The sequence below is a fragment of the Homarus americanus genome, unplaced genomic scaffold, assembly GCF_018991925.1.
Source record: "Homarus americanus isolate GMGI-L3 unplaced genomic scaffold, GMGI_Hamer_2.0 scaffold50924, whole genome shotgun sequence".
NCBI classification, from domain to species: domain Eukaryota; kingdom Metazoa; phylum Arthropoda; class Malacostraca; order Decapoda; family Nephropidae; genus Homarus; species Homarus americanus.
In genome coordinates, this window is record NW_024718094.1 from 1,543,522 (window position 1) to 1,612,883 (window position 69,362).

Sequence of the window (69,362 nt, forward strand, 5' to 3'; positions counted from 1 at the left end):
TATCAGAGAAAACGGGGAAATTTATATACAGGAAAATGGGAAGATCACTTTCTGGGGAAAGTTGGCTATCTACTTATCACAGAAAATGGTAGAAATTTTATCATAGAAATGGAAATATTCATTTCTTTCCAAAAGTCATATATTCATTTCATGAAAAGTAGATTATCTACTTTTTCAGGAAAGTAGATTATAAGTAGACTTTTTGGGGGAAGCAGATCATCAACTTTGGGGGGAAAAATTACTCAATTTGTAGAAGTAGATTATCGGTAGAAATGGGAAATTTAGAGAGAACAGAAAATGGGAACATCTACTTTCTGGGGAAAGTTATTATCTACTTATCATAGAAAACGTAAATTTTATCATAGAAAATAAAATTCTACTTCTTTCCAAAAGTTGATATTCATTTCCCGAAAAGTAGATTATCTACTTTTCAGAAAGTAGATTATCGACTTGGGGGAAGTGTAGATTATCGACTTCTTGTAAAAGACATCAATTTTGTGAAGTAGATTTATCATGCGAAATTTTATCATAGAAAATGGGAAATATCTACTTTCTGAAGTTGTTTATTTGATTTTCCAAAAGAAGTTATCTATTTTTCTAGTAAAAGAAGATTAATGGACTTTTTAAAGTGATTATCAATTCCTTTGGGGAAAAGACACGCAATTTTGGGAAGTAGATTATCATAGAAACGGGAAATTTATATAACAGAAAAAATGGAAATATTCATTTCTCTGGGGAAAGTTGGTTATCTACTTCATCGGCGAGAAAACGGAAATTTTATCATAGAAAATGGAATATTCATTTCAGAAAGGAAAAAAAAAAAAAGATTTATTTTCCAAAAGTGACGATCATTTTCAGAAAGTAGATTATCGACTTTGGGGAAGTGGATTATTGATTCTTGGGAAATATTACCCAATTTTGGGAAGTAGATTATCAAGAAAACGGAAATGAGAACAGAAAATAAAGAGTATACTTTTGGGAAAGTTGGTTATTCATTTATCATAAAAAACGGAAATTTTTATCATAGAAAATGGGAAATATCTAGTTTCCGAAAGTTGGTTATTCATTCTCGAAAAGCAGATTGCCCATTTAGAAAGAGATATCGACTTTTTGTAAGCACATTGTCGACTTTTCGAAATACATGCACTTTCCCCGCAGATTATCAGTAGAAAACGGGAAATTTAACAGAAAATGGTATCTACTTTCTGGGGAAAGTTGGTTATTCACTTATCAGCAGGAAAATTCAGAAATTTTATTTGTAGAAATAAATATTCACTTTCCGAAAGTTGGTTATCTGATTTTCCGAAAAGTAGATTATTCACTTTTCAGAAAGTATATTATCGACTTTTGGGGAAGTAGATTATCGACTTCTGGGAAAATATTACCCAATTTTGGGAAGCAGATTAATAGAAAACGGGAAATTTATATAGTTGAATAAAGCATTCATTTTTAAAAGTTGGGTTATCATTTCATCACAGAAAACGAAATTTTTATCATAGAAAGGAAATATCTACTTTCTGAAAGCTGTTATTCATTTTTTGTGCAAAGATTATTCACTTTTTTGGTGGAAAGCAGATTACTCAATTTTGGGGGAAGTAGATTATCGACTTTAAAGATAATACTTAATTTTGGGGAAGTAGATATCATAGAAAAAACGGGAAAATTCTATATAACAGAAAATGGGAAATATTTACTGTAAAGTATATTTACTTTTCAGAAAATCAGCCTTATCATAGAAAATGGGAAATATCTACTTTCCGTAGGGAAAGTTGGTTATTCATTTTCCCGAAAAGTGATTATCTGATGTTGTGAAAGCAGATTATTTCACTTTTTTTGGGGGCGATTATCAAATTTCGAATATAAATCCAATTTGTTGGGAGTAGATTATCATAGAAGACGGAAATTTATATAACAGAAAATGGGAACATCTACTTTCTGGGGAAAGTTGGTTATCTACTTATCAGAAAACGGGGAAATTTTTATCATAGAAATGGGAAATATCTACTTTCCGGGAAAGTTATTATCTACTTTTCCCGAAAAGCAGATTATTCATTTTCAGGAAAGTAGATTATCGACTTTGGGGGAAGTAGATTATCGACTTTTTGGGGGAAATATTACCAATTTTGGGAAGCAGATTATCATGAGAAAACGGGAAATTCTGATTATAGAAATGGGAAATATCTACTTTCCGGAAAGTTATTATTCATTTTTCCGAAAAGCCAGATTATTCATTTTTCAGGAAAGTAGAGATTATTGATTTTGGAAGTGATTATCGACTTTTAAATATTATCTAATTTTGGGAAGTAGATTATCATAGAAAACGAAAAATTTATATTACAGAAACAAAGATTCACTTTCTGGGAAAAAAGTTGGTCATTCCATTATTTAGAAAACGTAAATTTTATCATAGAAATAAAAATATCTACCTTTCTGGAAAGTTAAGATTTATCTTCAGAAAAGGATTATTATTCATCAGGAAAAGCAGATTATCGACTTTTAAAGTAGACACACTTTTAAAATTATTATTACCTAATTTAAAGAGATTATCACAGAAAACGGAATTACATGAAGGAAATGGAAATATATACTTTCGAAAGTTAATATCACTTATCACAAAAAACGAAATTTTAACAGAATGGAAATATCTATTTTCCGAAAGTTTATTAGTTATTTCAGCAGATTATCTACTAGGAAAGCAGATGTCGATTTCGTAAAGTACATTGTCGACTCGGAAGACATGCAATTTTCCCAAGCAGATTACTCGTGTTCGGAAATTTATATAACAGAAATGGGAAATATCTACTTTTCAGAAAGTTATTATTCACTTATCACAGAAAACGGAAAATTTTTATCACAGAGAAAATGGGAAATATCTACTTTCCGGAAAGTGAAGATTTATTTTCCTGAAAAGTGATTGATTTTACTTTTCAGAAAAGTAGATTTATCGACTTTAAAGGGATTACTGATCAGAAGACACTTAATTTCAAAGAGATTTATCAGAAAACGGAAATGAGATAACAGAAATTAATGAAATATCTACTTTCTGGGGAAAGTTGGTTATTCACGATTATAGAAAACGGGAAATTTTTATCATAGAAAATGGGAAATACTACTTCTGGGGAAAGTTGGTTATTCATTTCCTCGAAAGTAGATTATCTAATTTTTCTAGAAAAGTAGATTATCGACTTTTTGGGGAACCAGATTACGACTTTCGAAGCTAGCTACCTAATTTTCCGGGAGCAGATTAACTGCTAGAAAATGGGAAATGAAGTCAAAGAAAATGGGGAAATATCTACTAGAAAGTTTGTTATCTACTATCAAGGTAGAAAAACACTTTGGGAAATATTACTCAATTTTCCGTAGATTATCAGAAAACCGGAAATTTATATAATAGAAAATGGGAAATATCTACTTTCTGGGAAAGTTGTTATTCATTTCATAGAAAACGGAATTTAACAAAAATGGAAATATCTACTTTCCGAAAGTTGGTTATCTATTTCCCGAAAAGTATTATTCATTTGCGAAAGTAGATTATCGACTTTTGAAAGACTATCGACTTTCGGAAATATTATCGATTTTGAAAACGGAAATTTATAAAAGAAAATGAAATTCACTTCTTAAAGTTGGTTATCTACTATCATAGAAAACGGAAATTTTTATCACAGAAATGGAAATATTCATTTTCTGGGAAGTTGGTTATTCATTTTGAAAGTAGATTGTTTGGTAGTATGATTGTGATTTTGTGACTTCTATTTTATAAAAGATTTCGCCTGTTTTCTGTTGGGTTTTGGGTGGGTTTTTGGTTTTTTATGATAATTTGTTATGATATAACCAACTTTCCCAGAAAAGCAGATATTTCCATTTTCGTTATATAAATTTCCGTTTCTATATAATCATTCCCCAAATTTATTTTCAATGATAACTTCCAGTTTATAATCCATTTCAGTAGATAATTCGTGAAAGTAGATAACCAACCTAAGTAGATATTTCTATGATAAAAATTTGTTTTTATGATGAGAACCAATTTTCTCATTTCTGGTTTTATAAATTTCTTTCTATGATAAATTTCCTGCAGTATATTTCGTTGATAACCATTTCAAAGTCGATAATTCATTTCTGAAAGAGACATCTACTAAAGTAGATAACTCAACTTCTGAGCAGATATTTCTATTTTTGATAAATTTGCTTATGTAAGTAGATAACCAACTTCCCAGAAAGCAGAGATTCATTATATAAATTATGATAACTATCAAAAATTAGTATATTTCAGTGTCGATAATTCATTTCCAAAGTCTGATAGACTATTTGAGAGACCCATTTAAAAGAGATAACAACTTTAAAGTATATTTCATTTCTATGATAAAACGGTTTTCATGATAAGTAGATAACCAACTTTCCAGAAAGTATATTTTCAGTTATATAAATTTCCTGATAATCTACTTGGGAAAATTAGTAATATCGAAGTCGATAATACCAAATGTCGATAATCATTTAAAGTAGATAATCTACTTTCGAAAGTGATAACCTAATTTCGGAAATAGATATTTCATTTCTATGATAAATATTTCTATGAGATAAGCAGATGTTAGATATTTCTATTTTCATATAAATTTTTTGATAATTCATTTGGGAAAATATAATATTTCGAAAGTTGATAATGTATTTACCAAAGTCGAGTATTCATTTCAGTAGATAATCTACTGAAAGTAGATAACCAACTTCCGGAAAGTATATTCCATTTATGATAAAATTTCCCGTTTTCTATGATAAGTAGATAACCAACTTCAGAAAGTAGATATTTCCTTTTCTGTTATATAAATTTACTGTTTATGATAATCTACTTGGAAAATTAGGTAATATTTCCAAAAGTCGATAATCTACTTCCAAAAGTCGATAATCTACTTTCCAAGTAGATAATCTACTTTTCGAGAAAGTAGATAACCAACTTTCCGAAAGTAGATATTTCTATTTATGATAAAATTTCCGTTTATGATAAGTAGATAACCAACTTTCAGAAAGTAGATATTTCCCACGTTATATAAATTTCCTTATGATAATCTATGGGAAAATTAGGTAATATTTCAGTCGATAATCTACTTCCCCAAAGTCGATAATCTACTTTCCTTAGATAATCATTTTTCGAAAGTAGATAACCAACTTTCCGGAAAGTAGATATTTACTTATGATAAAATTTCCTTTCTATGATAAGTAGATAACCAACTTTCAGAAAGTAGATATTTCATTTTCATATAAATTCTGTTTTTATGATAATCTACTTCAAAATTAGGTAATATTTCAAAAGTCGATAATTTACTTCAAAAGTCGATAATTCATTTAAAAGTAGATAATCTACTGAAAGATAAACCAACTTAAAGTAGATATTTCCATTTATGATAAAATTTCTATGATAAGTAGATAACCAACTTTCTGAAAGTAGATATTTCCATTAGTTATATACCGTTTTGATAATCTACTTGGGAATATTAGGTATTTAAATAGATCATTTCAAAAGTCGATAATCTACTTTCCTGAAAAGTAGATAATCTACTTTTCGGGAAAGTAGATCACCAACTTTCCCAGAAAGTAGATATTTCCTATTTTCTGTTATATAAATTTCCCGTTTTCTATGATAATCTATTTCCCAAAATTAGTAATATTTCCAAAAAAGTCGATAATCTACTTTCCTGAAAAGTAGATAATCTACTTTTCGGGAAAGTAGATAACCAACTTTCCCGGAAAGTAGATATTTCCCATTTTCTGTGATACAAATTTCCCGTTTTCTATGATAATCTACTTCAGAAAATTAGGTAATATATCTCAAAAAGTCGATAATCTACTTCCTCAAAAAGTAACCGGTTGGAATTATCTCACTTAATTATTGTTTTTTTTAGTATAGTGGGTGGTAATGCAGTGGAAGCGCCCCTCAGAGAAAATCCCGAGCCAGCACAAACACAATTATTTTAATAATATTCTCCGTGACCATGTTAAGTTAGCACCTGTGATTGGGTAAATGAGACACACTGTAAAAGAATGACACTTCTATTCCCTCCAACACTACAAACACAATCAATAATAGTACACCAACATTAGCACACCTCTCAAACATGGCTTAAAACACTACACTGGGGAACAAAGTTATACATGGTATCAAAAATATTAAGAAATATTAAATGCCATATGAGAAAACTACCAAGGTAACAGTACTACTTACACCAAGATGAGGAACAGTTCCCTCGTTACCTTCCATCACTTAGTGGCACATAAAACATTAGAAAACACAGCAGGGCACCAATGAACGTGCCTTAAGGAAATCCGACTAAATAATAGCATAACAAAAATTAAGAAATATTAAATGCCTTAGGAGAAAGCTACTAAGGTAACAGTATTACTTACACCAGAATGAGGAACTCATCTGGAACAGTTCCCTCGCTATCTGACATCCCTTAGTGGCACATAAGGTATTAGAAAAACATCACCTACACCGGTGAACATGCCTTAAGGGCATCCGACAAAGTAATAGCAATTACTGAGAAATAACATCAAAAATATTATAATCCTAAGTGTCCTAGAACCCGAAGAGTGTACAGTAAAAGTCCAAAAATCAGGATGCCAGAAATCCGGACCACCCGAGAATCCAGACTTTTCGAAAACTCAACCTTTTTTGTTTTGTTTTTTAGCTGGCTTTTGTGTGTATGTGCACATGCGTGAGTGCCACAGCTGCACAGCGACAACAAGTGACCACGCGGTCGCAACTTTAAAACGAGCAATCAAACTGTGACAACGTATGTAATTTTGAGTCCTACTCTTTCCATTTACAGAGCCCATAATAATGGCTCCTAAAGTAGATAAACTTCGTTGTGAGAAGAGAAAGAACACGTTGAAAATGAGTGACAAACTTTAAATAATTTAAATAGAACGTGGTGTGAGCAATACTGTTCTAATGGAAACATACAACATTAGAAAGTCTACAATTTATGATATAAAATAGGCAAAGAATAAAATTCTAGAATTCACAGCTTTTTCTTTAAAACTGCTCGTTTTGATAAATGAAGCATGCTATATTTGCTAATGAATAAATTATCAAAATGTATCTGTTCATCTCTTCTTTATTCCTCCTTAAATTTGAATTTTAAAAGTACTGCCTGAGAATCTGGAAAATCCGGACCGACCCAATCCGCAAACAGTCCGGATTTTTGGACTTCTACTGTAATACTAACCTGCCAAAGGGGCAAGCATTTACAAGAAACCCGAGAAAATAAACTCATGACCCATCAGGCAGGCGGGTGCAGGTGTTCCGCTGTTCTTTCATTACTCTCTCGAGATTTCAGGAGTCGTGAATGCTTTTCTCCACCAATACCCGTACTATGCTTCACACACGTAGGTTCTGAATGCACCCGTACTTCAAGGTATTAACAGCCTTCCACAACTTTTAGAGAGGAATTTTTACATCTCACGTGTGTAGTCAACCATGAGGACGTTGATCTCACACATGGACTTAGCTATACTAAATCACACTGGACTCCCAACACCCGTAGCATGCCCCACACCTACGCTCAGAGCACACCCACTAGACTCCAGGTCTCAGTGTGACCCTTCCTTCACTCCTGCTGCACTCAGTTTTTTGCTCAGTACACCCATGGACGGGAAGAGAAGGACCGTCAGCAGGTGACCCTGTCCAGCTGAGGGAGGAGTTCTATTTTCCCCGTCAGATAGATTTGGCACCAACTGAATGAAGATGTGTGGTGTTGAATGAACCAAGGTGGGAAGATTTGATGACCTAGAACGATCATCAACCAAGGGCGGACGCTGGTCCCACGTAGTTAGTTGTCAGGGACACTCGTTCACTTCTGGGGCCCCAGCTAGACCCTCGCTAACGAGTGGTCAACACAGACAGCTCACTCCGCTCCAACCGCAAGGGTTCTGAGAAACCCTGCAAAATACTCTCTGTTAGCTATTGTTAACTTCCTCTCCGCCCTATCTAAACCCTGTCTGAGATCGAATAAAACTGTATGGCAATGGGTAATCCACTCTCACCTGTATTAAGCAACCTGTATATGGAATTCTTTGAAAAGAAACTATTAAGTAATATCTTACCACCCTCAGCAGTCTGGTTTAGATATGTTGATGATGTATTATGTCTCTGGCCATGTAATGAGGACCTAAAAGCTTTCCTGCCACAACTTAACAACTTAGCCCCCTCGATCAAATTCACTGTGGAATTAGAGAAAGACTGTAAATTGCCATTCCTAAACTGTCTGATACACAGAATAGGTAACACTTTTAAGTTCAGTATTTATAGAAAACCAACTAATGTGTGTTCATACATTCATTATTATTCTGCCCACCATAATAAAGTCAAACAGTCAGTATTTTCAACAATGTTTTTACGTGCCTTGAGAATTTGCAGTCCGGAATTCATCGATGAGGAATACAAATATATATACAATATTGGCTCAAACCTTAAATACCCTAGATCTTTCATAGACAAATGCCAAAACATTACTAAGAAAACTTTTTATAGAACTGATCCCAAGCCCACCCATGACCATAAGAATATCTTAATATTACCATTTCACAAAAATTTCTCACACATTCCTTCACAACTAAAAACCTGGAACGTCAATGTGGCATTTAAAAACTCATGCACTGTTAAACAAATGTTAATCAAGAACTCCCCCAACAACACAATTGGTTGCATTTATAAAGTTCCTTGCAAGGAATGTAATATGTTTTACTTAGGCCAGACAGGAAAAGATCTTGCAACTAGAATTAAACAACACAAATACAGTGTTAGGACAGGCCAGGAATCCAATGCTCTGTTTGTTCATTTGAGGGATAACAAGCATTGCATTGACTGGGATAATGCCTCCTCAATATTACCATGTAATTCAATTGATAGTAGGAACATCATAGAATCTAGTCTTATTAAACATACAGAAGCATTCAACATGAATTTGAGTAACGGCATGTACAAGCTGGACAATTTTGTAATTAAGAAGATTTGTAACCAGGTGAGAAGGCCGGGTCACCTGACCATCTGACCTGACCACCAACCGTTGTGTGCTATTTAAAGATTAGTAGGGTCATTACCTAATACCTGACCATTGTGGACCTGGTCTCACCCTCCTCTGTATATATACACCTTGGTTTGTATTTCTCTCTCTAGTCTGTACTCACCCCTGAAGATGTGAATTACACGAAAGCGCTTGGGAACTTCGTGTTTTCTTCTTTCCTTGTGGTTATCAGCATATATATATATATATATATATATATATATATATATATATATATATATATATATATATATATATATATATATATATATATATATATATATATATATATATATATATATATATATATATATATACATACATACATACATACATACATACATACATACATACATACATACATACATACATATACATACATACATACATACATATATATATAATATATATATATATATATATATATATATATATATATATATATATATATATATATATATATATATATATATATATATATATATATATATTGATACAGTAATACCCCGCTTTACTCGTTTCTACATTTATGCGGTACCCCGCAAAAACCGGAATGTTCACTTTACGCGGTGCATCTACTCAGATACACGGAAAGTGGTGAGGGCAGGGTGCGCACAAGGTCGCCCAGTCATCAAAACATTACCGAGTTCTTCACCCGCCACCCACCACAGCCAGCCCAAATAAGTGATAGTGATAGTGAGGATATGGACTTTGAGGGGCTTGAGAAAGAGGCCCTGCAAACCTCTGTGGTGGATAGAGATACAATTGATACAAGTGATACAGGTGAGGGCCAATAATCTGCCCTCTGCCTCAGAACCAACCCCCCATCCCCGTGTGCCCAGCCATCTTTTCTACTAATGTAAGTGATAAAAAACCTAATATTATTGATATTTCTCTTAATTATTAATTGTGTGTGCATACCATCATAAAATTAAGAAGTTATTTTTACTACAACATAGGTATTGTGTCTGAAAAAGTGGAGTTTCGGGGTTGGCCCAGTCTCTATTTCAATTAATCCCATATGTTCTGTTGTTCACTTTACGAGGGCCTCCGTGGGTTCAATTGACTGCGTAAAGTGAGGTATTACTGTATATCTATTTAGATATATACTGTATATATATGTCTGTGAACAGTGATTCCAGATACATATGAATGTCTACTCACTGGCGATCTCCGGTGCCACACCTGAAAAATACGAATTTATTTATTTAGAATTTACTCTAGAAAATTAAATACAAAAATATTTTCACTTGTTAAAGTCACTTTCATAGAATCAGTGACCATTATGTTCCACACTTTTTCAATGTGATTTTTTATGATCTCGGAAGGTGGCTGTTTTGTATAAGGGGTAAAGGTGACATTTAAAAGTAAAAAATAACTTCCCCCATCCTGGAATTAATGGGAGAAGAACCCTCATTCATGCATATAGCTCATTAGGTTCCTAAGTTATACCATGTTTTTTTCAACTTGGCTGACAGCAGTCATCTTGGATTTGGAGGCCAAAATGACCCCTAAACCAAAAAATTGACTATCCCATCATATTTCGCACCTCAACATTAGTGGAAAATGACCCCTCATTTATGATTTAGTTCAAATGTTATGACCACCGGTGACCATTTTGGAATTGATGCTCAAGCATGGTTAGCTCTCTTTATATCAGATGTACACTCACGCGCCATAGTTTCAATGCACCCTGTATCCATACTCCTGGCTTGAGGGAAGTCATGGTCAGGGCTGCAAACCGAACGGTCCCTCTTGTATGGTGATGTTAAGTATCGTGATGGTAAGTAAAGTGCTGTGAAGTCACTAAAAAACCTGTATCTTGCATATACATGTATTCTCTCTCAAATATTATATCATGAACTACTATTTGGACAATTTAGCGAAGCTTCGAGCTACAATATTGCACCACGACGTTTTGTTTGAAGCCAAGGCTACGACTTCCATAGAGTCAGGAGTAGGGGAAGAGGGTGCATAAAAAATCTGGTGCGTGAGAGTACATAGGAGATTAATCTTTTCTAAATAGTCAAAGGTACATAGATCAACTATAATAAAATGACAGGAGTCATAGATTCCATGAAATTTACTCTACTATATCGTCTTTGGATGCCTGAAACACCCAAATTTGACTAAATTAATAGCAGGGTTATAGTCTAGGGTCCCTGAAACATGGAAATTTGTTTGAAAAATGACACCAAGGCTATATAGTCTTGGGTACCTGAAACTCTAAAATTTGCCTGTAAAATGACACCGAGGTTATTGTCTAGGGTGTCTGAAACGCCCAAATTTGCTGTAAAATGTCACCAAGGCTTTATATAGTTTTAGGTGCCTTAAACACCCAAATTTGCCTGTAAAATGACACCAAAGCTATTTTAGTCTTGTGTGCCAGAAACAACAAAATTTGCCTTTAAAATACAGGAATACCTCATTATTCTCAACCCCGCTTATCCACTACTGATATTGTATTCACAAAGATAAATTCTGATATCTTAGAGTAAAATTCATACCACGCAGGGTACACCGCACCTCTTATATTTCACTGAAAGACCCGCTTCACACGAGCAGGTTTTTTCTGAGCATGAGGACTCACGCAGTTTAGAAATTAATCAAGTTCAATGGGACCTTTCATACGGAGCACGCGTAGTACTTTAAAACCCCAGTGAGAAAAAACAAGCCGAGCATTCTAGAATTCTTCATATGGCAATGGTAAATGCTAGTTTAAATATTTCTCTATCTTTCTCTCACTCACCTAAAACCGCTACAGGTCCATTAGCACCCAAGTCATCCGTGAAATACACGCTGTGAAGAAGTCTTACTACCCAACCAAGCTGCAACACCTGAAGCAGACCAACATCAGTCAGTGGTACGGTAAGCTTAATGAACTTTGTAAACAAAACAATAAGACACACCCCCTCCCTTTCTTTAGCCATCGCCACTAATGGTGATGCAGCTAAGCAATCAAAAACTATTTTGCAACTATATGCCAGATGCTCCTGGGTTGACACAACCAGTTCCCTGCTAACCTACCGGCCCCCTGTCCCACTGACTTAGTGGAAGAATTTGAAGTAGCAAAACGTCTGGGCAAACTGAAGTTAAAGCGCTCCACCAACGCCTACTGATTTACCAATGAAACTCTACAAAGAGTTCTCCCCGGAAATAGCTAAACCCCTCTGCTCCATCATCGATGTTTCCCTCAGTCAAGCAAAATGCCCAGCTGACTGGAAGACCTCATGTGTGTCACCAGTGCCCAAGTCAACGAGCCCACAATCCTTAAATGATCTATGCCATCACACCAGTACCCAACTTAATCTGCCAAAGTTTTGTTTTTGAGTGTGCCTATGCTGATATTGCAGGTGCCATAGACCCTCAGCAATTTGGCAATATGAAAACTTCCTCCACTACTCACTGTATTGTCAGCTTTCTTGAATATATATACCGCCATCTAGAAAACACAAATGACGTCCATGGCTGTCGCCATCATTGACTTAACCAAGGCATTTGATCAAGTCGACCACAATTTAATCAACAAAGCTACCAACCTCTGGTTTCAGAGAAGTCTTATACCATGGCTTACAGACTTTTTTAACGACCGACGCCAAGCCGTATGCTTCCGAGGGGGCTGTCTCCACGTTTTAGTCACTCACCTATGGCTTCCCCCAAGACTCTGCTTCCTCATGCTTATTAATGATGCCCTAAGAGAAACCTCTGCGTGCTGGAAATATGTTAACAACTCCACCATTGGGATCAGTGTGAACAACTCGGCTCCCAACTATACCACCCTCCAGAATATAATAGTCTCCAAAATTGGGCCACCAACAACCATGTTACCCATCAAACATACCACGACCATGGTTATGCACATCAACATCATTTCTGACCTTGTCCCACCTCCCTCCTTTACTTTGGGCTTCCAACACATTCCAGGTTGTGGACTCCACCAAGCTCCTCGGCATCACTATAGATAACAAACTACTGTAACTTGGAAAACACAAGTAAGTACAATTGTCAAAATCTTCCAGTTTCCGTCTCCACCTCCAACGCTGACTCAAGTACCTCGGAGTTCACGCACCCAAGTTCCTCAGTGTCTACTCAATATTCATACTTCCCAAGCTCGCCTATGCCTCCCCTGCCTGGTCTTCCTCCCGAAATGCCACAAAACGGAAACAACTAGAAAAAGTGCAGAAGAAACCATGCAAGATTATTCTCTCCCCCTCCTACTCCACATACCAAGAAGCACTCAACACACTGACCCTCTTGGCTCTCTCTGATCATCACCACGACCTCACCTGCAAATTTGGTGAGAAGATTGGTGAGGATCTCTGCTTCCACCTGAGATCCCTCGAACGCAAATAGCTGTTCGACACCACAACCTCATCTAGCCCATACGAGCACGTATTGATAAGAACAGCCCAGTCCCAACCATTGCAAAAATCAACAACTCATAGTCAACCAGTGTGTTCACTCCCAGCCAATCTTACCTTTTTGCACTGTTACTATGTTGAAATGCCCTGTAGTATGACCTTCTCCTCACCTTGTTATTATATATCATATTTGTATCACTTATGTTGCCCGTATATTTGTCAATCAAGTGATCCATTCCCCAATTATGTAACTGTATATTTTCAGCCTTCTGGCTGCCATGCTCTTTCAATAAACTGTTCATAATAATAATTATTATTATTACAACTGTATTGTAATTAATATTAATATTATTACATACACACACACTAAAATTACTAGCACTACAAACAATTAAACAACACTCACCACATCATTAAAAACACTGCTCACTTTAGTTACAAAAGTTGAGCAAAAGAACTTGTCAAAAACATAAATCAATGATAGTGACTGCTACTGCCCTCAAGTTGACAACAAGACAAAGCACTTTAGAGTCACAATAAAACATACCAGTAGCCAAATACCTCTAATACATCATGTTCAGCAACCCCAACAAGTTTTACATGTCAACTAACTTTAGCCTGAAACTCTGAGGACACATATTGACTAAGCTGTCTTGAAGCAGTCATTAGCAATTGGATGAATACTTGAAAGTACCTTATTCCGGTCAAGCCTCGCCCATCTCTCCCCCCCCTACCACGCCATACGTACAGTTCCATGCACGTGCATGTTAGAGAGATGAATTTGATGCCATAATGATCCCGAATAAATTCTCTGTGATATGATTCCAATATGATATCCCTAAAAAAAATTTTCAACATGATATGATGGGGATTCCATTCATTTACAGTAATACCCCAATTTACGCGGTCAATTGAACCCACGGAGGTCAGCGTAAAAGGAGAAACGCGTAAATGGAATAACAGAACATATGGGATTAATTGACATAGAGACTGGGCCAACTCCCAAACTTCACTTTTTCCGACACAATACCTATGTTGTAATAAAAATAACATCTTAATTTTATGATGGTATGCACACACAATTAATATTGAAGAGAAATACAGTCACCAGGTTAATGTCCATTCAAATAATGGACTCAACCCCCCCCCCTCTTCCCAAACTCGCTGGCTCGTCCCTCTCTGAGAAATGTTTGGGTGAAAACACTAGATTTTAAGGTATAGTAATAAATAATACCTCAGACTAAAGTTAGGATATTATAATTGACATTGCTGGATTCCTTGCAAGACCAGGAATATTTTGAATATACACGTCATATATTTTGCACAAAAGATAATATACTTGCTCTGTGTAAACAAAATTCTTACATTACATCTAAAATGTGTATGTCTAATGCAAAATCCATGATGTTTATATTTAAAATGATCATCATATTGTAAGAATTCCAGCAATGTAAATTATATTCTGGCCGGGTAATTTGTATGAATTTTAAGAGCTAAATAAAAAAATTATACTTCACCCGCGTATATGAGTAGATGCACCGCATAAATTGGGCATTCCGGTTCTGGGTTCTGGCGGGGACCGCGTAAATGTGGAAACGCGTAAACAAGAACCGCGTAAACCGAATTATTACTGTATATAAAAAAAAAAAAAAAAATATGGATAATACCGGAGTCAATAAAATCAGTTCTAATTTAGTTACACACCATTTTTTGACAAAATAATCCTGAATACTTTATCTAAAAGTTTGGTTAAATAAATACCGTATTTTATGGCATATAAGATGCACCCCTATTTTAGCAGGAAACTTTTGTATGGATTTTCCTCCCGTAGCCATATTTTCTTATAATAATATATACAGTACCAGTAAATGTGAGGAATATTTAAAAATAATACCAATAAATAAGTTTAAAAAAAAATACTGCATTGACAAACCATAAATAAAAGACCAAATGAAAGTTTAACACAGTCACTTTTTGCATATACCCTACAGAACTTCCTGGTTCAGTATAGCAACGCAGAAGCCACCTCGGCCGATTCCCTAGCAATGCTCGCCCCCACACATGTACCACCTCCTCCCGCAGCTATATCAGTTCCAATGTATAGAACCAAACACACAATGTGCTTGAATACTTCTCACGCAAATGTGAATAACAAAGTGTGAGGCCAGACAGACTGCCTCACACTCCTGTACTCACTCAGTTGTGAATAAGTTACCCTTTATATATAGAACTAAACAAATAATGCAATTGAAATACGCGCAACATTCAGTGCCATAATATCCTGACCACGGGGGTTAATATTATGAACCTTTGTAAACCATAATCTGTAATCCTTTTGCACTACCGCTCACAGGATGAGTATGGAAAGCACAATAAACTAGCCGCTGTAAGCAGGAAAAAAAAAAATCAATCCCGCTCCCCCAGTGAGACAGCTAACTTTTGTGCAAAGAAATGCATATTCCCTTTATGTGTTTGACCTTATGACAATTATTTCTTTTACTTTTTTCACAATATGTATGTAGGAAGGTGTGTACATGTAACCGAGAAAAAAATAAATGAAGAAAGTTACGTATATCTACCCAAAAATACGAGATAAAAAACAACCATAACACCAGTAACCTGGTGGTTATAATGACGAGTCTAACCTGGCTACAATGCTGCCAGCGATATTAACAGACGCAAATGTGAAAAGAAAGTTTTATGTAAATCTTCATGTGTATCAGGTATTTGTAGATTTAAAAATAAATGTTGCAGGTATGGCATTGTAAGAGTTCAGAAATAGTTACTGCTTAGCAACCTCTGAAGAGTTGGGTGTCTGCTGTACGGATGTTAATCAGCTTGGTTTATTTTCCACACTTCACAAGAAAATTTCCATGAGTCTAAACGATGCAACTTGTAGAAGGTGTATTTATGTACGCAAACACCACTGTACACATACAATACTGTTCATACTGTAAACAAAATAATGTATACTACTGTACTGTATATAATGCACTCACCAGCAGACACTGTTCACTCAGCTGACAGTAATGTTTAACTGTAATCATGTCTTAACACTTGTGATGGAGGTTGGGTGGGAGATTAGTGGGTCATGTTACTGACCTGCCCTGATGCAATATCAGGTCACCCATTGTCAGGGTGGGGATTAGTGGGTCTCATAACCTCAATGTACAGTATAGTACACGTAACTGTAATCACTTTACGTTCTCAGCAGTGCTTTAACACTGTATTCTTGGCAGATTTTGTTTTGGTACAATAATTTACAAGTACTGCACAACACAAAGTGTACACAAAAACAGTAGCTAGCAAATTATTTAAATTTCTTCGATTCAATACATGAAAGGTTTTGCTTGTAATGTTAAGAGCATAATTTGGTTGAACATGAACATGTCTTCTACATACAAACACACATACACACACATACCGGTAGTACATAAAATATCAATTGTGCTACCTGAGAATCCGAGGCCCAAGTTCATATACTGTATTGTACTACAGTATCTTCATGCTTCAGCGAGTTGATCCATCTACCTAATCTTTGTGAGGCCTCAATCACAATTCAGGTAGTGGGCAGTAGCAAGGCCACTGACACCTCCTGGAACTGCTATCATATCTGGGAGTTTTCTGAAACAGTAAATTTCACAAAGTTCAAGACATACCAAATAAGAAACTAGCAATGCAATATTATTTGCTTTTGTAAAACATCCATTATACAATAGAATACCAACACTTACACTAAAATAAGTTCCACAATCCTATGACAACCTCCCTTAGGCTTTAACCCCTGAGCTATGGTCAGCACCCACCCCCCCTCCATATAGGTATATTCAGGAGCATTTAAAAAACAAATAAAATGCAATTCTAGTCTTACAAACTGGACAATGATGATAGGAACAGGAAATAAATAAATGTCCTTACCACAGGTTGGCAACACAGGGGCTAGAAAGAGTCGAGAATGATTGTGAAGTGGCGTGTGTGTGAGACGCAGTAGTAATAAGGTAAACAATACTAATATGTAGGCAGCATGAGGTACAGGACACTTGTTTTACTATGTTATTACTATTTACAATATTAACAATTATTATTACCACTCCAGTAATTGATCACGATACTATACTTGTGCTTGGGGGTTATGGGAGTAGAAACACATGAAGAAGTGAGTCAAGTCCAAGGGCGTGATTAATATATGACAAAATCTGAGAAGCTACTGTGAAGAGTCTAGGAGGCTCTCATGTGTGAGTGAGTGAAAGATAAATAAGGTGATGTTTGCATTAACCGGAACAATTGGTACAGAGCACTTCTGGGAATGAGAGATTTCCAGGTAATGAGATGACTCTCTTAAAGCCAGGAAAAAATCCCTCATCCCCGGAATTTTCTAGGTAACGGAAAAATGTTCTCGGAAGTTCAAGAATGATGCTTTATTTCATCTCACAAAGCCGGAAGAAAACCCTCATCCCCGAAATTTTCTGGAATTTTCCGGGTAATGGAAAAATGTTCTCGGAAGTTTCAGAAATTGTGCATTACATCATCTCTTGAACCTGGAGAAATATCCCCCATTCCTGGAATTTTCCAGGTAGTACTGAAAAAATTTTCTCGGGATTTCCGAAAAATGCACCTGATGTTCATCTCTCAAACCCGGAAAAAAAAACATCCCCTATCCCTGGAATTTCCCAGGTACTGGGAAAATTTTCTTGGAATTTTACAGAAAATGTGCCCCTCGGAAAATTTCAATTCCGGCTATCAGAGGGTTCCGGGTTTGAGGGATTCCGGCGAACGGAGATATTACTTACCTACTTGACAACTTGAAAGGAACAGAAGAAAACGGTCACAGAAAGCAAAACCCAAGCACTGTAGATGAAATATGGGGAGAGGTGTCCTCAATATTTTATAGGAGCAATTAACTGTTCTGGCAATCTGAATAGGGTTAGAAAACCAAGAACTCAAACTAAAATAGCATATGGGAATGAAAGGGTAAATAACGAAGACAAGATAGGAAGTAAAATGGATACTCCATATACAAAGCAGGTTCTGCCAAGGGGTATACTGATGGTGGGATATGTAAGAACAACTGTTGACTGACTTTTATAGGCAATAAAAATGCATTTTGGTTGATCAATTGGCTATACTGTACTTTGGATCTAAATGTAAAGGGGACTTAAATTATAACCACTAAAATATCTTCTCCCTGTACATACCACTTTCTTGGGACACTTCTTCAATTGGGGTTTTATCCAGTTCCATTAACCTTCTTTTTCTTCATCATTTTCATCTTTGCAAGCCGACAAAGAGAACTCTGATAGCACCTCTCAAGAATATGTAGTAACCAGGAAGCAAATGTTGACCTGTACTTGGTGTGGAGGTTGATAGCAGTCTCCTAAAAAGACATAAGCCACATTAATATACAAAATGAGACTAAAGTGTGAAATTCCACTTCAAGGATGAGGGGAGAAAACAAGTATCATGTGAGCACTACCACCAAACACCCTATCTGTACTCTTCAGAGAGGGTATATAGTTTAAGAGCAGGTTATATTATTCAGATTGAGAAAACAAAATAATGAAAATATTGCTTTTAGTAGCACTTATCATCAATCTAGTTCCAGATCATCAGTCAATGAACAAATAGTTTCTTCAGTGAGGATCCTGGGCCAATGAAACAAAAGAATTGTGTATCACTTCCAAATACTCTTCAGGCATAAAAAGTCATAAAGTAACTCTACCAAATAAATTTTGGTTTTCATTTTACAGTACAAGGTAATACTATAACCACTACCATTAATAATGCCACCACTAATATCACCACTTCCATCAATGTAATTACTTCCACCAATATTAACAGACCACCAACTACATCAATATTATGACTACATATCAACAATACCACTAACACTCGCCTTGATGCTGGGAAGGATAAGACACATTAGTATCTTTAGTAATTGGATCCACCACAAGAGTAAATAGATCCCAGTGGAATTGGTCTTCGTCATAGAGCTGCCCTTGAGAGAAAATTCCCAGCATGGTTTTATGTAAGTTCGGTTGACACCAGACCACTCTTTGATGGTATAATGCATGGATGTCTCACGCTGGCCCCCCACAAGGTGATCTAGTTCAGAGCGTTGAAAATATAATGGTCACGTTCCTGGTGGTACAAAAAGTAAAGTTAGTGCTTACAGAGCATTTACACAAACACATGGTATACTATTCAGTGGTTAACTCTTGGATTGTGAGGTTCCATTCCTGCAACCCTGATGATACAACAAATCATAATCAAGATTCTTCAAGTCCAATGGTCAAATTATTTTTTAAAATTATCCATTTTCAAGCAATAAATCCCATAAGAATATAACAAACTCAGGAGGCTAGGGACCAGCCACCCTCAATAAACTTGGATAACCTTAATACATATCTGTCGTTCAGACTGTCAAGCAAGAAAAAACAAACATATAAAGCAAGCATAATAAGCATTAATTAAGGAATGTAAGCATAAATTGAAAGTTATTCACCAGTGTTGGAGCATTGAGTCCATGTTGAGTCATCATTCCTCCTCACAGCCAGCCTCTCTGGTTGAAGGGATGGCTGATGCTTTGGCCACTGTTTCTGCCATTAAGAGGTTTATAAGATATCCCACACATTTCAAAAACAATTACGGGCAACATTTTTCAAAGATGTACAGCTGTTACCCAAAACACACCACAGTATGTCTTACAAATGAGATGGAATACACCAAATTACATAATAAACATGAGTGTATAAAAAACTGGCAAGTACATAATGGCATTGGACAACTGCTAGTGAGCCATGATGCACATCTTATACAAGTGAATTTAAGTATCAAGAGCAAAAGAACATATGGGAAAAATAGGGTTTGGCTCCCAATAACAAAAATACCCCCAAAAAACACTAAATGAGTTCACAAACAAGAACAAAACCTAACTAACAAATGATAAATAGTACACAACTTACATGAAATTACTACCCAACACTAGAAAAAAATAAATACTGATTAACTTTGGTACATTGTCTTATGGAAGGGCAGTCTGCACTCCCTCCCCAAAATGGCCACACCAGCTTACTCTTGGCACGTGTTTCAGAACAACAGAATCCTCTAACAATTATTCCACTTTACATTGTACCCTCGTTAATTAATGAATTAAACGATTAGAATTCGGAAAGAATCTGAAATAACGGTGCAGTTCCGAAAAGTTGATTATTATTATTATGGGTATATGAATATATTATGAAATAGATTAAGATGAATTAATTATAGGAATATAATATGAATTATATTAAGATACTGTACAAGACTATGTTTGGGTGTGTAGCCGGGGAGAGGAGGAACGGACAACTCACCACCTCCCGTTCTCATCAGCCCGCGATCCCTTTATGGCAGTATTGTACTGTATACAATTTCACAATAATTCCCATATTATTTTTGTTCATTTAGTCCCGGGTTAATAAAACATTATCAAAAAATAAATAATTTTCCCCCCAAATCCCGCGCTCAATCCCAAATAAGCTATTGTGCCATAGTATATTCCCAGTCTCTTGTTCCTGTTCTCCCTAACAATGTTGCCAGCACTTACCATCTCTCAAGCACCACTGTTGTCACTCACTGCTCATGAGGGTTGGTGCTTACCACAGGATCTGTCTTGGCCATTTAGTAAATATTATTGTAGGGTATTTACCAGAACTTAATAAATATTATTGTAGTGTGTACTGTCACCATATGCCCTGGTATATTCACTGATCAGTTGTCTAAGTGCAATAGTAGTCAAATCAAGCCATCATGTATCAATTAATTTTAAAATAGAAATTATAATTTTGTTTTTATTATAATGGTTTAGTAGTGCTGTTAATGTGTGTCCTGTGTAAGTGCCTTGTCATGTCACCGCACCTCCTGCCTCGTCACCTCATTCCTCACCTCGTCACCTCACTCCTCAGCTCACCTCACAGTGATACATTTATTTATTATTGGACTGTATTATTTACTGTATTATTACTATACTGTATGTTCATTAAAAATATATGTTTATGTTTGCACAGTAATTATAAATATATTATTTTATGTGGGAGCCAAGGCAAGGCACAAAAACTGAATAGAAAACGAATCAATAATTGAAGACAAAAATTCGGATGGATAAACTGATTGTGATAATTACATCCCTGGCAATGTAACAGCTTAGGTCATATGTTGCCAAATTAAATTAAAGGCTTAAAAAACTAAAATAATGCAAGGTAAAAAAGATAAGTAACAAATAACATAACTCCCATAAAAAAACATTTAAACGTTTATAGATAAAAATCAAAACTTGTGTAGAAGGACGGCTTCCTTCATGAAGGAGAGGATGTCCACTCCCCCTGCCAGCACCAAAGTGAGACAGTAAGACCCATCCCCCAGGTACTGGGAGAGGTGCTTACAACGAAGATCTCCGAGACTGAGGCACTCCACCAGGAGGTTATTACAATGGGGAGGGGGGTCTTCTCTCCATTAAAAAACCATGAGTCAGTCATGTGTGACCAATAAGGAAGCAGACCAAAGCAGTCTCCTAGCGGCACGACAGTCCTTGATATCCGCAGGCACCAAATGCAGACTGGATGTTGCAGAGCTTGTTTGTTTCGACAGCATCCCACCTGTGTTGTCAACTCGAGCGGATGGCAGCTTGTATTATTGGCTTCATATCAGAGGCAGGTAGAGAGGAATGATGTGCCACAGGGCGAGAAGCAGCTGCTTTCACCACAGCACCAGCATGCTTATTCGCCTTTTCCTCCACATGCACCAGAACCCAGCAAAAACTGACTTTCCAGCCTGGAGAGCACTACAAGAATCACTAAAAAAATTTAAATCGCTCTGAGGTTGAGCAAAAATAATCTTGAGGACAAGTAAAATACCCGACAGCTCTGCCGTAAAAATTTGGATATTGTTGAATAATGTCAAAATATTCCCAACTCGGTTAATTCAGATTTTCCGGTACTAAAGTGATTACTCCTCCCTCTCCCTCCGCTCTTGTCGACTAACTGCAGACGACATAAGAACTGTTTACTGTATTCCTTTTATGCTTTTGACTTAAAAGATATTTTTTTTTCTTCCACATTGTTTGAACAAATGTGTGTCCACGTAACAGAATACAAGAAAAATAAGAAAATTACATATATTTACCAGAAATTACAAGTTGAACAATAACATAGCTCACAGCTCAGCCTCACCCACTCTGAGTGCTACTGGGTGGTGAGTCGGTCAGTCAGCGACTCAGCTACACAATTATGTGTCATCTCCAGATATTATTCCTTGTTGTCCCTTGTTTAAGATATGTCTCGCTTCTGTTCACTTAGCGATCTGTTTTCAGGAACGCATCCTGATCGCTAAAAAAAAATCCCTATACAAGTGTGCATAGATAAATTGAGATATGATAGATACAGCATACAGATAGACACACCTGTAATATCAGTGCCTCCATGCTCCAGTTGTTAGCTTCCCAAGGAGTATTCTTCAAATCACCTGTAACAAACAAAATATATTAATATACACAACTATTTATGATTAACAAGTCCACAAATTAATAGTCATCCAATAAAGTAGTTGTAAGTTTTATGCAAGTTTGGTTTATGTGAACTTTCTGGGACTGTAAGCCTTGCATACTTGAGTAACTCAAGTAATTTTTTCCAAAATATTCCCTGCTAAATTAGTGGTACATCTAGTTAAGACAGAAAGTTTGATGGGCACAAAGAGTTCATCTAATGGGCATGAAAGCTGTCCTTTTAGTTTACCATGCCATAGGCAGTGGTGGTGCTGTGGTGGTGCCAGTGGTGATAGTTCCATGGTGGTGGTGCAGTTCAATTTCCCAAAGTTCTGTTGTAATATCTCCTGTAAACAAAAACAAAAATTATTTATATATATATATATATATATATATATATATATATATATATATATATATATATATATATATATATATATATATATATATATATATATATATATATATATATATATATATATATATAAACACACACACATATACACACAGGTAGTCCCCCGACTTATGACTGACTTTAAAATGGCAGGCAAGCTTAAAAGTGAGTGTATTGTGGTGCTGAGAAGAAAAAGACACCCAAATTTTCGATTTTCTATGTGTTATATAAGCATTTCCGACTTACGACCATTTCAACTTACAACCTGGATGTCGGTCCCTAACCCCGTCGTAAGTCGGGGAGTGTGTGTGTGTGTGTGTATACACCTAGACCCCGACTTACGACTACGTGGACTTACGACCGCCTCAGATATAGATAAAAAAAAAAATTTTTAAATGACACGCATTTTCTATACCGAAACGTTTCCAGTTAATGTAGTCTCCATGTATAATTAGAAAATTATGGGGGCCCCATGTGCATTCAGCTGACTACATTAAAGGTTAAGTGCTCAGTCACACTGTATCCATTCCTTATTATTTATTACTTTCACTGTACTGTATCCATTCATCATTATTCATTACTTTTACTGTACTGTATTTCATTGTAGATTTTTTATTTTTTTTTTTTTTTTTTTATCTATGTCGGACTTACGACCTGGATTTGGGTCCCTAACCCCGTCGTAAGTCGGGGTCTAGGTGTATATATATATATATATATATATATATATATATATATATATATATATATATATATATATATATATATATATATATATATATATATATATATATATATATATATATATATATATATATATATATATATATATATATATATATATATATAAAATCACACGGGAAAATGGAAACAACGGAGTACCTTAGCTTTCGTCTTTATTCAAGACATCTTCAGAGGCAACTGGATTACATGGACAGAGAGAGGCTTAAATATACAGGGTGACCTAAAAACATGAGGTCAGGTCATAATGATGACATCCACTAATCCCCACACCAACACACACGTAGAGGAGCTTAAGAGAAGGGTGATGACGTGACTAGACAGGTCAGGTCAGAAAAAAGGGACCCACAAAATAACTATCATACATCAAGATCAAAGGTTTTCAAAGCATTTTTAACCTTGGGCCACTGACAAATAAATTTATGTAACATATTATCAGTTTTGAACTGACCATCACTAAGGTTTATTGATTTTAATTCCTTAATCAAACTAGCTTCAACCAGAAGTCTTTCTGTGACACAAGATGATTTGAATACTTCTAAGCTTTTTTCCCAAGCAATGGGTAGAGTATTTTGTCTAAGCGCCATATCCGTCCTTGTCCATCAACAAAATTTATCATATAGGTATGATGATTGCTATTTTTTTTTACTATACTAGAATCATTGCAACTTAATTATAATTGCAATTATTTTACTAGTCAACACCGATTTATCCTTAGGGCTTGCTTAGGATGCCCACCCCCTTCTCACGAAAATACCAAGTACCTATAAGTCCATGAGCACTGCACACACTTCTTGAATGCTAAACGTGAGGATTCCCCATGAGGAAAGCCCACGTAAAATGATTTTGAATACGGCCCAATATCTTGAGCTTGTGAGACCTAACCTGGATTACGTGGTTCAGTTCTGGTCACCGTACTACAGTTTGGATATCAAATCACTAGAAAGCTCAGGCTCTCAATTGGCTCAGCAATGTCAATATTGTTATTATTATCCACTCTGTACCTATATTTTTCTGGCTATATAAAGTACTAAATGGATATTAATACCAAAGAAAGATGACAAGACTAATCCCGGGCATAAGGAACCTTGAGTATAGAGAAAGAGTAGAGCATCTTAATTTGCACTCCCCCGAGAGATGAAAATAAGTCAAGCATTATCAAGCTTCGTAAGGCAAGGACACAAATACCGTCCCCAAGCTGAAGGCAGCCATTCGTGAGGAGTGGAATAATTTGGACCCACAAATAATCCACAACTTGGCAGAGTCTGTTCCTTCATGCCTGCAGGAGTGTATCAAGAGAAAATGGAGGCTTATAGACTACCTGAAGTTTGTTAACTTCTCAGATTATTTTTGTATTAATATTTCATCTTGATGTTTATGTCCGTCACGACCCTGCACACAATGCAATGGCGAGGAGTGTATAAGAGTTATTTTGCAAGGGAAACATCATTGAAGAAAAGTGTCATAGAATTGTCTGAACTATTGATTTCAAATCTAACCTGCAATAATACTGAATAATTACTAGCTATTGGTCTCGTGCAGCTGTTGTACCGTGTCTTTTTTTTTTTACGGGGATTAGCCCACCTGGGCACAGGTCACTGACCCACATCAGGGCCTGGGGGGCGAAAATGTAATAGTAATATAAATAAAGAATCATAAAGAAATACACAAATGAAAAAAAGATCAAACGTGAGAAACAATATATGTATGTTGTATTCTCAATGGTAAGAGAAACAATTGAGACCCTGCAATTGTGTGTAAATGAGGCAGAAAGTTAGATCAGCAACCTGGGACTTGGTCACAATTTTCGTGATGCCATATGGCAGCAGGGTCTACCATTAGACAACACATTATGCTTCCAATATCTTCCCAGGTGGTAGTACCTCCCTGTTTGGTAGCTGCCTACTACCTACTACCTTCAAAATCTCTTACCACAGACTGACAGCACATGATATACAGTACTGTAAACTAGAAACGCTACATTAACCGTTTCATACAGTCAAGATTACAGCATACAGTTATAATATACATGTCTTCGGGTTTTTCCAGTAAACAAACAAAAAATAATCATGACCAAGACGCCAGCACTAAAATACCCATAAAAGAACTCACTGTTTTATCAACTATATAAAATGAGTTACTGGTATTATAATAAACATACATACCTGCAACGGCTATTTTCCCATCACAAATAACTTGATAATTAACCATAATCACAATGGGCTTTTTCAGGTTCGGTTAACAGGTAGACGACAGGCAGTGGTCCCAGCACGCTAAGATCTAGCCTTAAAACAGTTCTAAATAACTGCCAAATATCCCACTAAATTGGATGTGTAGTAAGAGCCATGATTTTTTTTAAATAATTCTTTTGTGTAAAGTTATGCATAGAGTGCAGATTATCGTGTCAAAACATCATACAGGTATGTATTGTCTAGCAGCTTGTGAACAACCGTTCATGCTGAACTCAAGTCAGTGGATTCATCTACTAAAATGCTAAATTTGTCTTTCATGTCATGAAGTAAGTGTTCTTTGTACATGGTCCTAGCACCTAGTTAATTAGTTCAGTGCATTTCATTGTCCTCTTTATTTGACTGCTTGATTTAGTATGATAACGTCCTTAACCCTTACAATATTGTAATCACACCGACTTCTGAATTTGGGAATCAATTATGGTAATCACCCAATGAAAACCTCACTATATGTTTCCTATTCTGTCAGCCTCATTCTTTTTGGCTTCGGTCCAGCAATCCCGCCTCACTGACCCATGTTTCCTCTTTTATTTCGATGTTATGATCTCAGCAAACTAGCTACATATTACTTATTCTCCTAGCTTCATTCTATTGGCTTAGGTCTAGCAAAGCTAGCCTGTCAAAAAAAATTACCCTAACACAGGTGTAACGGGCAAGCACTGCCGTGCTCTCTTTCTCTCTCTTTGCAGTAAGCTCATACGAATATTAGTTTTATTCAGGAAAATCCCAAAACCAGCCATAAATCGCCAAAGCCACAAAATCCGAAATTTTCTCGCCGAGCACGAATCAAAAGCTTAATTTAGCACTAAACCGCCAAATCTGGGAACACTGCTGACATGCGCAGTGGACTTAATATTAATAAACTGAGTTAATGGGTTTTATATTACGATAAATTACTTCTGATAACCTAAAATATATTTAACCGAGTCATCATATACTGCATATCCGTGTTAAAAATGCCATTGGGTGTTGGTGGTTCAATGTGTTGTGTATCTCTGTTTATGTCCTGGGTTCGAGTCCCAGCCCGAGACACGTGAGGGAAGGTGTTATCCAGTGGCTACCAATTACTGGGCAATAAAGTTCATAAGTAGGGACCAACTCCCTAAGCGGCTAGTGAATTAAATCCAAAACAATCAATCAATCAGAATACTGTTCTCATATCTGAGGATTGGCAGCCACAGCCCTCCACTCTCAACATTTTTTGGTCTTTTACCAATTCTACAAAATTAAATCTCTTTGGGAACCCAGTTTTTTATTTCATTCACCTATCCTGGTCTCTGCCTTCCCCTGGCCTCCTTACCCTCAACTTTGCCTATGAATATATTAATGTTTCTGCTATTATCCTCTCATCCCTGATTATATGTCCAAAGTATCTTTTTTTTTTAATTATAAACCATTTTTCTTTAAATTTTTGCTTATCTTAGGTCGTCTTCATTTGGTTTCCTTTCAGTGCAACTTATTTTTGACACTCCCATATAACACCACATTTCAAAGGTCTCTAACCTCTTTATGATATTAATAATGGTTGCCTCGCACTGCATACAAGGATGGCCAGCTCTCGGGCCACTTTGGCGTGAATTTGATTAAGGTATAGAAGCTGTCGCTAACACAACAACCACACCCTAAGTTAACGAACTGTATCGCCCAGTATGAAGGAAATATCCCAGAAGACCGGACAACTCATCAACTGGACTGGCTAACCATTAACCAAGAACTCGATCCGCAAATCGATTAAAATCCACGTCCCCAATTACTGCTGGGTAGACAGAGGCAAATGGCATAAAGAAACTTGCCCATAGTTACACCCTGAATGGTAAATGTTATAAACAAGATTATGCAGCATGTCTGCATATTAGTGTATGGATGGGTCAATAGGCCATCGACACATTAAATCTGATGCTTCACCCCCTCCAACAAGCAGAGGAGGAGGAATGGATTAAAAAAAAAAGGCTCATTTCTCACCAAGAGACTGCTGGGCGCAGAGTACAGAGAAGCATGCAAGGCTACATACCATTTGCTTTAAATTAAATAAAAAATCCATATTATAACTTGACAAAACCTCCCTTATCATTTAAACATTCAAATTGCTTTTAATTCATTTTAAATTAAAGTTATTGTACTTACCAATGACACATTTATTCACAATAAGAAAGTGTGCAAATAAAAGTAGCAAAAGCACTTGTTTTGATCATTTATTGAGGATGAGAACATAGACAGCATAATTATTGATACATGTTCCATCTACATTTGGTCTACTCTAGTAAACTAACTCTATCGCAGCCATCAGTGCACCACAGCCCGGCTGAGTCAGACTTGGGTCCTCGGTGAGATTCACTTTAAATTATAGATTTTTAAGCTATGAATAACAATCTGGTTGTGTTTAAATAGGGTAAAAATCTATAGGCATCTGGCAACTTTGATTATCTGGTAACTCAGTGGAGAGACCCAAAATGTTGGCACAATAACATGCAACAGTCAACAAGAAAACATTCTGTATGTGGTACAAGGTAGTTCAAACAGTTTCAGGGATTTCCAATATTGCTAGAACTCCAAGATATCTACAGAAAATCTGCTAAATTGAAAATCTCTGAAACTGTCAAATTCACCTATAAGGGACACTCAGATCCGAGGCTGCGAGGCACTCCTGGCCGCTGGTACCATATCCTCCATACCATTTACCTTGCCAGTACCTGTCCATGACCAGCCTCTTAGCCACAGTCCTTTTGGGGGGGGGTACCTGGTGGGGGCTCCGCAGGCCACAGTGTGGGGGCCGTGCGGGACTATTGTACAGGGCTGGTCCACAAACTCGTGACAAATCCTACTATATTGAACCTAGTTTTAATTGCAATAAAACTTATTTTTCTATTCTTAATAGAAAGAAGTTAAGTTTCACTGAAATTTATTTAAGGTTCAAGGTTTTCATAATTGTCACATGTGCTACAAGATTTCTGTAGGAATAACATTAACAGTGCTAAGGCGACCTTAGGAGAGCACTGAATCTGAAATTCTTACAAAGTTCTTTGCTATTGTGGACTACCGCAATATGGTAGAAACGAACAGCGGAGTGTCTGACAAACTGCACAAACAATTTTATATATTATTGCATCTAAACAGAACATAATTATCAGCAAAGGGAAAAAGAGCATATCTATCGGCACATTGATTATAATCATTATTCATAATGGTGACGCAATCAACATCATGAACCTCACACAGGATTACCATGAGAGTCATTTCCCCTGTGTTACTAAATAGGAAACAGGACCTTCTGGTAACCCTTCACAAGACTCATCATTGTTCACTCCCTCACGATAATAACTGTTGGCTACCTTAAAGATAAAGTATGTACAAGCATGAGACTTTATCAACTATTCAATAACACTGCCATCATCATTTCGTATCTCTTTGCCTTGAATTCAAGTTCCAACTTTGTCGTCAATGGTCAGATAAGGTTTATCGGAGTGGGAGTCAAGGAATCAGATTAGGTTAAATAAGACAGTCAGCCTCATCACAGAAACCCCTAATGTAAAACACAACTAAATATTGAAATAATATCTTAATTAGTAAATAGTGTGTTTCTGTGACAGTAGAGTAGGGAACATAACACAGTCTGTGCATAATGTTGATTAAAGATTAAGTGACACTTGGAACATAGTTCTGATCTCAAGTTTAAATTTCAAACCTCACTTTTTCTGGCGATTAGGTTTAATAGCCCTCATATCAATACAAGCATACAAAAGGAAATGAAGACCTCAGCTTGTTTTCATTATTACAACATTCAATCATATGTCGAATGTTCAACAGAATTTGAGAATGAAATATAAGTTATATGCATAGAAAATATTCATTCTAATGTCACAAAAATACATAATGGCCTAAGGCAATGGGATGAGTCGTGAGTCACATAATGGGGTCTCTGCAACAGACACATGACTAGGTTTTAAGGTAGAAAAACGGATAGAGGTTATTTATTTAAACAGGAAGGAGACAGACAGACAGAAAGATTTAAAGATATCTCAACTAAGCCTGCGGGGTGTAAAGAGGAGTGCCACTATAACTTAAGACTGAGGGTGGTATTAATTTGTACTTTATAATCCAGCGTCACGACTTATCCGACAATCAAGCGTTTAATTACTTACTACATTAGGGCACCAGGAAGGAAGGCAACAGTGGCAATGTATGTATGACCAGATGTGCAACTTCAGGCGAAATGTAATATCTCAATGAGTCTCTATAAACATGATAAACAAAGACACCTCACAGTTGCTACCCCTGTCAAATATCGACAGTGAATTTCTGCACTTTTTCACTGTTTTGGACACCTTTTATACATCTTTGGACATCAAAACACCACAGTGAAACGCTCAGACAAATACATTCTAGTCAGCCTAGAAATCACAATGCCACTTCAAAAACGTAGTAGGATGAAAAATACATGACGTCCTCAACAGAGCTCACTCCAGTGGGTCCACCCCAACCCCTCTCTACATCCCGCCTCATAGGTACTGCTACGAAACAATACTTCACTTTTGCCTTCAATAAAAGTATCAAAATGCATGTAAAAATACAAAAAGATTCTCAAGCTTATTTTTTCATTCTCCTTACGCATGTAGCACAGGGGTAATATTATCCAAAAATTACAGCATTTTTTTTTATCTCTAAAGGGTGATTATGAACTAGTGCACCTCAATTGTCAAGAATAATCAATAGAAAAAGTAAAGGAAGGAGGAGACTGCACAAAAAGTTATTTGTACAAGAGATGGCGATAGTAAGGCGACAGAGGCAAATGTAGCCAAGCCAAGAGTCCAGCACTAGTCCTGTGAGAAAACATTAGCAGAAATAAGACCATATGTTGCACAAGCATCCATGGGCCATTCAGGTAAAACAACTCCCCATTAGTTAGTAAGAGAATAAAAAAAGATATGTCTGAAATATATAAATGAATTTGATCACAGAGTTAAACTTAAGAAAAAATGAATAAAATATGCAGAAATTTAAATTAAGTTAAGGAAAGCCTCAAATGAACTCACAACTCTACCGCTGGAAGACTCCACGTCTTGGCTACACTCATGTGGAGGGTTTCATTCAAATTATGCCCACTGGCAACTTAGTCTAGAATGTTACTTGGTATAGGCCCAAATACATCACGCTATTGTTGCCACTGTTCTTTAGTGCATTAACCAATTTATAAGCATATTAATGAAAATATGCATATAAGTGTGCCGTTACCAGTAATGTGCAACAGAATGTGATATAAGAGGGCCTAAAATTGCCCTTCTGATGCAATAGTTTTGGGCTGGGGAGATGTGTTCACAACTGCTTTTATGGCTTTTGAGATTAGATGTGAGAATCTGAATGGGTGTACTTTGTATGTACTTGGTGATCATGTCCTTAAATGTCCTTAAAACAATAACATCATCAAGGCCTTCCTTTTGGCCAAAAATATGTTAGTAATTATCCTAAGAAAAATAAAGTACATGGCTAAATTTCTTAAAAATGCCTTGCATAGACTAGTAATCATCTTGGCTTAAAGTGATGCATTTCCAAAAAAAAATAAATTCAAATGTTAATGGAGAATATTTGAGCAATATTCTGATTATTCCCCACACCATTCAGAGAACACTTCTGAGTATTAAACACCACCAGAAATATGCAGACATCCTCATGTCTGTTAATGTCAGGTTCAACATTTTCAATTTTAAACAAACATCTTTGCATTGTATTTCCTCAAAATTCAATTATCAGAACTATGGAAATCCTTAGATTAAAAAACTAAACAGTCTGCGTACTATTTACAAGGAAAATGATAAATAAGCCGTCTAAGAAGCAACACTTGTGGTAAGACTACCTTACAACTATACAACTGATTCATCAATAAAAATGAGAATTGTCACCAAAAGTTCTACAAAGACATCTTTCACTCACATGAGATCATTACACAAGTAATGGCTTGTGATATGGCAAAAGGTTACATACTGTACAGTCATAGTATTTCTCCAAAGAACAACTGTCATTTACTTCAGTCACAATAAATAAATATCGACTAGTGCTATATCTGAACAGAAAGTAAGTTTTCACTCTTTGTGACCAGTTACACCGCAGCTACCACATTTTGAGCTAATATAGCCAGCTCACAGCCAAACACTAAAGTTACACAGCATTTGAGAAGTAACATAGTAACAGCAAGAATTGAGAATAACAAGATTCAGGAATTCCGGGACCACACTCTTTTAACTTCCTGGCCATTCACTGTAGGGTCCAGTCACTCTAAAAGGCGGAGCATATCTCATTTCTGACCAGGTGGAGGTCGGGTGGGCAGAAGGTGCTCGCGGTGCCAGCGGGTTATAACTACCGGAGACATTGCTGAAGTTGGGAAGAGGGGTTCCTTGTGGTATGGAACCATGGGGACCTGGGCTGTATGGAGGTGTTAAACCATAAGAGGGTTGGGAAGCTTGGTTGGAGAAGCCTTGATTTTGACCTAAAATGGATGTATTGTGGGGGTTTCCATGGGGACTTGGCATTGACGAATTGTGAGGATTTGCATGAGGGCTGGGCATAGGGGTATTATGGGGACTTGGCATTGGAGTGTTCTGGGGATTTGTATGAGGACTTGACATTGGAGTAGTAAGGGGATTTGAATATGGACTTTGCATAGGAGTATTGTGGGGATTCGCATGGGGACTAGGCATGGGTGTATTATGAGGGTTTGAATGAGGGCTTGGCATGGGTGTATTATGGGGATTTGCATGGGGACTAGGCATTGGAGTGCTATGAGAATTTGCATGGGGACTTGACAGAGGTGTGGTAAGGGGGTTTGCATGGGGACTTAACAAGGGTGAATTGAGAGGATTTCCATGTGGACTGAGCATTGAGTTATTGTGGGGACTCTGAACTGGATTTCCATGCGGACTATGCATCGGATTGCCAAGTGGACTGTGCATCGGATTACCATGGGGGCTATGTAAAGAATTTACATGCGGACTATGCATTGGTGTGCCATAAGGGCTTTGTATTGCATTTCCATGAGGACTCGGCATTGGATTATGAATTGGGCTACTCATTGGGTTGAGAGGATGACTGGAGCCACTGTGTGAACTACTAACAGGAACTACATTATTAATGGGGCTATTTTGATGAGTATATTGATTGGGAAAATTGCGATGCTGTTGATGGCAAATAGGCTGATAGGGCTCTCCACCTGCATTAGACATACAGTTATATGGGTTGAATTCTTGCATGGAAACATTAAAGGGAGGGCAGTGAAGTTCCCCATGATGATTTCTATGCATATTTAACATCCCGCTGTAATTGTGGTCTGGTGTTGGTAGGGGTTTTTGCATGTGAGGATTTAAGGTTGGTGCTGAGGTGGTAACTAAATGGGGGGGATGTGAGGCCATAGAATATGCTGGGACTTGAGAAACACCAAATTTTTGAGTAGGACTGAAGGGTCTACAGCTGTCTAAGCCAGATGCAAGAGGTTTATGATAGCTAGCATAGCTTACTGGAGGAGATTTAAGATCTGGATGGTTAGGAAGCCTCATATCTGAAGGTGGACAAACAGTGGCTGATTTTGTATCAATCTTATGACCTTCTGGATGCCCAACTCTGTTCCTCACACCATGCCCTTCGTGTATATTAGGACTTAACCTCAACTCTTCCTTCATATGTGATACACCATTCATCCTTTGGAATTCAGACTCTAACATTTTATTACACTCATCTGGAAACACGAAACCCTCTTTCATCATTTTCTTCTTTTTCCGGGGAGAAGGTTTCAACTTTCCCTCTTTGATTAATCTTTCTTCTTCACTTCTTTTCTTTTCCATCTTTTCCTCAAACCTCGCCCATCCATGGTTTCTGTAAATCAGGTTCTTGTGCTGATAAAACACGAGACTAATTCTCTTTGGATCACGTCTGTTTGGGTTCTTGAGTGCAGTTGTGGCATGCAGTTCATGTTTGGCACATTCAAATAGCACCGAACCGTGGGTCAGAGCAATGGCTACACCTCCGATATCTGGATCGTGGAAATTCTCAACATTGTCACTCTGTTTGATTACAGTTTCTGGTTCTTTAGGTTTATTACACTGTTGTTCACTTCTACTGGGGTTTTCATCACTGGTTAAATTGGAAAAAGGGTTACTGTATAACCTGTCTTGATGGAAAGGCATTACTTCTTGCATATTTGGTCCCCTACTAAATTGATTTGTACTTCTGTAGTGCATTTGCAGAGCTGGATCAACACCATTTTGCATCACATGTGACAAACTGCACGCAGCGGAGGGAGTATTTTGCGGAAGTTGAGAGGAATGGAGATATTGTTCATTTTGAGTCTTAATAAAGTTGTGGCATTGATTTTCTATTGTATTTGTACATTGTTGCTGTTGACTATTAATAGAGTGAGAGAGTTGGGGGTTGGCAGCCCCTTGGCCTTGGGGGTTTGGAGATGATACAGGAGTGAGTGGTGTGCTGACAGAACAAGCTTGTCCAAAGGAAGGTGGGTGGGGTGCTGCTACTACTGCACAGCCTCCCACAGGAGAAGCTATCAATGATTGGCAGCCATGAGGTGATTGTGTGCTGTGTGAAGGAGTTGTTGATTCTGTGACTGATGAAGGAACTGGAGATGAGCAAGGACTTGTTGACTGTGGTGGACATGGTGGTGTGAATGATTTTATATGTGGTGATGGAAGGGGAGATGAACAAGGACTGGTTGAAGATGGAGGATTTGATGGGGTTATGGACCTAGCAGATGGAGAACCTATAGGAGAACGACAAGGACTAGATGACTGAGGGACCGAAAGAATAGCTGGAGAAGGGAGAGGAGATGCACTTGGACTCACCGATGATGGAGGCAGAGGTGTAGTGGAGCAAGAAGAAAGAGGAGAATTAAAACACTGTGGAGAGTAAGGTCTCTTAGGAGCAGGAGACTGAGGAGGAGGCATTGAAGATTGTGAATTGTGAGGACTACCTTGTACTGTAGGGGAGGCACCAGGGCCAGCTACTGCTTTGGGTGAACTTCCTATATGACTAGTAGGAGGGTCACCTGAGACCATATGAGATTCAGTAAGTGTTGGAGTTTGGCCAGGGGCATTTTGTCTTTGGCTTAATTGGCCTTCTGGGACTGCCAAACCCTCAGTGCCTTTCACGCTATCATGGTGATTACTGTCAGCTAATGGTTGATTGGAAGATGCAACGTCGTCACTGCTTGTACTATCGTCTTTACATGAAATTATCTGGTCTAAATCACATGAAAGTCCAAAATCATTATCTGGTCCAACATCTAATAACCAACTATAATCAGAACCATCGAGTCCATAATTGCTCAATACATCATTTGGATCACTAAAGTCAATACCATTTAGCATAAAGTCTAGGTCGGGCCCAAGTGAATCACCAAAGTCTACACTTTGAGCTGTGGGGCTGTTGATCCCATCAGTTCCTCTTCCTCGGCCAATGCCTACACCTCTTGTTTTTCCTCTGCCTCTACCTCTTATACGCTTTGGGAGAGGTAACCCTCTTGCAAGAAGGTTTCTTGCACGACAGGAGAGGAGTGGCTCGGTTCGTAGTCGAATTTCACAGGGATACCTGAGGGGAAAAATTTATATTTGTCATATAACATCAATAAATCACTGTGCATGAATAACTCATAATATGTTATTTAATCTTTTGCCAAGACTATAATTGTATATTCGAAAGTGTATGTAAAGTCGGGTCTAATATAGAAAATAATGTCTGTAATTTACCTGGTGAGCACCTGGAGAGCACCTGACTGGACCTTGCGATGATAGTCTTCGTAAGATCCAGTCTCATCAGTGGGATCTATTATGTACAAAGGTAAGACATGGAGTTGCTCATCATCTGGCCTGGAAAATCCGCGGTGTTTTGTTAAGGTAGCTACAACTGTACAGCCATTATTCATGTTGTGATTATCTTTGTGAGCATGAGCACAAAAATCAGCACACGCTGTGACCCCAGCCCATGGACGTCCACCATTGTACCCCAGGCGACACTCTAGACTGTCGTTTTCAAAAGCAGTTTGGTTCTTGTATGCTTCTGGGGCATATTGTTTATACACAGGTGCTAAAATAGTGGCTAGACTCTGCAACTTGTGCTCTATTTCACTTTCCTGTAAAAGAAAAACCCCAAATTACTCAAATAATTTAACAGAGAGAAAAAAAAAAGGATTTGCTATTGTATTTTCAAGTACTGTATACTGCATTTGGAAAAATCGCTCAAACTATGGAAAGTGAAAAATTTACCTCACTGTGTAGCTCATATGAAGAGACCACACATCCATTATGGTAAAACACTCCCCAACATACTGTACATGAAAATGAATTACAAATGAATCTCTCTTGCTCTGTTGTGAAACATAAATATTTAGACCAACAAACTTTTATACATTTATCCTAACTTTCATGTGTAATGCAAGTATTTACTCAGTTTCTGATTAACTTTTGTTAAACAGTCTTACATAAGTGCTTCACTTCACTTTTGAATTTCAAACTCATTTCTATTAAGGATTTTATAGAAAAGTCCAAAATTCCTTCCTCAGAAATCTTTCCCATAATTTTTTTACGTCTTCTACTGTAATACAGCAACTCTCAACACAACCTATTGAATATTTATAAGGAATGCATCCTCAAGTTTCACTCAATGTGTTCAAGACAATACACCTACACCTAATAGTCTAAGGGCATCATTAATCTCTATACTGTACATATATATAGTGCATACTGAAAAAAAAGCAGTCATACCTCTTGATCGTCTGTAAGCTTGAATTTCCTTGCAGTCTTACTGCGAGCATATTTGCACATGTTGTAGTACATAGACCATGAACAACCAAAACTAAATGAAGCTCCACATGTTTCTGGGTCTAATCCTTGACAGATGCAAGTGCGCTCATCATTAACACCACATCTGTGGACAAAAGTGAAAATTAAATTATAGATCCAATACTGAAGCTCATTCTACAACTCAAACTAATGAATCTAAAATAATATTGGTAAATTAATTTGTTTGAACCCAATTTCATCAGTGCCATTATTGGTAATACAAACACTGTATATTATACAGTGGGTCACAGAAGTAGTTTAGAAAATTATAAACACAGGTTAGAAGACTAGGAATGGACTGGACTAGGGAAGCGTTAAGATAATTGTTACTTATGAATGATGCTGGTATAGAGAGTGAAGAAGCATACTAGTGTTGTTTAAACTGTAACTGAATGCAGGTTCAAAATACTGGTACTGATAAGTGACCTGGTATGGAGTGGAGAAATAAGATAAAAGTTGCATTTAAGTGATAGTGAATGGATAACTGATGAATGGGTAGCAAGCTACACAATACTGTACTGAATAAGAATTACTGTACTTCAAGAATAAGACTTTAGGAAGTTGACTGTTTGTTACAAAGTATGACTATCCCCCAAAGCTTAGCCAACTAAATTAGGTTTCATTTTTCCTGTTGTAGTGACCACTTTTATGTGTTGTGGATGAAAATATTTTAGCTTCATATTTAAAACATTGATCCTCACCATTTGAATATGATAAATCAATACTATTAAATTTGTATGTCAGTGTCATAGTTAAAATTTATAACATTCTTCCATACTGTTTAACCAACTTTCTACTTACATCAACTTTTATAATAAAATCAATTTGTCATTGTTCATATGAAAACTTTGCTTTTGCTAAAAATGGATCACAGACCAAAAGAAATAATTTGAACGTATAAGAAATAATTATCTCATTTCTTCTGATTCTTCCCATTTTTGTTGTTCTACATAAGTAAGCCTTAAACCAAGATCCTGTCCACTGAATTTTCATGATTGTTTTTTAAAGAACCTTCAAATGTATAATACTGTATATAAAAACAACTAGAAATCACCAGCAACTACAAAAATGAAATACAGTACAATGTAGTACACAACAGTATATTCAAGTCTTACCTTCTTTCAGTAGGAGTTCCGAATTTGTTGAGCTTATAGACAAGCATAGAGTACATGTCATCAGCAACTGGCGAGGGTATTCCTTCCCAGGCTACAAGAGCAATCACAATCCAAGCTGAAGAACACGTATGTTTCACCCGGTGCTTCACTATGGCCAAAGTCTTCTCCTCTGGTCCACCTCGACGTATAACCTGAAAACAAAAAACCTCTTCATGATGGCTGGGCCCTTTTTTCTTTCCTTTACATACAATACAATCATACCAGGATATATACACCCTACATCAGTATTTCTCTGTCGACACAAAACTGGATACAGTGTAAAATGAAATTTAGTTAATATATGACAGTAATACTGTACATTACAGCAAATACCTAGTAAATACTGTACCTAAAAGGATTTCTTCACAATACAGTATAAAACTTAACTTACCCATTTTGCTAGTGGACAACCAGAGTCAGTTTTCCCTTCTTTCCCAGTATAAATAACTTTCTCAATTCTGACAGCTGTGCCTGATTGACCTGTATGCTGTTCAATCTTGCTCCGAAGTTCTGACAGAGAAGACCCAGCTCCCAGGTGATTATAGATAGGTCCAGGGTCTGGGGTACCTGAAAATATCACACTTATTACAGTATGCACAATTAAAATATCTCAGCAAAATTACCACACCCTTAAGTAATGTAAAACATCCTTTAAAAGTAATGTTTGCAAACTTATAATTTACTTTGTGTTTAAAAAGTTAATAAATTTTTATTTCAATACAATTTTATCTGACTCCTAAATGCAAGTATTATGCAAAAACTGTAATACGTGTACTGTACTGTAGTGTTTTCAATTAAGTGCAGACAAATTATGATAATTAAGTTTCAATATACTGTAAACTAAAAATATACAGTACAGGTCGTATTATTCAACAATAAAAAATAAATTTGATTCACCTTCAAATCCTGGTTTTGTTGTTACTTATCCATGCACAAGCAGAGGAACCCTGGCACAAGCAAATAAACTTAAACTATAAGGTGGGGTACAAGAAAAGCTTAAATTAAAAACAGCCAAGCATGCACCAAATACCAAGCACTATAATAGGAAAAATATATCCATTGTAAAATTTACCAAATTTATTCCTTCAAGATATCATTAAAAGGCCCAAAACAAATTTATGTTCAGTACAGAATTATAAAATATACACTTATCAGACAACCACACAAAAGTTACAGACATTTTAAGAAAAAACTTTTGACAAACATTTAATGTTTCCATAGAGAAAGTGTCAGCGAAATCCATACTCATATCATCACAATCACAGGACAAAGTTAAGAGATAATCAGTACTATAGAGTTCTATATCTACCCACATCTCAATGTTTCCAATTGTCACCTGTACATGTTGTCCAGTTGGTGAAAATATATTTCGGCCTCTTGCTCCAAAAAATTAAAACAAAGGACAGTACAGTAACACCAAGTGCTTCTATATATGTGTATAAATGCTGTTTGTGTGATATATGAATCACTTAATAATGTAGCTGCGCTTTATATTAATTTTGGTGAATATATTGACAAGAAAAAAATATCCTGTACGAGCCTGTACAGTATTAGGATGTTAGGAGACAAATGGCTAGTATCTTCAAAACACCAACTGAGAACTTCTATAGCACCGTACTTCTAAAATGCTAAAAGTTTAAATTTCCCTCATTGATTTCCTGACATTGTACATTGATGAAAATATACTGAAGCCTCTGACAAAATTTAAATGATATTAATCACCAAAAATAACAAGGAAAGGCCAAAAGTAGGTAGGGAAAGAATTTCAATGACATTCAATATCATACACGTTTTTTTATTAATAAATTTATAATTAATGGTTTAATGTCTAATGTCCATTTTGATTACAAATTACTATTGGCGAAGGACACTTGTGGATTTTACTACCTTTATAAGAAGTACCAGTAATGTATGTTTACAAAATTTACAAAGCTTTAATAGCGAGTAATATGTGCGTGAAAATCACATTCAATTTAGAAGGAGTGGGTACTATTTTTTTTCCTGAACTTTGCTGCCCTTTATATGGAGTTATGTACATTTGTAAACTTTTATTTTTCTTAAAAAGTAATATGTCTGAAGTTTACAACCTTTATAAACCCAGTAATACATGTCTGTGAACTTTCCATCCACTATAAAGATGCAATATAATTTCATGAAGACTGTAATTTCAATGAAACGTTTGTCATACGAACTGGTTGGCCATCCTGACAAACTGCTCGCTGCAGGGGGTTGCCAATGAGCCTAAGTAGTATTCGTAAGAGATAATGTTCAACATGACGGTCGATACAGGATAATTAGCCTTATTGTTACATCAGAGTCTCGCTCATAGTGACTCCCAAAACCCTAGCAGCCTATTGCTCCACGAACCCTCGCAACTGTCCGTCCAATATTGATTTTCAGGCAACGAGTTTCACGCTATTTTCTCATGACGGGGATTTTGTTTTCATTTTGTTTCGTTTTTTTGGGGGGTTGGTGGTTTGGTGAGGCATCCATCATCGGGGATTAATGGTACTGTAACTGAGCGATCATGACGGGGAGAGACTGGGCTATCCCCTGTTCCAGATTTATGATACAGTCACCATGTTTATTAGCTTCGTTTCAGAACGACTAGAATCCTGCAATTTGGACATTTAACATCAACAGTATTAGCATATTGATTGACAGTGGTGCCAATGTCAGAAATGGTTGGATAATTGCTAGCGGACAAGTGCTGCTAAAGTCACACGACAGGGTGGTAGTGTGCTAACGTGAGGTTACTGAATGTAGCTTCCTTTCCAGTCGCTGCTGCTCGTTATGAAATTAATCATAAAAATTAATGTCATCGTGCATGATATTTAGGGAAGCACAATAACACGCAGTAGAGAAATATTATGTATAACACTAAATAAATAAATAAATGATTTTGTGTGTGTTTTTGCCATTGGTGTTTAAGACAGCCAAAAAAATGAGTAGGCAGCTAGCCATAACGTTTACGGATGCATACCTGTACAAAAAAACCGCTTTATGGTAGAGAGTTGGGTAGGGGTGTAAACGGGACTGCCCAGTATGGGCCAATAATAGGCCCGCTGCAGTTTCCTCCATTCTTATGTTCTTATGTTTTTGGCTCGACACTTGGCCAAAACCGCATTGGACGGAGTTTGCCATTACGTTTTTTTATATAGACAGTTTGTCATGACGTTTTTCTGTGGACAATTGGGTATAAAGTTTATAAGTGAACAGTTGGCAACTTGGCAAGAGTCCAGACTCCTGACTGAAGAGGGATGAAGTGGCCCCCTCAGGCAAGTCATCCTCATTGCCGACTTCCCTACAGTACCGTAGATATATATATATATATATATATATATATATATATATATATATATATATATATATATATATATATATATATATATATATATAAGAGTTTTCATAAGCACGTGGATCAAAGATTTAAATATGCCGATTAAATGTGAATTAACATAATTATACTATATTCGTTTATAATAAGATAATGTAAAGATCTGTGAATCAGTTACAGTTGGTAAATTAAATTTTTTTTGTATAATGTCTCAGTAAAATTTGTCACAAGCCAGCAAAGAGATCAAGTAGCTGAACTCTACGTGGGAGGGCACAAGGTAAACCACTACCCTCCCTCCCTTTTAACTCCGACTTAGCTACTGCCTTCGTTAAGCGTGTACTGGTTGGGTTACACAGATATAATGTTACGTAGTGTGGACAGGTTTCGTTAATGTTCGGTTTGGATTTCATTACGCTATGATGGATTTTTCCGGTTAAAAATTTAAAAAGTAACGCAGACGATGTGGCCGGCCAGCCAGCCACTCGGTGAACTTAGTGAGAGCAGCAGGTGGTGGCGGTGTCCTCCAGCGAGCGTTGGCCGCGGGCTAGTGTGACGGAAGGGATAAAACAATGACCCAACAGTTGCCGAACCTGAGCCCAATACCGTCGCTTTCTTTCTAAAATCAAGGCATTGAAACCTATTGGGATGGCCTAAGTATGACGAGTTACCCGTAAAAGTTATTCTCATTTGTGATCGACACACGTTTATTGATGTATTGGTCGACTGGTTAAATTATCTTAAAAATTAACACACTAGGCAACATATGCTGAGTAAATTACGGAGCTTCCGCTCGATTGTCCATTGCTAAAAATTCCCTCCTGACAACCAATATTAAAATAAAAAAGAGGAACGATATGAGGACAGGAATTTCAGTGATAACGTCTATCAAAACCACTTATTATGAAAGGTCGTTTTATCAGTTCAGGTCAGCACCAGCTGTGAAAACGATTGAGTACAATGACATTGGCTTTGCGATCGTCGTCCTACGCTATCAAAACATTAATTATTCAATTATAATGTCCTCGTAACAGCAGTGTTGAAACCTCCAGCTCCTGTGGAATAAAATTAGATAACTTATCGAGGCTTACACACAGCACTGCCACTGATAATACACACAAAATAATTCAATTCTTTAGTGTGCTTTCGCAATTGGCATTTATATATTGCTACAACATGTAACAAAAAAAAGCTTAATTAAACGACACAACGCCATTGTATTAGTCCTCCGCATGTGAGAAGAGTGAAATACTGTACAAAACAAAGCGATATTGAAGAACGGGTTTAGCTTATTTATAGACTATCCAGACAACACTTGCGGAAACACTTGAACCATTCTCAACGTTGAGATAACAACATAACCTCCCCTAATTCATGGAATGATCGAAACAAAAACTAACTAGAATCGCATACATAAAATGGCGTGGCAATGGGAAGTTTACATATATAATGTATATACGTGGACCACGACAGATGGGGAGGTACTGGAGGGGGTATATCCGGTGCGTGCAACAATACTGTACACGTGTGGACACAGGCGATGATCAACCTGTTGCACTATCATGCTGCAGTATTACAAGCCATGTGTACAATAATTTGTTATATGGCTAGAATGATAATGATATAAAGACTATACAAAGTCCTTTTAAATAATCTCAGCTAAATCTGACATACAAATTCACGACTTCCTAGAAAGTGTCCAGAAAGATACGGCATTAACACATTACTTTCTTCCCCTTCAAAAATTCTGGTTGTACGTCCACCAGTCTGGCTGAGTTAGTTTTAAGTTTTAGATCTTGCTGTGTTAATGTTATCTGACTGGCGAGATGCTCAACAATTTGGTAGAGAACAAAAGATACTCATTATTAATATCTTATACTGTACGTGTGTCAATACGGTCTTCTTTAATCAATGAATGGACCTGATAATGTAAAATGAAAGTTGAATTTTCACAAATGTAAGCTATATTCTGGGAAATGTAAAGTGATCGAAGCAACGGCAACATTGTACAGATTCACATTTGCCGCCAGGAAACAAATATTCTGTATTAAAATATATAAACATAATTCTCCAGCGTGTGCAGGTGTGTGAGGCAGTAACATGTGTACTGCATGTTACGTTAACACGTATACATCACCTGTTACCACGGTGTGTCGCTCAAAGTTGCTTTTCCACACAAGAGTTAAAAAAGTTTCCAAACCAGAATATGCACATAGTGACGTCACCTGTTAACATGCTGTATACTGATAATAATTACCTCAACTTTGGTACTAAAACGAACGCAAAATAAACGTGAACTGAAAGGTAAAACTCGTTTTAATATATAGCACTCCCTCAGACCGGTTGACAAGAGCCTAAACATGTGTCTGGCCTGCGGGAGACCCACCGGTCGATATCCGGCCAATAACGCGTGGCAGCAGAACACGTGCCTCCTAGCACGCGCCTTCCTCCCAACCCTACCATCGAATACTGACTTCACCTTCCTTAATACCCACCCGATGCCTACTACAAAACCAATTTGTTTATACATTGGTAAACAAAACATTTATCATTTAAGGATAATGTAAACCTTTATTCAAAGTTTACAGTGAAAAATCCTAAATGTATTAACAAAGACGAAACCAGGCTAGTGAATTGGGAGGGTTGGTGAGGATCAAGGGTCGGGACGCCGTGAAGTAAGTTATCGATCCTGGGGTCGTTTGGGACGTGTTATATGGTGGCCAGTTGGGAGTGTAGCTCACCCCTGGTTTACTACACCCACTGTCTACTAAAGCCCCCCATTCCAAGAGCTGTCGCGTCTACACAACTACAAAGAGGCATCAGCATCACCCTGACCACACACCCGAGGCAACAAGCAACACTGATGCATGAGCTCGTTGCATGATCCCATTCTAGTAAATAAAAATAAAATCCATAAAATTCTTATTAAGAGCGGCCCGTGGCAAGTAATGAGACGTCGATAACACGCTAACATAGTTTAAACGTAACCCTTTTTAAGCGAGGTCACGGGAATTATAATTTAAAATACATTATAAAAAGGAAAATTATACCATATAATTAAAGTATGGAAGATTATACCATAGTACTAATTCGTATAAACAATAACGTAACGTCTTTATATAACAAAACCAACACAAACAATTTCGAACAATTCCCTTTTTAAAAATTAACCACCGAAGTAAACAAACGAATGAAAGTAAATAATAAAAATCCAATTCCTTGTTTAAAATGAATCAACAGAGTAATTAAACAAAATGGCCGTATATCGTGTTTTTACTTTTACAATATCTATACCTAAATTTAGTGTAAATTTAGTGTCAGAGAAGCTAAGTAGGATTGTTTTGCTGTTACATTCTAGAAGGATGGTTTACCAAGGTAGTTTACGGGGAGTCTGCTTGAAAATAGGTTTACCAACTTCTGCGGTAGATGAGTAAAATAGAGACCGTATGTGAGAGTGATTGTGAGACAGCGAGTATGTATGTGTGAGAGCGAGTATGTGAGAGTGAGTATGTGTATGTGACAGCGAGTATGTGAGTGTGTGAGCGAGTATGTGAGTGTGAGAGCGAGTATGTGAGCGAGTATGTGAGAGCGAGTATATGAGTATAAAGCGAGTGGCTATGTGAGTGACTGAGATAAAGGGTGAATATGGTACCTCGTTAGTCTTGGGCTGGACAATCCCCCCCCCACCAGCTAGTCCACCTCCCCCACCTCCCTTACCCCCCAGTCCACCTCCCTTACCCCCAGCTAGTCCACCTCCCTTACCCCCAGCTAGTCCACCTCCCTCATCCCCCAGCCTGACCTTACCCCCTTCCTACCCCCCCCACATCCACCTCCCACCCCCCAGCTAGTCACCCCACAGCCAGTCCACCCCTTACCCCCAGCTAGTCCTCCCATGTCCACCCCCCCCCCAGCCTGTCCACCTCCTTACCCCCAGCTAGTCCACCTCCCTACCCCCAGCCAGTCCACCTCCTTACCCCCAGCTAGTCCACCTCCCCACTTCACCTCCCCAGCCAGTTCACTCCCCAGCCAGTTCACGGTCTACCTGACTACACCCCCAGTTGGTCTTACACCCCACCACACCCCAGCTGGTTTACACACACCCCAGCTGGGTTACACCTACTACACACCCCAGCTGGTTTACACTTTACACACCCCACTGGTTTACCCACACACCCCAGCTGGTTTACCTACTACACACCCAGCTGGTTTACACACACTTTACATACACACCCCAGCTGGTTTACACTGCCCACCCCAGCTGGTTTACACCCTACACACCCCCACCCCAGCTGGTTTACACCCCACACCCAGCTGGTTTACACCCCTACTACACACCCCAGCTGGTTTACACCCTGGTTTACACACCCCCAGCTGGTTTACACCCCACCCCAGCTGGTTTACACCTACTACACGCCCAGCTGGTTTACACCCTCACACACCTCAGCTGGTTTCAACCCTACCAGCACTACTCAGCTGGTTTACACCTACTACACCCCAGCTGGTTTACACCCCTACTACACCCCCTACACACACCAGCTGGTTTACACCCCTACCACACCCCCAGCTGGTTTCACACCTCTACACACACCCACACCCAGCTGGTTTACACCCTACACCACACACCCTAGCTGGTTTACACACCTCACACACACCACCAGCTGGTTTACACCCAGCTGGTTTACCCCTCACTACACAGCTGGTTTACACACACCCCAGCTGGTTTACACCCTTTACTACACACCCCAGCTGGTTTACACCCCTACTTACACAGCTGGTTTACACTCACACACCCCAGCTGGTTTACACACACACACCCCAGCTGGTTTACACACCCCTACTACACAGCTGGTCGTGGCGATGGAACAATCAATAACACTTAAAGAGGTATTCACTGTATACTACCACAGGGTCATACACCACACTCGCTTAAAATAGCCTCGTGTGTGTGTGTGTGTGTGTGTGTGTGTGTGTGTGTGTGTGTGACTTTAGTAAAATTTTCTCATCTTTTGTTTACTTCCTGTGTAGAACAGTTATTAATACAATAGAGCCACACACACACACAGTGTTGGGGTTTAGCTAGGGTGGATGCTGTGTGTCGTGTGGATAGTGTCTTTGTAATGTGGATACTGTCTTTGTTGTGTGGATTATAACAGTGGCGTAGCTACTGAGGGCGGGGGGAGGGGCAGAATGACCCCTGAGAAAATTTAGGGATATAATTTGTTACAAACTGCAATTTGTGTGTGAGAGAGAGAGAGAGAGATAGATCTGATGGTCTGGCAGGTGGCAGCCCCCTGCCATGCGTAGAGTACACGTTTATTCGTACAGGTTTTGAGGCATGACCACAGTCCAATACCTACTCTTGGTGTCTGGGTGCTCCCTCAATCACACGCATTGAGAAAATTTCTGAGCCTCCACCCCCTCCCCCCTGAAAAATATCCTGGAATCGCAACTGTGTGGATGTACTGTAGTTCTTATCGTGTGGATGCTGTCCCGAGTGGACACTGTCGAATGGATATTGTCATCGTAGTGTGGGTAATAATTCTGCTGTGCGGATATAAACTTTGCCTGTGCAATATTTTTGGTTTCGTGCAGGCTTAGATCTTATCATTATATACTATAAATATTATTAGTAATATCTAAGGTCTTCATTATTACTATTATTATTAATATCATCACCAGTATTATTTCTATCATCCTTTTTACATCATCGTTTTTAAGTCGAAAACAACTTATTTTCATATTTATTTACTTTCATATAATTTATATTTTTCATAAAAAATAACTATATATATATATATATATATATATATATATATATATATATATATATATATATATATATATATATACACACACACGATAGCGTGTAAAAATAAAATTTGTTGAGCCTCAAAACAGGAATGAACGAGGGTTTAGCACGGCGGCAACAATAAAACACACCATAAAACACAAACACACAAAAATTTCCCAAATAATCGTGGATATACAAAATAAATTCTCTCGTCGTGATTTTTTTTAGGCTCGTAGCGGCTTAATGGCTCATGTATTGTATAGCAGGCGATATAAAGTTGTATTGTTGAGACTGTTACGAACAATGCGTATACGCTATATTACTGTGCATGTTGTGTCTGTCATACAGTGTGATCAAACGTAACCTAACCAACAGTGTGGTAAAACGTATACTATGTACTCTCATACAGTACTCACACATAAAATATAAACTACATTGGACGTATATGTTCTGTTTACATATAGTCTATAACAGCTTTCACACACACACACACACACACACACACACACACACACACCCTAATCTCTACAATTCAGTATATTATTCCTAAATTAATATAAAAAATATCTAAATTAGAAGAACAAATATAGACCGCAAAAATCTTCCCGACCTCTCGCAGCGTGTCAAAATGTTCTGCCATCTTACAAACAAGACTGAAATATTCTTTAACTGTTACATTTATCATGGAAGTGTGCTTTTGAGTCTTTCGTGGACAGGTGAGTAAGTATTAATGTTCCTCAGGTATTTAAGTGGGCAGGTGAGTAGTGCTAATTTTCCTCGGGTATTATAAGTGGATAAGTAAGTTTCCATGTTCCTCGGGTATTTAAGTGGACAGGTGAGTAAGTGTTCATGTTCCTCAGGTATTTACGTGGATAAGTGAGCGAAAGATCGTGTTCCTCTGGTACATAATACGATGGCAGCTGATGGAGGGGAAGTGTTCGTCTGAGTAACACATATTCTAAACCGTGAAGTGACTCGATTTGTTTTTTTGCTACATAAACACCCCATTATTTACAAGTCTACAGGCAAAGGAAAAAAAAAAAGCATATTCCAACATTACTATTATACACGATAGAGCTGAACACAAGTAAACAGCTGGGCATGTCACTGAAAAAAACAAACAAAAACAACAACAATAATTCTCGTACGGTATGTGACACAGCCGTCAGCCTATGTCATGACAGTCTTCCACGTGTCTGTGTCATAGGTTTTATTTTTACAGGTCATCTAGACAGTTTCACCTTGCGTGGATGAGTGTGCCGGAAGCCATGTGGTTATCAGATAAATATGTTGAGTGTAATTCATCATCAACTATAAAGCTGTCCTTCAGTTAGTATAGGTGCGGTATGGCTCGTAAAGACACTCCCATAATTATTCAAAATCTTTAAGAAAAACCCTAATAACACCTGTGACCTGGGAACATACAGGTTCTAAGACCTGGCGAGTGTCCTCGGTATACAGGACCAGAGGAGTAGGAGAGCCTCATGAACCAGTCGTGGCAGGATGTCGTTTGAGGGGAAACTTCTGAAGAACTAGATGGTCTTTTTCACCCCATATATCTCTCTACTATAACTGTGAACCCAAAAGAACATTCATTTCCGATATTTTTAGTGGTGTTTTAGAATGTAATTTGAGTCTAAAATGGGTAAGAGGAGACCTGAGGCTATGAATAGATGCATGGTATGAAAAAGTCAATGCTATTTCAAGCTGTACAAAGGTCAGAGGTACTTCGGGAGGGAGGGCGGTATGAGCAGGGAGAACATGCAAACATATATGTACTGATCATGAACGCAGGAGGCGCTCTATTAGCAAGAAGCCTCCACAAGCAGCGGGTGAGTGGGGGAGGCTGTGAGACGAGCAGCGGAGGCCATGGAGAAACATTGAATCGGGTACTCACCAGGGGGCACGACACAAGAGCACCGGGGTATCTCCAGCTCGTTCTGACGGAGGCGCATCTTCAGGGCTTCCAGCTCACTCAGACCCGACGGTGGACTGGTGGTGTTGTCTTCTTGTTGTTGTTGTTGTTTCTGTTGTTGTTGTTGTTGTTGTTGTTGTTGTTGTTGCTGCTGTTGTTGCTGCTGTTGCTGCTGCAGCTGGTGTTGTTGTTGTTGCAACTGTTGCTGACGTTGCAAGAGTTGCTGGTGTTGTTGCTGATGGTGCTGTAGCAACTGCTGTTGTTGTTGTAGCTGCTGCTGTTGTAGCTGCTGTTGCTGTTGTAGTGGTTGTTGGTGCCTTAGGTGTTGCTGCTGCTGTTGGTGCAGTGACTGTTGCTGCAGTGACTGTTGCTGTTGTAACTGTTGTTGTTGCAAATGTCGTTGTCGCTCTTGCAGTTGTTGCTTCTGTTTCTGTTCCTGCAGATGATGAAGTTGGTGGAAGTTTTGGAGGTGTTGTAGCGGGTGGTACTGGAGGTTCTCTTGATTTACTGGAGCACAGTTGTCAGCCTGCTGAGGGCCAGGCTGATCACCAGTGCTCCCCTGCTGCTTACTGGCGTGTTGAGCATTCACTTGTGCTTGAGGTTGCTGGACGTTTTCCCGGTGAACACTGGACTGCTGACAACTGACAAGATACGGAGATGGATGCTCATGCTGTTGAAACAGACGCTGCCGTTGTTGCGTGGCTTGACTGGTGGCTGTGACGGGCGAAGGCGTTGTTTCAGAATTGGTGATGGTAGTGGTTGTGTTAGATGAATGATCAGGAACTGATTGTTGAGGCTGATAGGCAGAGGCAGGGGGCCCCGGGGGCCTGGTCTGCCCCCCAGCTGGTGCTGATGGGGGCAGACGGGGTGGTTGTGGCCCCGCGGGGGGTGGACGGAGCGGCACCTGGCCAGCTCCGGCCACACTAGCACACGCAGGCCGTGACACACACGGTCCTGCCCCCCTGACCCTGCCAAACCGAAAATCCTGACGGCTCTGGTTGGAGTCCGGACTGTCAGGGAAGTCGTACACAGACAGCTTCCAGCCGGGGTCTTGTTGGCGGCCAAATGTGCTTGGCTTAGACTCCAGCTGCTCAGCTGGCAGCTTATGATCCACCTGGTTCACTGATAGATTGCGTTCCAGTTGGTTCACTCGCGGTTTGTGGACCAGCTGGTCCAATGGCGACATAGGATCTAGCTGTCCAGCCGATGGCTTGGGGTCCAGCTGATCCACTGGCGGCTTGTGGTCCAGCTGTTCTTCCGGCAGGTGGGGGTCCGGCCCGTCAGGCGGTTTGGGTGCTATGCTACTCGAGGGGTCAGCTGGTTCTCTCTTAACTTCCACATCTTTACTAAGGTCACATTCACTTTCCGTTTCTACTTCTTCCTTTATTTCTTGCTTAATGTTAACATTTTCACTGTTAGTTTGACCACTGTGACACTGTGTGTTGGGGAGCGTCCCCTGCAGCGGTGCCCCCCCTTGTTGTGGGGGCGAGTCTATGCTGCTGGTGTTGGTGTGGGCCGTCGCGGCCTCCACACCGCCCTTCACATCAGTACTGTTAGCGTGGACTACAGAGCCCGGGCCAGACTCTGTAGTCCTATAGGCTAAAAAATTCTGGGCCATCTTGAGGGATTCATGCATGTGTGATGGCTCAGCGTTAGCAACACTGGTGACGGCCGCTACGTGGCCGGAGAAGTGCACCTCCCCTAGGGGCGGAGAGTCCACACTTCCCCCGGGGTAGCTGCTGCCCTGCCGGGACATTATCATGTTTTTAAGTCGGCTCTGCACGCTGACGGAACCGTGCGGGCTGCCCTGTGGCACACCCGCACCCCCCTCCAAGGCTTGACCCGAGTACCCGCCCGCAGTCACTCTAGAGCCGAGTAAACTCTGCGTGGGGGGAGGCGGCGGGTACCCAGGCTTCTCGTTTGGGTGATCAGGAGCGTGGGGTGTGTGGGGGGCGTGGGGTGACGGCAACGTCGTCATGGTGAAGCCCCCCGTCACCGGCGACGCCTCAGGAGCCGACACGGCAGGCGAAGGCATCGGCGACTTAAACATGCCGCCCTGTTGTTGTTGTTGTTGTTGTTGTTGTTGTTGTTGTTGTTGTTGCTGCTGTTGCTGCTGCTGTTGTTGTTGTTGTTGTTGCTGCTGTTGCTGCTGTTGTTGTTGTTGCTGTTGTTGTTGCTGCTGTTGTTGTTGTTGCTGTTGATGGAAGTCGTTAGATCCTGGGTAGCGGTGGTGATGGGGAGATGAACCCCCCACTACCCCGTTTCCCTGGTTTTGGCCAAGGAAACCATTGGGCGGGCCGTTACTGAATGCGGGGACGGAGGTCTGCGGTGTCTGCGGGGAGAAGTGTCCTTGCGGCACGTACCCGCCGTTGCCGTTGTCACCTCCGGCGTTGAATTGTCCGTTGAATTGGTTGTTGTACTGCGACACGGACACGCTTGGCGCAGGGGGCGCCGGCGCTCCACTAGGTCCACCAGGGAAGTTGAACATAGGTTGTCGAGGCTCGAACTGGTTGAACTGATGTGGTGGTGGTGGGGGTGGTGGGTGACCCATGGGTGGGTGGCCAAGGGCGGGAGGGTGGAAAGGCGGCGGCCACTGTCCTTGCGGCGACTCGCCTCCCCAGACAGCGTTAGGGAAGCGCTCCCGCATGTGTGGGAAGGGTGGGATCTCTGGCGGTGGTAAGGGCGGCTGCTCGCCCATCCCTGGACCAGGGAAGAACGGCATCATGGCCCCCATCCCTGACTGTCGGCGCTCCATCTTTTCACCGCGGGGAGTCTGAAAGAATAGAAAATACACGTTAATACAAACGCTACTTCAACCATGGTCAACTTACTTAAAACCAAACAAATTATGTTAAGGAATGACACATTAAACCTCGACCTACAGACGAGATTAGGTGTAACTCACGACCCAGTGTCCTGCATGACAGGTGGGCGGGCAGGGAGCTGTTAACTCGACACCCGAGGAGCGCGGGCCGCGGGGTCAACTGGGGTCGTTTGTCGTGAGTGTCTGTCTGGCACCTCGGACAAGGACGCTCTTTGAACCTTCTTCAGTGGCAGCTCTCTCATCACCACTCACTGTTTGTAAACAAGTCCACGCGAACACGAGTGGCTCTGATAATAGGTCATAATGAGGTCAGCTTAATGGTCATGTTCCCGTGCCATGTGCGGGTTTGTTTACAAACAATACCACGTGGTGTGTTACTATCACAGCTCAATCGTCCGTATGAGCTTGTGTGATAAAAGCTAGTTCAGCGTACGAGCTTTCCCCTACTTCCCTCCCCTCAGAGAGAAAGGGAGGGGGAAGGGGAGTCCCTCTTGCACCCTAGGGGAAGGTGAAGAGCGGGGGAGGACACAGGCCAACATCGCTCTTCGGGACCCTCGACAACCAGGCTACCGCTTAAATGTCAATTCTTCCTTCCCCCTAATTCAACAGGTGATGGTGGCAGGCGGCCCCTCACGGCACTCTCACCCTTACACACCCTCGCCTCAGGGTGCATCACCACCCTCGCCTCCTGCATACGAATGATAACGCTCTTGACCTTGAAGTTTCCATGGGGCAAGTGTAGCTGCCTCTCCCCGGCTTCCTTTCCCTCTCCCCTCTCTCGACTGGGTCAGTGCCCTCTCCACCCTTCACAAATACCACCACATCCTCCCTCCCTTCCTCTCCCTCCAAGGCCGCCCAAGGCCATGGATTGAAGGGGGAAGGACAGAGGGTGAGGGGTGGAGGGAAGGGGCGAGGTCTGTTGTTACCTCCCCACGTGCCCTCACACCTCCCCTGGTCATGAGGATGTTTAGCAACACGTGTGTGTGTGTGTGTGTGTGTGTGTGTGTGTGTTCGTTCACCCCTTACCACACTCAATGGATCCGTAAACACAGCATCACATAATTATGAAATACAAACAAATCACTAACTTGAACTACTACTACTAATAATAATAATTATAAACAAAATCCATTCTCAACCGCATTGCTTCATTAAATAAAACAAAATAGCGTCATGAAATAGTCTTTAAATCACTAGTATAATTTTATTTCTACCACTGTGCGCTTGATCATACTGGGAAAAACATATACTGGCACGTAAAGGCAAATTGGCGTCACTTTTACCTACAAATGAAGACTGGCGAGGCGTAAGAGTAAAGTATACGGGGTCACGCACCTTACGCAATACAATTACGCGAAATGGTTACTATATTATACTAACCACACCGTTATTTCAAGCATTACGCCACGTACCTCACATTAAGCCACATACCTTGAACATTAAGCCACGTACTTGTATCCGTTATTAATTTAATTCACAAATATACGGAGTGCGTTAGCGGTATGATTTCTGTGGTGGCTAACAAAGTTATATTATTGTCCTGGGATTACTGGGAGGGGGGTCAGGGGAAGGGGGAGGGGAGAGAACGATAGCGAGACCACTAATACTCCCATTCCACCCCCTCCCCTTACTACAACCATCCCCCACAAGGCTCTCTATCTCAATATGGGGCCACACTACAGGGGTAGTGGGGAGGTGGGGCAGGGGGTGGAGTGTAGTGGGGAGGTGGGTAGTGGGGAGGTGGGCAGGGGGGTGGGAGGCAGGGTGGGAGGTAGTGGGGGCAGTATTGGTTGGTGGTTGTGGTGGAGGGCAGGTTGGTTGGTGGTTGGTGGTTGTGGAGGGCAGGACACAGGTTGTGGTGGTGGAGGCAGTGGCTGGTTGGTGGGTTGTGGTGGTGGAGGGTAGTGGCTGGTTGGTGGTTGTGATGGTGGAGTGGGTAGTGGCTGGTTGGTGGTTGTGGTGGTGGAGGGTAGTGGCTGGTTGGTGGTGGTGGAGGGCAGTGGCTGGTTGGTGGTGGTGGAGGGTAGTAGCTGGTTGGTGGTTGTGGTGGTGGAGGTAGTGGCTGGTTGGTGTGGTGAGTGGTAGTGGTTGTGATGGTGGAAGGTAGTGGCTAGAAGTAGTGGTGGTTACTGGTTAGTAGTGGCAGGAATGAGTAACTAACAGTATACGGGTAGTAAGAGGATAGTGTCAGTGGTGGTGAGAGAGAGTAAGAGTAAATAAGTAGTCGTGATGATGAAGTGTGGTGGTGGTATAGTGGTGAGATAAAGTATCAGTAAACATGTAGTAAAGGTAGTGATGCAGTATCAGTGATGAGGGTTGGTAATGAGGAGGATAAGGCCGTGGATAAGGCCGTGGCAGGGTGGTAGTAGTGTAACATCAACGAGGTGGATAAGGCCGTGGCAGGGTGGTAGTAGTGTAACATCAGCGAGGTGGATAAGGCCGTGGCAGGGTGGTAGTAGTGTAACATCAACGAGGTGGATAAGGCCGTGGCAGGGTGGTAGTAGTGTAACATCAACGAGGTGGATAAGGCCGTGGTAGGGTGGTAGTAGTGTAACATCAACAATCTCTGTAACTTAAAAACAAATACCAATAACAATCCCAACTGATCAAGACAGGTACGACATAATTAACAATCATCAGGTACGACACTATGAAGGGCAATATCTAATCTCTAACTTCAAAAACCATATAATCAGGAAAACCAATGGATGATGGTTAATGTGTTGTTTTTAACTAGAAATCATCCACTCCAAGGTAGCTGTATCAGAGTTGTGAACCAATGGCAAGAATCATCGAAAAACACCACGATTCATTCTACGATCACCAATGCTTCTACTCCCTCAAGAAACCACCACAGTACCATACTTAAAAAACACGATTCAAACTACGCTAATCAATGCCTACATCTTCAAACATCATCCCTAACCACGACCACCTAGAAGAAAAAAAAATGTCAGGTGAATGTATTTGTGGGTCAGTACACGCACACACACACTGGAAGCTGCGTCAGGTGTGGGGCCAGAGATAAGACTGATAACACGAGAATACACAAAGCTGGGGGCACTTACTGTACTCCCACACTCTCTTCCAACACACTCAGCTCATCTTCACTTACTTTGACACTTCATTATACACAACTCATTCATACCTGTGGATTCTATGGTACTGTATTTACTCCTAGACTCATTCCACACAGACGTAAACAACTCATTCAGACATATACAAGTCATTTAGACATTAAAGATCTTGTCGACACGAACTTATAAGGAGTTTTATTAATCTTACTAAGTAGACACACATTTACCTCATTCTGGTCTAAAACGCTACAAAATGTTTTCATACGTTTTCTAAATTTGTAAAAGAAAACAATAGACGAATATCTTTAAATTATATGTTAATTCAGTGTATTAATGTGGCACTATGAGTCAGGTAATTTGGACCTGTTTACATTAAACTACGCTTAACTCTACTACAGATTCACATAGGCTTCAGTATTTTGACATTTTCTTATAAATTTTCAGTGTAATGTGGACATGGATTATTTCTTTGGTACAAAAAATTCCAAGTACAAAATATTGGCCAGTCCATTCCGGCCCCCACGACACAAGAGACCCAACCAGCCACCAGAAAAATGCCACAAATGGCCTGAAAATCTTCTTTCTCTTTTTAAACCACCGTCGGCCTGAGGATGATGAAAGACTATTAAGGTAACAGTTGGTCACACAATAGCCTGCCCCTTCCGATCCTCTCTTGGCCCTCCGCCTTCCTTGTGTCCTCCTGGAGTCCGAAAGGCCTTCCAATTTTCCTCCTGGAGTCCTGCCAGTCCGAGAGACCTTCCAGCAGCCTCCTAGAGTCAAATCAGAGTCCTATTTGTCTTCTAGCGTCCTTCCAGCCTTCCAGTTCCCTCTATAGCAGGGGTTCTCAACCGGAAACTGATACTAATATGGAAAAAATAAAAGGATTTTCAGTATTATATGCATATTATTTGGAATGCACTTTTTGAGGCAGACAATCTTGGAAAGGAGGGGGGAATGACATTCTGACATATGGTGAAAGGGGTGCATGGGGCAAACAAGGTTGAGAACCACTGCTCTATAGAGTACACTTTTTTTCCGGTCATGGAGTACTCCCTTCGTTTCCTCTTGCAGTGTATACTCTATATAGTCATCCTGGAGCTCTCCCACAACCTGAGGTTGTTAAGATCCCTACAGTCCTATTGAGAGCCACTCCAGACTCCTCCCACAGTCCTGTTAAGAGTCCCAGGCAGTTCCTCCTCCCGTCCTGGGGTGGATAGGCCTAATAAATACCACAAAAAAGAGACTCGGTAGCCTCCACATGACAACAGAGACAGAGCGTTATGGCTAAACTGTCCGGTGTCATACAGGACACACACACACACACACACACACACCACGGTCTTATCAATTATATCAAACACATCACCGTTACGATACTACCATCGTGTAAATCATCATACGAACAACATTAAGCAAGGTAGACAAAGGTAACATTCACTAGCTTATAATAGTGATAACGATACCCAAACTATGGTGATAACGTGACCTAACCCAACTGATAACGAAACTCCAGTCTTGATTTGCGTTTCACGAGGACACAATATGTATAAAACATAAGAGTCCTTTTTCCTCCAGCAAGACGTACGAAACAGTACCATTATACAGGGGTGAACAGGATGCCTTTCCTTCTGGTAACACTACCTCCGGTCTGGGGGAACGGGGAGGATGTAACAGAAACGTGGTTTTGGTAACGCTGTCTTCATTCAGAGGTATAGGGAGCCCTTCGTTCTCTGGTAAATCTTACTCCAATCACGAAACACCAAGTGTTACTATTTGATAACGCTGTTCATTTTATTCAGTCTAGCAAAAGAGGTAAACCATTTTAATCTAACAAGACTGGACCATACATAGGTCTGGAGGAGCAGAGGAAACGCGATTTGGTAACACTGACTCCCGGTCAGAGGGTATAGGAAGTACCTCATTCTGGTAACACTGACTCCAGTCTACAGGGGGAGAGAGTAGGGGGGAAGGTGATTGTGGTAGGAGTGTGAGCGGCTGTGTGGGTACGAGGAGAGTGGGCGCGGGCACCTGGAGGTCACACCAGTGGACCATTACTACCAGGTAATATACAACCTGACAGCTTAGAATCTCTTCACTAATGTTACGTCATGACAACTTGGCCTATCACACAACTCTCCTTCATATATTTCTTTATTAAAAGAAATAGCTAATTAAACTAGAACCTTGCAGTTACAGTGGTGGGTAAATGACTGACATGAAACGTCATCACTCACAACACCCAAATGATTTGTTGGTCTCTCTCCAACATGATTATATGTTATTGTTGTTTAATATCATCGTTGCATGGTATCGTAAATACAAGCCAAAACAAATTCTAAAACTACTGTACATCACAACACAAAGATGTGCGATACAGTATATATTAAACGCCAGAGCTCTAGACAAGAGTCAGCAAGAGCACACTCGGATAGGTGTGGTGTGGAGTGGAGAAAGGTGAGGGAGGGAGGGAGTCGACAACATAGTGATGTGGGGCAGGTGAGGGAGGCGTCGCTAGCGTTCCCACAACTGGCGTAGCGCCGCGGAGTAGGTCACGTAATCGTTATCCAGTAGTAACCTATAGTCTCTTTTCACTCTACGATTATCACGTACATTAATCACTTCCTCAGGTAATAAACAAGCACAATGATAAAAAAACTCAAGAAATGCCTCAAAAGAAGAGATATGTTACCTGTAAACAAAAGGAAATACAGTAACACCCAGCAGGAGAAATGTTTGCTAGCCAGGCGTGAGGTGGGGAGGCGAGCTGATTGGCGGAATGGAGGGTGGGAGGCAGAGACGTACACTTCCGTCTGGTATGGTAAGGGGGGATTTGGACACCTCAATACTGTCTATATTCACTTTCAAAGGCATAAAACCCTGATTATTCCTGTCACTATTAACGTTTAAAACATACGATAAACCTAGTCTAAAATTTCAAACTACTGTAGATTATATTATTAAAAACACGGAGATGCAGTCAAATTTCAACAAACTTTAAACTGTCTGCAATTCTGCCCTGTCATTCAATTAACTAAAAATCACAAAGCTAAGATAAACGTAATCACAAGATACACTCCAGCCACAATCATCCATCAATCATGCTATCAACCACAAGTAAACACAATGAAGGCCAAGCCCAGTAGTTTCTGCAATTTGGTGGTTCAAAGCATTTTACCGTATTAAGATAGTTGGATGGAATTAAGGCGTTCGCGTTTGTTATGATCTAATATTCTAAGCTATTCTCTTGTATATACAATGGTTACGTTGTATGATATTCGCATTAGGGGGTTATCTTTCATTGAGGTAGTTGCATATTTTTTTGTACATGCCTTATACCATCCATTATGTAGCATAATTGTATGATAAACCTATGAGGACAGTAGTTTTTAGTTTTATTGAATACTTATTAAAACACCTGTGTGATATAAAACAAGGTCACAAATAATAAAACACAACACTAGAGTCAAGTTATGAAAGGGGGATTCATCATCAAGTGAGTTCTACTGCAGACTCGTAAGAGTGTCAAGGCCACAACTGTCAGTGGGAGGAGTGTTGTGATGTGGTTGCAAGAGAACGCACGTGGCTGAAAGGTCGTGACTGGACAGCGTGGCGCCTCACTGCTTGCAACATACACACGTGTTTCAGGCTGCCACCTTTCTTCCCCACGTGAGATATAGAATGAATGGGGGGAAAATGAGAGACAAGAGTGAAAGGAGACAGTGAGTGTGTGATTATTTTTACACCTCACGTGTTGTAATCGAATTATTTTATTATTGTACTCGGAACATTTAAAATAAATATTTTTGGGTTCTAAGGAATTATTATGACATTAAGTTATTACTGGCTAACAAAGTCAGATATTATGTCTGTGGAGTCAGCATGACATTAATAACCAGGTATATTTCAAGGTGCACTACAAGTGAGTCATGAACCACATCAAGCCATGGGGTCTCTCAATCATTAACACAAACATGAATTTTAGTCATCTTGAGATTGATGTTATCAAGAATATTAGACTTGGGTCTTATAAAGACAGCCTGACTTGGGTCTTATCAAGGCACCCAAACATGGGTCTATCGTGACAACTAACATTGGTTTTATCAAGACAGCCAGACATGGGTCTTATCAAGACAGCTTGACACGGGTCTTATCAATACAGTCAATATATGGGTCTTATCAAGGCAGCCAAACATGGGTCTTATCATGACAACTAACATGGTTTTTATCAAGACAGCTAGATATGGGTTTTATCGAGACAGCTAACCATGGGTCTTATCAAGACAGTTAACTATGGGTCTTATCAAGATAGCTAACCATGGGTATTATGAACAGACAGCTAACCACAAGTCTTATCAGCCGTCAGCTAACCACGGGTCTTATCAACAGACAGCTTGACATAGGTCTTACCTTGACACCTAGATATGGACCTTTTTACTGGACACGTACAGTGTATACACTGCCCAGACACAATGATAAACATCCCATGTATATAACCCCAAACACCAATGAATACACTCCAGACAGACAATAGTCTAACACAACATACAAAATAATACTGAAACAGTATAACATGCTCAGGAGATGTGTATATTTTCCCCAGACTAGTGTATACAACGCCCAGAAGACAAAGCTTCCATACAACTATACAGGATATCACATGCCAAAGGTATACGATCCCTATACATACACTCAAGAGTATACATGACCTGGTCAAGTAAACATGTGTATCGATGTGTCTATTTTACTCCCGTTTGTTTACGTCGTGACCTAGCAACGGGGTCCGGCCGTCACCCCCCACAGTACGTGAACCACAACTTTCACTGGTTGGTGGCAAAACTGACAAAGAAATCCACGTTTAAATCCACCTAGCAGGTTTTACATCTGAATGAAGGGTTTCTATATGTGAGTGTAAGGGGCCCGTCTCCTGCGTTGAGCCAGTGCGGGAGACGACCGATCTATAAATACGCTAATAGGAATTTGTTCACTACCTCGGGGACTGACTGGGCTTTTTTCCTTCCCCGTGTTTACAGTGTATTATGAAAAGTAACCCTTTGTGGCAGTTGTAAGCTTGAAAGGAAGGCGGTGTGGGAGCAAGAAGGTACAGTTGTCGTGTCAAGGAGTAGACTCACCTGAGTTAGCAATCCAGACACAGGACGATCTCCAACAAACGTTCACGCGAAATCACTCTACTACGCTCGCACTGGCTGGCTCGCCGTCGCCTCACACTGGGGTTATACACTTATTTCCTCGTTATATAGATAAAGCTTATATTCACACTTGTACCCGTAATGAATCATGAACACAACAATATGGCAGTGATGGGTTAGACGTTGATTTTTGTGCTACGGCATAACTACTCCGCGGAATTTGGTCTACGCCAAGTGAATCGTCCGAATCGATTCGCTGGCAGCGCCGACACCGCACGTATGATGGGGCTCGTGAGGAGGCCAGGCTCTGCGCCGCAGCGCCCTATTATAGAAGCTATATTCAGTGTTCGCTATGAAAACGTTTATGAAGTTTCTGATTCGTTTATGTTATTTGTAAATTTTAGAGATAAGAATTCTTTTCACATGAATATATACCAATGCAGTGACCGCAGAAAGTTATCAGAGAACATACAGTGAGCGAAAGCATAATACATTTGTATGAAATTGTAGATCTGAAAAAAACAGACTCATCGTTCACTGTACGTGACGTAAGGTGACGTCATGCTGTCGGCCAATCAGACTCCACAACCCAGCTGATACTCTGAGTAATAAGCAAGGAATAGGTTTACCTGAATACACACTTCACATTTGTTAAAGCTATAGCTGACATAATTGCATTAATAATATCTACAGCGGTATAAATGCACTTTTATATAATAAAACTGAAGGACAATGCAATGTAAACAAAATAGAAACATTACTAAAATCTTAACAACGCTGCCCCAAGATTGTAGAGCCCCATGCTGAGGGGCCGACGCCGCCGACTACACATAGAAAGCTACATAGCAGCCAGTTTCTAACACAGCTGACTAAAACAACTCGCATTGTTATTGTACTCCCCCATATACCATTGTTTCATAGGTAGGAATAATATAATTTTAAAAAATTTACTAACATCTATATTGCCACATAACACTACTTTATGAATGAACAACGTATATATTACATGTCGAATAACCTATGGCGTTGCGTACGAGAACAGCAGGAGTGTATGGCAGTCATATGTGGAACAAGAGAAGCGGGCGGCGTAGGCGTAGTCACTAGGGCTTGGAATAATGCGGATACCAAAAAGAACATATTACAATATGTAAATTATTATTATTATCGCATTATTATTATTATTATTATTATTATTATTATTATTATTATTATCATCGTATTATTATTATTATTATTATTATTTTGTTCTTCCAATTCTTATTCTTAGACATTTCTCAGAAAGTTAAGGTCTTGCCGTGGTAAACATAACAAATAAGTCTGGATGTGCCACCACACGTTCAGCGTTTACAATAATGTCGCGCCGTTTGCACCAGCACAGCACAGCACACTGTCAAAATAATCCCCAGGGCAACAACAACAGTGCCATCGGGTCATAATATTAATAAAAATAATCATGACATGTATAATTCTAGATAACAGCAGGAACAGCAGTCAACAGGTATATTTCAAGACACGTGCAGCAAAAGCAGCCAAAGACTTGAAGTATAATTCAAAATAACAACAGCTAAGGTATGAGGTTATTTTATAATAACAGCAGGAACAGCAGTCAAGAGGTATAATTCGAGATAACAGCAGGAACAGCAGTCAAGAGGTATAATTCGAGATAACAGCAGGGGCAGCAGTCAAGAGGTATAATTCGAGATAACAACAGGAACAGCAGTCAAGAGGTATAATTCGAGATAACAGCAGGGGCAGCAGTCAAGAGGTATAATTCAAGATAACAGCAGGAACAGCAGTCAAGAGGTATAATTCGAGATAACAGCAGGAACAGCAGTCAAGAGGTATAATTCGAGATAACAGCAGGAACAGCAGTCAAGAGGTATAATTCGAGATAACAACAGGAACAGCAGTCAAGAGGTATAATTCGAGATAACAGCAGGGGCAGCAGTCAAGAGGTATTAGTCAAGGTAGCAACAATAGTAACAACAAAAAGAACAGCATGTCGCCGTTAAAAGTAACGGTAGGAACAAAAGTAATAGTAACAACATTAACGACGTCTGGTTTACCAACAATAAAAACAACAGCGATGACGTCATTTTGGGCAATAACGGCAGTAAGAGCAGTGAAGACCTAGGAGAGGAGGCTGTAGAAACAACAGTGTAGGTTAGTAACAGCAGTGAAGGGTGTAGTAACGGTAGTGGGGGAGGTGTAGTAACAGCACTAAAGACTATAGATAAAATATAGCTGCGTCACACAGAAGACCAGCATGGCACAGCACACACAGTTAATCAGGAACCAAAACAGCGTGAAGGGCAACAGCAGTTAGCCCACAGTAACAGCAGCGGCTACTCATCGTGACCCAATTCTCTCCACAGCAGCCAGTGACGCAAGAACACTTAATATGTCTGCAACAGTGACCTCAAGTGGAAAGTCACTCCTACGTCAACCATTCACGCAACCAACAATGAGTACGCCACCATGGTGAGTGACGCTCGAGGCGGTCACTCACTCCTACCGGAACGAGTACTCTGGACTTCAACAATGACGCTCGTATGCAGTGACCACACCAAGACTCGTAGAGTTGGACAGACAGTGTTGGTGATGGGAGGGTTAGTGGTGTCAGGACTAAGGGCTAATATTGTTGTGGTGGTGGCGGTGGCAATACAAGGGTAGTGGCGCGTGCCCACCACTAATATCTTGCGGTCAGTGGTCAACCGCATTTAGCAAGTTCTGTGTAAACGATCCTACCCTCAACTTCTACCCCATCCTAAGTACCCGGCCAGTGTTTACTACTGAGGGGATACTCATTACACGAGTGAACTATTTACCGAAGGGAATATCGCACTCAGTTATCAAAGGCATCAGTAGCAAAGATCTTTAGTAATTACAAGATTATTATTTTTTTTACTAAACTTTAATTCACAAAAAAAACGAACGTCAATTGTCAAGACTTCCTACGCAAGGTTGAAAACCGACGAGCGAATTCATATTAACTTTGAATTTAACATTAATATTCAAATAACCACCTATCATAGGTTAAACACAAGCGGAAACAAAAGGTATTACAGCAATCAACGCTACAAATTTGTAACTACAAATATAATAGAGAAATCTAATAATAATTCACATTGGGGTTAAATTCACGATTATATTAGAGCAATCAACACTACAGATTAATTTATAACAACAATAAGTTAGAATTTATAACTATTACACGTAGCCTACCTCCCTTCACCGTCCTGTAATCTGTTCTTGAGGGAATTCTAGATAAACTCCACACTAAGTCTCGATTTTAAGTATAACAAGTAAAAAAAATATAAATCCACATTACACATTTATAACTACAATTATGAGTTAGGATATATTAATAGACGTAGCCTCCTTTCCTCTAGCCCGTCAATGAGGCTGGATAATTTTCACATCAAGTCCTGGATGGAGTCAACAGGCTCGACCAATCAGCGGCCGCGTCTTATCCTTTAGAGATAGTCTGATTGCCAGACAATTGTTTACTTTAAGATAAACACGACTTTTGCCCACATGCATTTCCGTTTTCTACGCCTCACCATACTTGGAATTTCATCACCAATACCTAGGAAAATGATAAATGTTTTGACAGCTTGCGGGAAATTTATCTTAAGTTTCTAATACAAAATACAGGCGAGAGAATTTCAAATTAATGGCCAGGAAAGGGATGCCAACACGCCTATTTTCCTTCACGTTGGATACGCATTCTTACTTAAGTTTGACATTTTCCTTCTTTTTTCTTGCATGTTATGTTCTTGTTTTTATAATATATTTAATACAGTATATAAACGCACCGTACGCATTTCTTTTTTTAATAGTTAAAGTTGGTTATTAATGTTTCCCCGCGTAATTACTTTCATATTAAATTTTTTATCCACATGCAATATTTACAAACATTTTCAACTACGCATTAACATTTTAACAGGAATAATCTACCATAGTTGGAAAATAATAACATACCGGTACTTCATACCCTCCATGCCATATCTATAATTAGCCTTCGTTAACTTTTATAATTAATAAGAATTACATTCATAAATAAATATTATAACTATTACACATTAAAGATTCTTGATGTTTGGGCTAACTAAATTTGATGACGCAAGTAAACAGTTCCAACAATCTTCTCTCCGATTCTTTTCGTCGTCATCGCACTCTTTCTACTGTATTGTCCTCTTCTAATTCCCGTAATCACTCCTCTTCGCCCTCTTTCTTGTTCCCTATCATTCTCACAGCTTTATTGTTCGACCAATCACCTTATTATCTCTTTCTTCCTATCATTCTTTCCATTCGCTTTCTATATTACTCTCTCCCTGTCTCGTTATCTATCACTATCTTCGTCTCTGTCTATCTCAAGCCAAAAGAACAAATAGAACAGAATTGAGCTGAAATCAGCAATGTAATTGAAATTTTCCTCTACTTGTCCTCAACAAGGCTTCCCATCTCCAGGTTCTGAAGGCAACTACCGAACCCCTAGAAACCCCGAACCCATACGAATCCCAAACTCTTACGAACCCCAAACACCTATAATAACCCGGAAACCTTAAAATTTCCGAGTCTCTACGAACTCGAACGAATCCCGAGCCCCTACGAGTCTTTAACCCGTGACTTACAACCATTCTACTACAATTTATTATTATAAAAGAATCAGGAAAAAACAATGACTGCATTACTTAAAATTCTGACTTTGTTATTAGTATGGGGTTCGTAGTATCGGGGTTCAGTATGGATTCGAGCAGGCAGTTTGTGGTCAACTTTCTGACCACAATTTATTGATGTATAGTGACAAAGGCATCTGCTAACTAATACAACGAGTTCGTTGCAGTCAAACAAAGGATGCAGCCAAAGTATTATTGAAACTATTAGACTGTCATTAATGCCTAGCTTCAATAACTTCTTTGCCATCATTAGGTAAACTTATCTAACTTGTTAATACACCTAACATTAACTTAACACATAATATTAACGGAATTATAAGTTCTGATTTTGTTGTATTCAGTAAAATTAATATGCAATTTCGTTACACATTAAAGGTTTTTCATATGTACATTGAAGGGGTATAGCGAATACAGTATATTTAAATGAGGATTGCTAAATACTGCTGCTAATGTCAACTGTTTACTGTTTGAGGCAGATTGAACTAATGTCTACCCCAAGACCAACATAAGGCTGTAAGCTGACTGCTGTTCCCTTACTGTATTACTCAGCTCATGGATAACTCGTGTAATATACGTACTGTATTAATGTACCACGATAGTACAGGAGACCTAACATGACACTGTAATGAACTGTATCCGCTCAAATTATACGAGTACTTGCGTGTACTTGTGTGTATGTAGGCTACTTGTGTGTGTACTTATGTGTGTGTGTGTGAGATGGTGGAGGAAGAGAAGATGGTGTGGTGTTACAGGAGGGAGGGTGTGGTGGTGGATGAGACAGTGAAGTTGAACGATGAAAGGGGGAAACCCGTACAGTTGATAAAAATAACACAAGACTAAAAGTACTGATAAACTGCAACTCCATATAACACCAGTAAACAAACAATATGATAATGAGGGCGTCAAACCACACCATCAGATCAACACCATGAAAAGTTTTATTTTTAGAGACCATCTTCCCCCCTACGAAGCTCTCTACCTTAACAAAACTTCCACCAACACAGCGGCGACAAAAACCTCTCCGCTGAGAAAACGTCGCCAAAGGCTTATTTAATTTGCGCGGTCTAATTTTGGCTAGGAGGCAGTGGTTAAGTTTGTGTGCGGGCAACAGATGGCAGCACAGGGCGGACAGCCACCACACCACCAAGACATCAGCGCCACCTCCCTCCTTCCCGCACGACGGCATAATTATGAACTAAAATAAACTAAAATAATTAGCACCGAGGGCGGGATATATTAACATTTTCATCAACATTTTATATATTTTTTATCTTGGGTTTTCTTTTCTTTCAATAACTTAATCATCTATGATGTATGAAATTACGATTGCCAGGTTAGCATAATTTGTTAGCTAATTCAAATTATGAACAAATTATTTCACACCCCGATGATATGCCAATATAACTCAACCAACAATCAAAATAAGCAAACGATGGTTTTTGTATTAAAATAACGGAGTCAAACACCTTACTAAATTATACTAGACAGTGTAACATAATCTGGCCGAAAGGAAGGTAAATACTACATAAGTGACAATAGTGATCCGGAATTATTCACCACACCGTGATATGGGCCACAGGAAGCCATGTTTTATTTATGCAACGAATTCGACTGCAAATTAGCGGTGAAAAACATCAGCGAAATGTTCGTATGTTAGCTTGGAGAACGGAATAGAAACTACCGGACTTGGTGAGTGGTTATTAATACAATAGTTTGGGTCCTGAAGTTAACAGAATTATGGACCAATTAACGTAAAAGTGAAAATGAAACCCATCCCAAGTTCATTACTGTATTCTGATAAACTTATCCAAACCTTTTTTAAGTCCGACATATGGTATGCTTATTTTGATTTAAAACCTATTTCCGAAAATCATTTGGGAGTTAAAGTTTTAATTGTATAAATACAATCTGTTAATTTTGATTTTTAAATTTTCCGCAAGTCTCCTCTTCAAAATTCGAGGAAGATTTATCTTCCCGCTTTCTTGAGGGTGTGTGTGTGTGTGTGTGTGTGTGTGCGTGAGAGTAAGGTCGGCGGCGTGGGCCCGCGCCCGTCCCAGAGCCCCACCTTATGAGCCAATCACAGCTGTGCGGTGTGTTGGTGGAAACTACATAACGTGGCTTTCGCATGTGTTCCACAAAATGCAAATTAGAATCTTCATCACTAATATCGAACATTATAATAACACTTAATCTTTTAAATAATACAGTACATCAACGGTTATGACTACCAGAATGTAGAAAAACCACTGCCAACTTAAAATCTGCAAAAGGTCGAAAGAAACTTAATAATTGAATAAAATTATAAACACTGTATTACTTCCTCTCTTTACTCCAATACGGCGCCAAGAGTGTTCAGATACAAAGTATGAAGGGGGATGGACCAGGGGCACCAGAATACCCAGGAGGCATGTGGTTGCAGTCTGTCAGGGAGGCATTCGGCACTGGACACGCGCAGATGCCAGAAAGTTGGAGCCCACGAAACATATTTTTCTTTCGTGTTTTTTCCAATTTCCTCAAAGTTTAGGGCCTAATTCTAACTCGATCACCGGGAAAAATCGACGAAATTACGGTAGTGTTGTTGTAACGCTCAGGAATACAGAAATGCGAACGAGGAGAGGAAAAAAAATAAATAAAGAGTATGGTAGTGAGGGCAAGAAGGAAACAGCCGGGCCACGTGCTCTCTCTAGTCCCTCGACCGGCGTTTTTTTTCCCTTTATTTGTTTACGGGCTGCCTCTGTACCAGCCGCCACTCGCTCCATCAACAACATAATTAACTAGAAAGTTTTCTACGTTCCGCCTCACTCGTTAACTAAATCTCTAGTCATATACAAGGTCTATGAAATCATAAATAAAAAGAGGTTTTAAATTTCAAGATCGCCATGGAGACCCACAGCACGCGCGCTATCTTAGTGTCAGACACCTCCAGATAATATACATTTCCGGTTACTTTTACTACACAAAGAGCATTAAATATACCTTATTTAACCTATCTGGGATATTAAGACTAAACAACAGATTAACTAACGTATCTTATCTTTATTTTGAGTGAATGGTAGACGGATTTGTAAATAGGTTGGGAAAATCAAATGTGGGAATCCTGACACTGTATATTTGATCTAACACAGAACACAGTCGCAGGCGTCTGGTACACAATCGCTCCTGTTACCGCAGTTTCCCCGGGGGTGATTACTAAACACACCAGAACTGAGGAGCCACAGTTACTGTCCAACCTTAACTGATCTAAACACATTTAAACTTGCCAAGAAACTACAGTAACTCTACAGCATAATTTAACAGAATCTGACCATCAAAACGAATTACCAATATTAACTATCTTAAACATAATTAACTTAGCCAAAACGACATTTAGCAACGTAGCGCAAATTACTAAACCCACATATAATTATACATCAACAAGAACAGACAATTTCAGACCAATATGACAGCGTAACACAAATTCAACCTCATCAAAACCATTCTAACTGCGAAACCAATTATTACTCCTCACTATCCACCTATTGTAACTACCCAATGTAAAGTTGTACCCAAGCAAGTTATCATTTATCAAGGCACGAGTAACACTGACATCCAAAATTGTTGTGACGACTTCGACCCCCACGGCCGCTATCACCTCAGCATCTGCCGATCAATAATACGACACGGAATTACCATTTTCCGGAACTTTCTCATATCCCGGACGAATTTTAGTCATTATAGCTCAAATGTCATTGTGGAATAGCTTCTCTTAGGCTATACAGCAATGTGTTATATTTTACTGTAATTTTTGACACCCTGCTGTCACCACCACCATTCATTAGCGTCACTATTACCGTGGCGCCACCACCGACCAGTGTCACCAACCACGTTTATCACCACCATCACCGGCCTTCCTAATCACTACCACCATCACCAGGCTTACTAATCACCACCGCCAGTACTACACTACCACCACTGGGCTTCCTAATCACCACCACCATCACCAGTACTACACGGTCATCATCACCAGATTTCCTCATCACCACTACACTAACCGCCATCACAAGGCATCCTAATCACCATCACCACCACCACTACCAATATCAACATCATTCCCGACTGAACATAAGAGAGGCCCTTTTTTATTATAAATGAAGTTTTAATTTCGATATTTTTTATACGCTATACGTGATTATGATGCCAGTATAGAGTATGGAGAATTATCTATTGTTGCATAATATGACAACGAGTATGTCTACAAAACTAACTAACGTGCCTTGATTTTTTGTTTTGTGTTTCTTATAGGTGTTTCATCTACCCG

General features: G+C 39.3%; 2 protein-coding genes across 4 annotated transcripts; both read right to left on the minus strand.

The window, feature by feature from the left end:
• Positions 1 to 10,053: 10,053 nt before the first annotated feature.
• Positions 10,054 to 27,048, minus strand: LOC121859109. 3 transcript variants are annotated; one of them, XM_042355799.1, is made up of 8 exons: positions 26,226 to 27,032; positions 23,179 to 23,275; positions 22,848 to 22,909; positions 19,917 to 20,010; positions 19,308 to 19,516; positions 18,610 to 18,788; positions 16,869 to 17,038; positions 10,060 to 10,238 (listed from the first exon to the last, which is right to left on the minus strand). In XM_042355799.1, the coding sequence occupies exons 2-6, from the start codon at positions 23,228 to 23,230 to the stop codon at positions 18,642 to 18,644; spliced, it is 564 nt and encodes a 187-aa protein (XP_042211733.1). In that variant the 5' UTR covers positions 23,231 to 23,275; positions 26,226 to 27,032; the 3' UTR covers positions 10,060 to 10,238; positions 16,869 to 17,038; positions 18,610 to 18,641. The 3 variants fall into 3 exon arrangements, with proteins under 3 accessions (XP_042211736.1, XP_042211735.1, XP_042211733.1); XM_042355802.1 differs by lacking the exon at positions 23,179 to 23,275 and having other exon boundaries at positions 10,054 to 11,890; positions 19,917 to 20,004; positions 26,226 to 27,048; XM_042355801.1 differs by lacking the exon at positions 23,179 to 23,275 and having other exon boundaries at positions 10,055 to 11,890; positions 26,226 to 27,041.
• Positions 27,049 to 28,488: 1,440 nt separating this feature from the next.
• On the minus strand, positions 28,489 to 60,647 carry LOC121859110. Its single transcript, XM_042355803.1, has 7 exons — positions 60,366 to 60,647; positions 49,318 to 52,108; positions 38,687 to 38,862; positions 38,257 to 38,447; positions 37,064 to 37,226; positions 36,050 to 36,432; positions 28,489 to 35,891 (listed from the first exon to the last, which is right to left on the minus strand). The coding sequence occupies exons 2-7, from the start codon at positions 52,088 to 52,090 to the stop codon at positions 32,540 to 32,542; spliced, it is 7,038 nt and encodes a 2,345-aa protein (XP_042211737.1). The 5' UTR covers positions 52,091 to 52,108; positions 60,366 to 60,647; the 3' UTR covers positions 28,489 to 32,539.
• Between the last annotated feature and the right edge of the window lie 8,715 nt (positions 60,648 to 69,362).

Bases quoted from the DNA above. Each gene is read 5' to 3' on its own strand.
- LOC121859110 (XM_042355803.1), bottom strand. From the start codon at position 52,090: ATGGAGCGCCGACAGTCAGGGATGGGGGCCATGATGCCGTTCTTCCCT. The intron at 38,863-49,317 runs GTGAGTACCCGA...TGATATTTTCAG, and splicing joins CTCTTGTGTCGTGCCCCCTG to GTACCCCAGACCCTGGACCT. The intron at 37,227-38,256 runs GTAAGACTTGAA...TTTTGTCCACAG, and splicing joins GGAACTCCTACTGAAAGAAG to ATGTGGTGTTAATGATGAGC.
- LOC121859109 (XM_042355799.1), bottom strand. From the start codon at position 23,230: ATGGAACTATCACCACTGGCACCACCACAGCACCACCACTGCCTATGG. The intron at 22,910-23,178 runs GTAAACTAAAAG...TGTTTGTTACAG, and splicing joins CCACCACTGCCTATGGCATG to GTGATTTGAAGAATACTCCT. The intron at 18,789-19,307 runs GCGAGTGTTAGT...ATGTCTTTTTAG, and splicing joins TTATCCTTCCCAGCATCAAG to GAGACTGCTATCAACCTCCA.